The sequence below is a fragment of the Triturus cristatus genome, chromosome 7 (assembly GCF_964204655.1).
Source record: "Triturus cristatus chromosome 7, aTriCri1.1, whole genome shotgun sequence".
In the NCBI taxonomy this organism is placed as follows: Eukaryota; Metazoa; Chordata; class Amphibia; order Caudata; family Salamandridae; genus Triturus; species Triturus cristatus.
Window position 1 is genome coordinate 1,108,113,269 of NC_140590.1, and position 72,089 is coordinate 1,108,185,357.

Consider the following 72,089-nt stretch of genomic DNA (forward strand, 5'->3'; position numbering starts at 1 on the left):
GGAACACTGGGGTGGTGGTAAATTTGTGTGAGCCCGGTGATGCCACTACTTTCCCACCCCAAAATGTGTGAAAAAAGTGATTTTTTGAGCAAAAATTGAGGTTTGCAGGGGATTCTGGGTAAGGAAACGTTGGGGGATCCACGCAAGCCATACCTCCCTGGAAGCCGCCGGGTGTCTAGTTTTCAGAAATGTGTGGGTTTGGTAGGTTTCCCTAGATGGCCGCCGAGCACCGGGCCAAAAACCAAAGTGATCCCCCTTGCAAAACCAGGTGGTTTAGCGATAGGCCATTTTGATGTCGCCTCACTACGTTTTGGGCCCTTGCCTGCCGCGGGTACTTGGGCCTCCCACACAAGTGAGGCACCATTTTTACCGGGAGACCTGGGGGAACGCTGGGTGGTGGTAAATTTGTGTGAGCTTGGTGATGCCACTACTTTCCCACCCCAAAATGTGTGAAAAAAGTGATTTTTTGAGCAAAAATTGAGGTTTGCAGGGGATTCTGGGTAAGGAAACGTTGGGGGATCCACGCAAGCCATACCTCCCTGGAAGCCGCCGGGTGTCTAGTTTTCAGAAATGCATGGGTTTGGTAGGTTTCCCTAGATGGCCGCCGAGCACCGGGCCAAAAACCAAAGTGACCCCCCTTGCAAAACCAGGTGGTTTAGCGATAGGCCATTTTGATGTCGCCTCACTACGTTTTGGGCCCTTGCCTGCCGCGGGTACTTGGGCCTCCCACACAAGTGAGGCACCATTTTTACCGGGAGACCTGGGGGAACGCTGGGTGGTGGTAAATTTGTGTGAGCCCGGTGATGCCACTACTTTCCCACCCCAAAATGTGTGAAAAAAGTGATTTTTTGAGCAAAAATTGAGGTTTGCAGGGGATTCTGGGTAAGGAAACATTGGGGGATCCACGCAAGCCATACCTCCCTGGAAGCCGCCGGGTGTCTAGTTTTCAGAAAGGCATGGGTTTGGTAGGTTTCCCTAGATGGCCGCCGAGCACCGGGCCAAAAACCAAAGTGACCCCCCTTGCAAAACCAGGTGGTTTAGCGATAGGCCATTTTGATTTCGCCTCACTACGTTTTGGGCCCTTGCCTGCCGCGGGTACTTGGGCCTCCCACACAAGTGAGGCACCATTTTAACCGGGAGACCTGGGGGAACACTGGGGTGGTGGTAAATTTGTGTGAGCCCAGTGATGCCACTACTTTCCCACCCCATAATGTGTGAAAAAAGTGATTTTTTGAGCAAAAATTGAGGTTTGCAGGGGATTCTGGGTAAGGAAACGTTGGGGGATCCACGCAAGCCATACCTCCCTGGAAGCCGCCGGGTGTCTAGTTTTCAGAAATGCATGGGTTTGGTAGGTTTCCCTAGATGGCCGCCGAGCACCGGGCCAAAAACCAAGGTGATCCCCCTTGCAAAACCAGGTGGTTTAGCGATAGGCCATTTTGATGTTGCCTCACTACGTTTTGGGCCCTTGCCTGCCGCGGGTACTTGGGCCTCCCACACAAGTGAGGCACCATATTTACCGGGAGACCTGGGGGAACGCTGGGTGGTGGTAAATTTGTGTGAGCTTGGTGATGCCACTACTTTCCCACCCCAAAATGTGTGAAAAAAGTGATTTTTTTGAGCAAAAATTGAGGGTTGTAGGGGATTCTGGGTAAGGAAACGTTGGGGGATCCACGCAAGCCATACCTCCCTGGAAGCCGCCGGGTGTCTAGTTTTCAGAAATGCATGGGTTTGGTAGGTTTCCCTAGATGGCCGCCGAGCACCGGGCCAAAAACCAAAGTGACCCCCCTTGCAAAACCAGGTGGTTTAGCGATAGGCCATTTTGATGTCGCCTCACTACGTTTTGGGCCCTTGCCTGCCGCGGGTACTTGGGCCTCCCACACAAGTGAGGCACCATTTTTACCGGGAGACCTGGGGGAACGCTGGGTGGTGGTAAATTTGTGTGAGCCCGGTGATGCCACTACTTTCCCACCCCAAAATGTGTGAAAAAAGTGATTTTTTGAGCAAAAATTGAGGTTTGCAGGGGATTCTGGGTAAGGAAACATTGGGGGATCCACGCAAGCCATACCTCCCTGGAAGCCGCCGGGTGTCTAGTTTTCAGAAATGCATGGGTTTGGTAGGTTTCCCTAGATGGCCGCCGAGCACCGGGCCAAAAACCAAAGTGACCCCCCTTGCAAAACCAGGTGGTTTAGCGATAGGCCATTTTGATGTCGCCTCACTACGTTTTGGGCCCTTGCCTGCCGCGGGTACTTGAGCCTCCCACACAAGTGAGGCACCATTTTTACCGGGAGACCTGGGGGAACGCTGGGTGGTGGTAAATTTGTGTGAGCCCGGTGATGCCACTACTTTCCCACCCCAAAATGTGTGAAAAAAGTGATTTTTTGAGCAAAAATTGAGGTTTGTAGGGGATTCTGGGTAAGGAAACATTGGGGGATCCACGCAAGCCATACCTCCCTGGAAGCCGCCGGGTGTCTAGTTTTCAGAAATGCATGGGTTTGGTAGGTTTCCCTAGATGGCCGCCGAGCACCGGGCCAAAAACCAAAGTGACCCCCCTTGCAAAACCAGGTGGTTTAGCGATAGGCCATTTTGATGTCGCCTCACTACGTTTTGGGCCCTTGCCTGCCGCGGGTACTTGGGCCTCCCACACAAGTGAGGCACCATTTTTACCGGGAGACCTGGGGGAACGCTGGGTGGTGGTAAATTTGTGTGAGCCTGGTGATACCACTACTTTCCCACCCCAAAATGTGTGAAAAAAGTGATTTTTTGAGCAAAAATTGAGGTTTGCAGTGGATTCTGGGTAAGGAAACATTGGGGGATCCACGCAAGCCATACCTCCCTGGAAGCCGCCGGGTGTCTAGTTTTCAGAAATGCGTGGGTTTGGTAGGTTTCCCTAGATGGCCGCCGAGCAGCGGGCCAAAAACCAAAGTGACCCCCCTTGCAAAACCAGGTGGTTTTGCGATAGGCCATTTTGATGTCGCCTCACTACGTTTTGGGCCCTTGCCTGCCGCGGGTACTTGGGCGTCCCACACAAGTGAGGCACCATTTTTACCGGGAGACCTGGGGGAACGCTGGGTGGTGGTAAATTTGTGTGAGCCCGGTGATGCCACTACTTTCCCACCCCAAAATGTGTGAAAAAAGTGATTTTTTGAGCAAAAATTGAGGTTTGCAGGGGATTCTGGGTAAGGAAACATTGGGGGATCCACGCAAGCCATACCTCCCTGGAAGCCGCCGGGTGTCTAGTTTTCAGAAATGCATGGGTTTGGTAGGTTTCCCTAGATGGCCGCCGAGCACCGGGCCAAAAACCAAAGTGACCCCCCTTGCAAAACCAGGTGGTTTAGCGATAGGCCATTTTGATTTCGCCTCACTACGTTTTGGGCCCTTGCCTGCCGCGGGTACTTGGGCCTCCCACACAAGTGAGGCACCATTTTAACCGGGAGACCTGGGGGAACACTGGGGTGGTGGTAAATTTGTGTGAGCCCGGTGATGCCACTACTTTCCCACCCCAAAATGTGTGAAAAAAGTGATTTTTTGAGCAAAAATTGAGGTTTGCAGGGGATTCTGGGTAAGGAAACGTTGGGGGATCCACGCAAGCCATACCTCCCTGGAAGCCGCCGGGTGTCTAGTTTTCAGAAATGTGTGGGTTTGGTAGGTTTCCCTAGATGGCCGCCGAGCACCGGGCCAAAAACCAAAGTGATCCCCCTTGCAAAACCAGGTGGTTTAGCGATAGGCCATTTTGATGTCGCCTCACTACGTTTTGGGCCCTTGCCTGCCGCGGGTACTTGGGCCTCCCACACAAGTGAGGCACCATTTTTACCGGGAGACCTGGGGGAACGCTGGGTGGTGGTAAATTTGTGTGAGCTTGGTGATGCCACTACTTTCCCACCCCAAAATGTGTGAAAAAAGTGATTTTTTGAGCAAAAATTGAGGTTTGCAGGGGATTCTGGGTAAGGAAACGTTGGGGGATCCACGCAAGCCATACCTCCCTGGAAGCCGCCGGGTGTCTAGTTTTCAGAAATGCATGGGTTTGGTAGGTTTCCCTAGATGGCCGCCGAGCACCGGGCCAAAAACCAAAGTGACCCCCCTTGCAAAACCAGGTGGTTTAGCGATAGGCCATTTTGATGTCGCCTCACTACGTTTTGGGCCCTTGCCTGCCGCGGGTACTTGGGCCTCCCACACAAGTGAGGCACCATTTTTACCGGGAGACCTGGGGGAACGCTGGGTGGTGGAAAATTTGTGTGAGCCCGGTGATGCCACTACTTTCCCACCCCAAAATGTGTGAAAAAAGTGATTTTTTGAGCAAAAATTGAGGTTTGCAGGGGATTCTGGGTAAGGAAACATTGGGGGATCCACGCAAGCCATACCTCCCTGGAAGCCGCCGGGTGTCTAGTTTTCAGAAATGCATGGGTTTGGTAGGTTTCCCTAGATGGCCGCCGAGCACCGGGCCAAAAACCAAAGTGACCCCCCTTGCAAAACCAGGTGGTTTAGCGATAGGCCATTTTGATTTCGCCTCACTACGTTTTGGGCCCTTGCCTGCCGCGGGTACTTGGGCCTCCCACACAAGTGAGGCACCATTTTAACCGGGAGACCTGGGGGAACACTGGGGTGGTGGTAAATTTGTGTGAGCCCGGTGATGCCACTACTTTCCCACCCCAAAATGTGTGAAAAAAGTGATTTTTTGAGCAAAAATTGAGGTTTGCAGGGGATTCTGGGTAAGGAAACGTTGGGGGATCCACGCAAGCCATACCTCCCTGGAAGCCGCCGGGTGTCTAGTTTTCAGAAATGTGTGGGTTTGGTAGGTTTCCCTAGATGGCCGCCGAGCACCGGGCCAAAAACCAAAGTGATCCCCCTTGCAAAACCAGGTGGTTTAGCGATAGGCCATTTTGATGTCGCCTCACTACGTTTTGGGCCCTTGCCTGCCGCGGGTACTTGGGCCTCCCACACAAGTGAGGCACCATTTTTACCGGGAGACCTGGGGGAACGCTGGGTGGTGGTAAATTTGTGTGAGCTTGGTGATGCCACTACTTTCCCACCCCAAAATGTGTGAAAAAAGTGATTTTTTGAGCAAAAATTGAGGTTTGCAGGGGATTCTGGGTAAGGAAACGTTGGGGGATCCACGCAAGCCATACCTCCCTGGAAGCCGCCGGGTGTCTAGTTTTCAGAAATGCATGGGTTTGGTAGGTTTCCCTAGATGGCCGCCGAGCACCGGGCCAAAAACCAAAGTGACCCCCCTTGCAAAACCAGGTGGTTTAGCGATAGGCCATTTTGATGTCGCCTCACTACGTTTTGGGCCCTTGCCTGCCGCGGGTACTTGGGCCTCCCACACAAGTGAGGCACCATTTTTACCGGGAGACCTGGGGGAACGCTGGGTGGTGGTAAATTTGTGTGAGCCCGGTGATGCCACTACTTTCCCACCCCAAAATGTGTGAAAAAAGTGATTTTTTGAGCAAAAATTGAGGTTTGCAGGGGATTCTGGGTAAGGAAACATTGGGGGATCCACGCAAGCCATACCTCCCTGGAAGCCGCCGGGTGTCTAGTTTTCAGAAAGGCATGGGTTTGGTAGGTTTCCCTAGATGGCCGCCGAGCACCGGGCCAAAAACCAAAGTGACCCCCCTTGCAAAACCAGGTGGTTTAGCGATAGGCCATTTTGATTTCGCCTCACTACGTTTTGGGCCCTTGCCTGCCGCGGGTACTTGGGCCTCCCACACAAGTGAGGCACCATTTTAACCGGGAGACCTGGGGGAACACTGGGGTGGTGGTAAATTTGTGTGAGCCCAGTGATGCCACTACTTTCCCACCCCATAATGTGTGAAAAAAGTGATTTTTTGAGCAAAAATTGAGGTTTGCAGGGGATTCTGGGTAAGGAAACGTTGGGGGATCCACGCAAGCCATACCTCCCTGGAAGCCGCCGGGTGTCTAGTTTTCAGAAATGCATGGGTTTGGTAGGTTTCCCTAGATGGCCGCCGAGCACCGGGCCAAAAACCAAGGTGATCCCCCTTGCAAAACCAGGTGGTTTAGCGATAGGCCATTTTGATGTTGCCTCACTACGTTTTGGGCCCTTGCCTGCCGCGGGTACTTGGGCCTCCCACACAAGTGAGGCACCATATTTACCGGGAGACCTGGGGGAACGCTGGGTGGTGGTAAATTTGTGTGAGCTTGGTGATGCCACTACTTTCCCACCCCAAAATGTGTGAAAAAAGTGATTTTTTTGAGCAAAAATTGAGGGTTGTAGGGGATTCTGGGTAAGGAAACGTTGGGGGATCCACGCAAGCCATACCTCCCTGGAAGCCGCCGGGTGTCTAGTTTTCAGAAATGCATGGGTTTGGTAGGTTTCCCTAGATGGCCGCCGAGCACCGGGCCAAAAACCAAAGTGACCCCCCTTGCAAAACCAGGTGGTTTAGCGATAGGCCATTTTGATGTCGCCTCACTACGTTTTGGGCCCTTGCCTGCCGCGGGTACTTGGGCCTCCCACACAAGTGAGGCACCATTTTTACCGGGAGACCTGGGGGAACGCTGGGTGGTGGTAAATTTGTGTGAGCCCGGTGATGCCACTACTTTCCCACCCCAAAATGTGTGAAAAAAGTGATTTTTTGAGCAAAAATTGAGGTTTGCAGGGGATTCTGGGTAAGGAAACATTGGGGGATCCACGCAAGCCATACCTCCCTGGAAGCCGCCGGGTGTCTAGTTTTCAGAAATGCATGGGTTTGGTAGGTTTCCCTAGATGGCCGCCGAGCACCGGGCCAAAAACCAAAGTGACCCCCCTTGCAAAACCAGGTGGTTTAGCGATAGGCCATTTTGATGTCGCCTCACTACGTTTTGGGCCCTTGCCTGCCGCGGGTACTTGAGCCTCCCACACAAGTGAGGCACCATTTTTACCGGGAGACCTGGGGGAACGCTGGGTGGTGGTAAATTTGTGTGAGCCCGGTGATGCCACTACTTTCCCACCCCAAAATGTGTGAAAAAAGTGATTTTTTGAGCAAAAATTGAGGTTTGTAGGGGATTCTGGGTAAGGAAACATTGGGGGATCCACGCAAGCCATACCTCCCTGGAAGCCGCCGGGTGTCTAGTTTTCAGAAATGCATGGGTTTGGTAGGTTTCCCTAGATGGCCGCCGAGCACCGGGCCAAAAACCAAAGTGACCCCCCTTGCAAAACCAGGTGGTTTAGCGATAGGCCATTTTGATGTCGCCTCACTACGTTTTGGGCCCTTGCCTGCCGCGGGTACTTGGGCCTCCCACACAAGTGAGGCACCATTTTTACCGGGAGACCTGGGGGAACGCTGGGTGGTGGTAAATTTGTGTGAGCCTGGTGATACCACTACTTTCCCACCCCAAAATGTGTGAAAAAAGTGATTTTTTGAGCAAAAATTGAGGTTTGCAGTGGATTCTGGGTAAGGAAACATTGGGGGATCCACGCAAGCCATACCTCCCTGGAAGCCGCCGGGTGTCTAGTTTTCAGAAATGCGTGGGTTTGGTAGGTTTCCCTAGATGGCCGCCGAGCAGCGGGCCAAAAACCAAAGTGACCCCCCTTGCAAAACCAGGTGGTTTTGCGATAGGCCATTTTGATGTCGCCTCACTACGTTTTGGGCCCTTGCCTGCCGCGGGTACTTGGGCGTCCCACACAAGTGAGGCACCATTTTTACCGGGAGACCTGGGGGAACGCTGGGTGGTGGTAAATTTGTGTGAGCCCGGTGATGCCACTACTTTCCCACCCCAAAATGTGTGAAAAAAGTGATTTTTTGAGCAAAAACTGAGGTTTGCAGGGGATTCTGGGTAAGGAAACGTTGGGGGATCCACGCAAGCCATACCTCCCTAGAAGCCGCCGGGTATCTAGTTTTCAGAAATGCGTGGGTTTGGTAGGTTTCCCTAGATGGCCGCCGAGCACCGGGCCAAAAACCAAAGTGACCCCCCTTGCAAAACCAGGTGGTTTTGCGATAGGCCATTTTGATGTTGCCTCACTACGTTTTGGGCCCTTGCCTGCCGCGGGTACTTGGGCCTCCCACACAAGTGAGGCACCATTTTTACCGGGAGACCTGGGGGAACACTGGGTGGTGGTAAATTTGTGTGAGCCCGGTGATGCCACTACTTTCCCACCCCAAAATGTGTGAAAAAAGTGATTTTTTGAGCAAAAATTGAGGTTTGCAGGGGATTCTGGGTAAGGAAACGTTGGGGGATCCACGCAAGCCATACCTCCCTGGAAGCCGCCGGGTGTCTAGTTTTCAGAAATGCGTGGGTTTGGTAGGTTTCCCTAGATGGCCGCCGAGCACCGGGCCAAAAACCAAAGTGACCCCCCTTGCAAAACCAGGTGGTTTTGCGATAGGCCATTTTGATGTCGCCTCACTACGTTTTGGGCCCTTGCCTGCCGCGGGTACTTGGGCCTCCCACACAAGTGAGGCACCATTTTTACCGGGAGACCTGGGGGAAGGCTGGGTGGTGGTAAATTTGTGTGAGCCCGGTGATGCCACTACTTTCCCACCCCAAAATGTGTGAAAAAAGTGATTTTTTGAGCAAAAATGGAGGTTTGCAGGGGATTCTGGGTAAGGAAACATTGGGGGATCCACGCAAGCCATACCTCCCTGGAAGCCGCCGGTTGTCTAGTTTTCAGAAATGCGTGGGTTTGGTAGGTTTCCCTAGGTGCCGGCAGGGCTAGGGTTCAAAATCTACAGCTAGTCACTTTGCCAAAAAAAGGGTCATTTTTCACTGCAAAACCACGTTGCGTTTTGCGCCGTTTCCTGTCGCGGGCACTAGGCCGATCCGCACAAGTGAGGTACCATTTTTCTCGTAGGACTTTGGGGAACGCGGGGTGGGTGGAAATTTGTGGATCCACGCAGATTCCAGAACTTTCCATCACAGAAATGTGGGGAAAATGTGTTTTTTTTGTCAATTTTTTACGTTTGCAAGGGATTCTGGGTAACAGACCATGGTGGGAGGCAGTCAAGTCACCCCATCCTGGATTCCCCTGGGTGTCTAGTTTTCAAAAATGTATAGGTTTGCTAGGTTTCCCTAGGTGCCGGCAGGGCTAGGGTTCAAAATCTACAGCTAGTCACTTTGCCAAAAAAAGGGTCATTTTTCACTGCAAAACCACGTTGCGTTTTGCGCCGTTTCCTGTGGCGGGCACTAGGCCGACCCGCACAAGTGAGGTACCATTTTTCTCGTAGGACTTTGGGGAACGCGGGGTCGGTGGAAATTTGTGGATCCATGCAGATTCCAGAACTTTCCATCACAGAAATGTGGGGAAAATGTGTTTTTTTTGTCAATTTTTTACGTTTGCAAGGGATTCTGGGTAACAGACCATGTTGGGAGGCAGTCAAGTCACCCCATCCTGGATTCCCCTGGGTGTCTAGTTTTCAAAAATGTATAGGTTTGCTAGGTTTCCCTAGGTGCCGGCAGGGCTAGGGTTCAAAATCTACAGCTAGTCACTTTGCCAAAAAAAGGGTCATTTTTCACTGCAAAACCACGTTGCGTTTTGCGCCGTTTCCTGTCGCGGGCACTAGGCCGACCCGCACAAGTGAGGTACCATTTTTCTCGAAGGACTTTGGGGAACGCGGGGTGGGTGGAAATTTGTGGATCCACGCAGATTCCAGAACTTTCCATCACAGAAATGTGGGGAAAATGTGTTTTTTTTGTCAATTTTTTACGTTTGCAAGGGATTCTGGGTAACAGACCATGGTGGGAGGCAGTCAAGTCACCCCATCCTGGATTCCCCTGGGTGTCTAGTTTTCAAAAATGTATAGGTTTGCTAGGTTTCCCTAGGTGCCGGCAGGGCTAGGGTTCAAAATCTACAGCTAGTCACTTTGCCAAAAAAAGGGTCATTTTTCGCTGCAAAACCACGTTGCGTTTTGCGCCGTTTCCTGTCGCGGGCACTAGGCCGACCCGCACAAGTGAGGTACCATTTTTCTCGTAGGACATTGGGGAACGCGGGGTGGGTGGAAATTTGTGGATCCACGCAGATTCCAGAACTTTCCATCACAGAAATGTGGGGAAAATGTGTTTTTTTTGTCAATTTTTTACGTTTGCAAGGGATTCTGGGTAACAGACCATGGTGGGAGGCAGTCAAGTCACCCCATCCTGGATTCCCCTGGGTGTTTGGTTTCAAAAATGTATAGGTTTGCTAGGTTTCCCTAGGTGCCGGCAGGGCTAGGGTTCAAAATCTACAGCTAGTCACTTTGCCAAAAAAAGGGTCATTTTTCACTGCAAAACCACGTTGCGTTTTGCGCCGTTTCCTGTCGCGGGCACTAGGCCGATCCGCACAAGTGAGGTACCATTTTTCTCGTAGGACTTTGGGGAACGCGGGGTGGGTGGAAATTTGTGGATCCACGCAGATTCCAGAACTTTCCATCACAGAAATGTGGGGAAAATGTGTTTTTTTTGTCAATTTTTTACGTTTGCAAGGGATTCTGGGTAACAGACCATGGTGGGAGGCAGTCAAGTCACCCCATCCTGGATTCCCCTGGGTGTCTAGTTTTCAAAAATGTATAGGTTTGCTAGGTTTCCCTAGGTGCCGGCAGGGCTAGGGTTCAAAATCTACAGCTAGTCACTTTGCCAAAAAAAGGGTCATTTTTCACTGCAAAACCACGTTGCGTTTTGCGCCGTTTCCTGTGGCGGGCACTAGGCCGACCCGCACAAGTGAGGTACCATTTTTCTCGTAGGACTTTGGGGAACGCGGGGTCGGTGGAAATTTGTGGATCCATGCAGATTCCAGAACTTTCCATCACAGAAATGTGGGGAAAATGTGTTTTTTTTGTCAATTTTTTACGTTTGCAAGGGATTCTGGGTAACAGACCATGTTGGGAGGCAGTCAAGTCACCCCATCCTGGATTCCCCTGGGTGTCTACTTTTCAAAAATGTATAGGTTTGCTAGGTTTCCCTAGGTGCCGGCAGGGCTAGGGTTCAAAATCTACAGCTAGTCACTTTGCCAAAAAAAGGGTCATTTTTCACTGCAAAACCACGTTGCGTTTTGCGCCGTTTCCTGTCGCGGGCACTAGGCCGACCCGCAGAAGTGAGGTACCATTTTTCTCGTAGGACTTTGGGGAACGTGGGGTGGGTGGAAATTTGTGGATCCACGCAGATTCCAGAACTTTCCATCACAGAAATGTGGGGAAAATGTGTTTTTTTTGTCAATTTTTTACGTTTGCAAGGGATTCTGGGTAACAGACCATGGTGGGAGGCAGTCAAGTCACCCCATCCTGGATTCCCCTGGGTGTCTAGTTCTCAAAAATGTATAGGTTTGCTAGGTTTCCCTAGGTGCCGGCAGGGCTAGGGTTCAAAATCTACAGCTAGTCACTTTGCCAAAAAAAGGGTAATTTTCCACTGCAAAACCACGTTGCGTTTTGCACCGTTTCCTGTCGCGGGCACTATGCCGACCCGCACAAGTGAGGTACCATTTTTCTCGTAGGACTTTGGGGAACGCGGGGTGGGTGGAAATTTGTGGATCCACGCAGATTCCAGAACTTTCCATCACAGAAATGTGGGGAAAATGTGTTTTTGTCAATATTTTACGTTTGCAAGGGATTCTGGGTAACAGACCATGGTGGGAGGCAGTCAAGTCACCCCATCCTGGATTCCCCTGGGTGTCTTGTTTTCAAAAATGTATAGGTTTGCTAGGTTTCCCTAGGTGCCGACAGGGCTAGGGTTCAAAATCTACAGCTAGTCACTTTGACAAAAAAAGGGTCATTTCTCACTGCAAAACCACGTTGCGTTTTGCGCCGTTTCCTGTCGCGGGCACTAGGCCGACCCGCACAAGTGAGGTACCATTTTTCTCGTAGGAGTTTGGGGAACGCGGGGTGTGTGGAAATTTGTGGATCCACGCAGATTCCAGAACTTTCCATTACAGAAATGTGGGGAAAATGTGTTTTTTTTGTCAATTTTTTACGTTTGCAAGGGATTCTGGGTAACAGACCATGGTGGGAGGCAGTCAAGTCACCCCATCCTGAATTCCCCTGGGTGTCTAGTTTTCAAAAAATGTATAGGTTTGCTAGGTTTCCCTAGGTGCCGGCAGGGCTAGGGTTCAAAAACTACAGCTAGACTCTTCGCAAATAAAGTGTAAATTTTCAGTGTGAAAATGTGGTGCGTTCACCTTAGGTTTTGAGCCACTTCCTGTCGTGGGCACTATGCCTACCCACACAAGTGAGGTACCATTTTTATCGGGAGACTTAGGGTAGTTCAAATTTGTAAAGCAACTGTTATTACCTATTGATTTTTGATGCATTTCTCCCTTCCAAATGAAAGACATTGTGTAAAAAAAAAGTCATTTTGAAAAATGACCAATAATTGTCATGCAAATATGAGTATTCCCAATTTCGAAAATGTGCAAATATGCACTGTTTCTAAACTCTGTAATTTGTTCCCATTTCAGAAATACATAGGTGACTTTCATACCGATTTTTCCATGTATACATTTTCCCACAATAATTGCTATATACCCGGAACAAAAAAAAAAAACATTACAAAATGCTGCTCAGTTTTCTACTCTGGGTTCGTTGGGCTCTTGGTGAACCTACAAGTCCTATATGTCCCCACAACCAGGAAGGTCTACCGGATGTAACGGTACATTGCTTTCAAAGAGATGTCATAATTCGAAGAAGTTACAGGTGAAAACGTTGACTCAAAAGGCTGCTTTTTTTCAACAAATTTTTAATTTTTCCTATATTTACCTGTAAATTTCTATAAAGAAACCTTGATGGATCTACACAAATGACCCCTTGCTGAATTCAGAATGTTGTCTACTTTTCAAAAATGTATAGCTTTCCAGGGTCCATTATTGTTTTTGTACCCATTTCTACCGTTAACTGGAAGGAGGTTGAAAGCACAAAAAATAGCAAAAATAGGGTATGTCCCAGAAAAATGCCAAAACTGTGTAAAAAATGTTGGTTTTCTAACAAAATTCTGTCAATCCCTAAAAGCTGGAGAAATGGTGATTTCAGCCCCACAAACCCTTTTTTGATACCATTTGCAGAGAAAAATCCAGAAGCTTTCATTTGCAGCCCGTTTTTCCCATTTTTCACAAAAAAAAAAAAAAATTGCTGTATTTTGACTAATTTCTGGGAACCCTCTAGGAGAATCCACAAACCCTGGGTACCTTTAGAATCCCCAAGATGTTGGAAGAAAAGGACGCAAATTTGGCGTGGATACCTAATGTGGTCAAAAAGTTACAGAGGCCTAAGCGCGCACTACCCCAAATAGCCCAAAAAAGGCTTAGCACAGGAGGGGAAAAGGCCTAGCAGCGAAGGGGTTAAAATACAACTTTTAGTGAAGTTTGTTTTCATATTCTGTGTTTGAAAATACCACTTTTAGAAAGTAGGTATTTTCTTGCCTAAGCCTTCCAGTGTGCTCTGCTGTTATGTGTATTGTCTGTCTGGTTTTGGAGGGACAGGGCAGGCTGAGTTAGACCTGGGTTGAATAGAGATATCTGCATTGGAGTATGGGGAGGGGTAGCTCCTGGGCCTGAATAGGGCTGTGCCTGGCAAGGTGAATGCTGGCTCCACCTCCCACTGCGCGTCTGATGGCAAACCCCCTCTTTCTGAAAGGAAGGATGCAGCCTGGTAATAAAGTGCTCCCGGGCTGGGCAGAACTGGTTCTGGCTTGGTTCAGTGACTTTTAGCTAGTGAGAACAAAGACTTTTGGGATATAAATATCTGTGCCCAAACCCCTACAATTTGTATTGCTCCTGGACAACAAGAAGAACCTCTGTCCATGTAACTGAAGGAATCTGCAGGAGAGGACTGTCCTTGTGCTTGTGTGCTGTTTCTTGGACTGGCCTGCAGTGGTTACTACTAGACTTGGAAAAAGAGGAAAAGGACTTTAAAGGAACTTTGATTTTTGCTACAGCAATCACCCAAGGGCTAGAAGAGAGCTAGCCTCCTGCAGGAGTCTCAAGCCCATCAGACTCCACCACCAGCCTCCTGTTTCCTCCCAGCGAGGATTTCTATCTGCAGGTGAGGCTCCTGTGAGTTCCAGGGCCTCTAGTTCTACTGTGGAGAAGAGAGTGCTGAAAATCGTCGCTAACGCCCATTAGCGAGCCGCCGCATCTGAAGAGCGTAAGGAAAATCATCGCGCTGCTGCCGCTGAGTGCTCGCTACCGGAGATCATCGCATCACCTGTCTGCGAGCTGCCAAATGCTCGTTAACCCGAAGATTATCGCATTGCATGTTTGCGGGCCTCAAAGCGCTCGTTAACCAAAGATCATCGCATCACCTGTCTGCGTGCTGCCAAATGCTCGCTAACCCGAAGATTATCGCATTGCATGTTTGCGGGCCTCAATGTGCTCGCTAACCAAAGATCATCGCATCGAGATCATTGCTTCAAGCATCACAGCAATGCACAGGCGCAAAAGCGCCTAAGTAACAATGATCAGGAAAAGTTCCTTCTTTAGGAAATAGTCCTTTAGCAACCAATTTAGATATTCTTCTGAAACACAGTTCTTTGGCAACAATGTGACCCCCACGGGAGTCACACGACGTCGAGTCTACGATATTCCCAAGGTTCGGCGTCGACCGCGAGGAGCGCTACGTCGAGCCCGGAGTTACAACAGACCCCATAAACACAGTACCTTTGGAAATGAAGAAACGATGGTCCACGACGTCGAGAGGTCGGCGTCGAGGTCGGCGTCGATCGTGCCTCGGAGTCGGGTCGATCTGCAGCGGCGTCGATCGTACCTCGGAGTCAGCAAGCTTGAGAGTACACACAAAGTTCCTCTCGTTCCGCGGAGTCAGCAAGCTGGAGAGTACACACAAAGTTCCTCTCGTTCCGCGGAGTCGGGTCGATCAGCAGCGGCGTCGAGACGGGGTCACTTGGAGCCGGGGCCGATACCCACTGCTCACTGGAGTCGATACCGGCGTCAAGACGGGGTCACTGGGAGCCGGGGCCGATACCCACTGCTCCCTGGCGTTGCTGCTGGCGTCGATCGGGCCCGGCGGCCGGCGTCGAAGGCTCAGAACACTGGGGCCGTTACCCACGATGTCGAGCTGGATTCGGCGGCGTCCGGCGACGTCGAGACTGCAGATTTTCCCTTGGGTACTGGAGACAACACTTTCCAGCAACCAGCAATTCAGTAGAGGGTGAAGTCCTTTGGCCCTGTGACTTCAACAGGAGGCTGGCACTCTTCCAGCCCTTGGAGATTTTCTTAGCAAGATTGAGAGTACACACACAGTTCCTCTCTCCTGGTCCCTAGGCAAAAATAAAGAAGCAGCTTTCAGGTTCCTCCACAGCAAAACAGCACTCTGGCAGAAAGGGGAGGCAAGTCCTTAGATCAGCAGGCTTCTTGTCCTTGGTACAGGTTTCTTTGTCAGAAGGGATCTCAAGAAAAGCAAAAGGTCCTATAAGTCCTGGAGGTATCAGAGGGGCAAAACAGCCCCCAGCAAAGGCAGAAGGGTCCCAAGAGGTCCTGGGCATAAAGACATGGAGCAGAACAAAGCTCCCAGCAAAGAAAAGTCCTCCAGGCAACCAGGGGCAGGGCAGGGCCCAGGGAGGCAAGCCTTCCCCTGAGCCCCAGCAGCAGCACGCCCCTGGTAGATTCAAGTCCAGAACAAGAACACGAACAAGAACATTTTCATGGGGTCACAGCCCCTCTTTTATACACCGAATCCCTTTGTCTCAAGGGTGCAGGGAAGGGGCGAACCAGATCCAACTGGTTCCTGAGCACTTTGTTTTGCTCAGCCCCTCTCCCTATTCAGAGGACAGGCCAGGGTCATCAGTCGCACCACAGGGGGCGGAGCCATCATTGTGTGGGGAAAACCCAGCCCTATTCAGGACCCAGGTGTACTCCTCCCACCCATCTAGCTGCTGATCTCCCCATTCACCACTGGGTGACTCATCCTGACTCTGGGAATCCCTAGCCCGTCACATGACCTCAACCAGCCAATCATGCGACAAGGCACACATTTTACACTGCACACCGAAGTGCCCACTTCTAGAAGTGGCACTTCCACACTCGGTACATGCACGCCGCACACATCATTGCGCAGCATTCAATCCCATGAGTCCGCACATACCAAACTCGGGCCTGCACACCCCACGCATCAGGAACTACCAGGACACATACATTCCCCCATGCATTCCTATGGGAGGGCAGGCCAACCTCAACACACGCACGCACTTTACCCTGGGACACAGCGGTAAAGTGCGCAGAAACCCCAAAATCACTACACCATGTCATCAATAAAAGCAAAAAAAGTTCAGGGGTGAACCTGCCAGAAGGGCCAAGTCCAACACAACACCCTTCCAGCCAAAACGCAGGGCAGCCCAATCACCACCGTGATGGACTTCCCTGCTTGGGGCGATAGAACACGGACGCAGGCCCGCACTGCAGGGACACTCTCCGGTTCTACGCCATTCTCAATCAACAGGGTTCCAAAAAAAACAACCGAAAAGAACTCAGGCCCAACTAGGCTACCCCACTGGTACTACCTAGTTGTCCACGGCCAGGACCAGGCCCTAGGCCACCCAGATACCACTGGTCCTTGCCAAACCCAGAGTGGGGGGTAGTAACCCCTGGCCTACAAGCCATTCTCCACTCTCCCTCTCAGTGTAGTTCCCAACTACCACTGATCCTTCAACCTAGGGTCCGCACCCTCAGGCTGGCCAGAGGTCACGGGCAAGAATGCCCCACCCCACCTCTACTTCTGGGGTTCTGCACCCCCCCAACTGGAGTGGTACCTCTAGAAGGCAAACCGGCCAGGACACTGACTACAGTCGTCCTTACGTCCAGATCCGGAAACACCGGCTACTGGCTCCCCAACCGAGGGACGTACCCTTTGGTCAGATGCCTGGCGGACCAGGACTTCCTAAGGGTGACACATACCTAGCGTGTCGTGTGACAGTCTGCCTGGCGCAGAGCTCACGACCTCCTGTCCCTCTGACAGTGCGTGAAGATGCCCCAGGACAGAAGTGGCGTCACCATGGTCACTCATTGGTGGCCCAGCCCTTCTGGCCGGCCCCTGACCCACTGGCTCCCACTGGGGACTCTTCCCCCTCTCACCCCTCAAAACTGAACCTCTGCACCCTCCACCTAGGAGTAGCACTGCTCGACACCAAAACTGATGGAGGCCTGACTACAGACACTCCCAGCTTACCTCAAACAGGAAGAACCACCTTGAAGAACAGTCCAACAGGACAGACTAGGCTCCCTACCTGGTGTTCCCTCATGGAACCAACCAGTCCTGGAGACTGAGGTTGGGGTTGGGAATACAACCCAGGGTCACGCCCTCAACCAGTTCAGGCATGAGACCACTCAACCTCCTCACAAATAAGGGTACCTAGCTGGGCTACTCTAAACCATCTCCGCCGCAAGGGTTTGTGGAGATACCTGCACCATTCTTCTAGAGTTACTCCCAAAAACAAGCTCAAAATAATTTACACACACCAGGCGTTGGTGCAACTTCGGAAAACAATAACTCTGAGATTTTCTCTGACACAACAGACTGGAGAACCTTTTTAACACCATTTAACATTCAATCGTCCAGTGCAACACACCATTCATCCACACTCACACCCCCCAGACTAGTAAGACAGTTTCTACCGCCCCTGATTTCTCAACCTGACCACCACGTGACACAGGTACTATCACTCTGGGAACTGGGAATGGGACATTCACATTCATCCAGCGCATTACACATTCATCCCCAAACCCCTCCCAAGACTGGTAAGACAGTTTCTACCGCCCCTGATTTCTCAACCTGACCACCACGTGACACAGGTACCACTACCCCGAGAACTGGGAATGGGAATACATGCACTGGACACACATCTGCTGCCACCACTGGATCCCACCCTCTGGTGAATCCAGAAAACACAATGCACTAAGGGGGATGATCTACCCTCCCGAGCTAGGGACACCTAACTCACAGTGCACAAGAAACACATTTCCACAGAAATGACATTTAAAAACAAACTTAGAACAATAATCCCTATACCATGAGGCTATCTAAATGCAGAGTTTTGTGGTGCAGCCAGTCGCCGCTGCGGTACAGCGCAAACGCAAGTCCAAATCCCACCGCTGATCACCAATGTTAGAAATGGGATTTCTGGTTGGCTGAGGCTTGCGCCAAAGCCAGGCAGAAACCACCACTCTAGTCAGGGCAAGGAAGTTACACGCCAAAGATAACCCCTGCTCACCCCCTTGGTAGCTTGGCACGAGCAGTCAGGCTTATCTCTGAGGCGATGTGTAAAGCGTTTGCGCGCGCACCCAGCAACAACACCCAAGGCCCACCACAAAGGAAACTCCACACAAGGTATTCTATAAAAATAGCCTTTGTATTATAGCAAAACATATTAGATAATAAATATATACTTTACAAAGTGCCACTGGTACGGGTAGAATTTACAAGGGATATGTACAAGACAGGGCCACCTGGACCACTGTCAGGAATAAGCACTTTTTGGACATAGAACGTTTTGTAGAACTAGTACTTTGTAGGAATTAGCACTTGGTAGAAATAATACTTTGAGAACATAGCACATATAATCACTGTAGCACCAATTAGAAGACGTAGCGCACAATCAGTAACCACTGGTAACAGGTAAGTACCACCTACGCAACCCTAACCACCTTAGGAGAATCTCACGCAGGGAACCAGTACCACTATGCTAGGTAACACAACCTCCTAGGGATAAAAATACATCTAGAGGGGTACACAAAGCATGGTATAAATCATATTAGGAAGGCATCAAGCATCACAGCAATGCACAGGCGCAAAAGCGCCTAAGTAACAATGATCAGGAAAAGTTCCTTCTTTAGGAAATAGTCCTTTAGCAACCAATTTAGATATTCTTCTGAAACACAGTTCTTTGGCAACAATGTGACCCCCACAGATGTCACACGACGTCGAGTCTACGATATTCCCAAGGTTCGGCGTCGAACGCGAGGAGCGCTACGTCGAGCCCGGAGTTACAACAGACCCCATAAACACAGTACCTTTGGAAATGAAGAAACGATGGTCCACGACGTCGAGAGATCGGCGTCGAGGTCGGCGTCAATCGTGCCTCGGAGTCGGGTCGATCTGCAGCGGCGTCGATCGTACCACGGAGTCAGCAAGCTTGAGAGTACACACAAAGTTCCTCTCGTTCCGCGGAGTCAGCAAGCTGGAGAGTACACACAAAGTTCCTCTCGTTCCGCGGAGTCGGGTCGATCAGCAGCGGCGTCGAGACGGGGTCACTTGGAGCCGGGGCCGATACCCACTGCTCACTGGAGTCGATACCGGCGTCAAGACGGGGTCACTGGGAGCCGGGGCCGATACCCACTGCTCCCTGGCGTTGCTGCTGGCGTCGATCGGGCCCGGCGGCCGGCGTCGAAGGCTCAGAACACTGGGGCCGTTACCCACGATGTCGAGCTGGATTCGGCGGCGTCCGGCGACGTCGAGACTGCAGATTTTCCCTTGGGTACTGGAGACAACACTTTCCAGCAACCAGCAATTCAGTAGAGGGTGAAGTCCTTTGGCCCTGTGACTTCAACAGGAGGCTGGCACTCTTCCAGCCCTTGGAGATTTTCTTAGCAAGATTGAGAGTACACACACAGTTCCTCTCTCCTGGTCCCTAGGCAAAAATAAAGAAGCAGCTTTCAGGTTCCTCCACAGCAAAACAGCACTCTGGCAGAAAGGGGAGGCAAGTCCTTAGATCAGCAGGCTTCTTGTCCTTGGTACAGGTTTCTTTGTCAGAAGGGATCTCAAGAAAAGCAAAAGGTCCTAAAAGTCCTGGAGGTATCAGAGGGGCAAAACAGCCCCCAGCAAAGGCAGAAGGGTCCCAAGAGGTCCTGGGCATAAAGACATGGAGCAGAACAAAGCTCCCAGCAAAGAAAAGTCCTCCAGGCAACCAGGGGCAGGGCAGGGCCCAGGGAGGCAAGCCTTCCCCTGAGCCCGAGCAGCAGCACGCCCCTGGTAGATTCAAGTCCAGAACAAGAACACGAACAAGAACATTTTCATGGGGTCACAGCCCCTCTTTTATACACCGAATCCCTTTGTCTCAAGGGTGCAGGGAAGGGGCGAACCAGATCCAACTGGTTCCTGAGCACTTTGTTTTGCTCAGCCCCTCTCCCTATTCAGAGGACAGGCCAGGGTCATCAGTCGCACCACAGGGGGCGGAGCCATCATTGTGTGGGGAAAACCCAGCCCTATTCAGGACCCAGGTGTACTCCTCCCACCCATCTAGCTGCTGATCTCCCCATTCACCACTGGGTGACTCATCCTGACTCTGGGGAATCCCTAGCCCGTCACATGACCTCAACCAGCCAATCATGCGACAAGGCACACATTTTACACTGCACACCGAAGTGCCCACTTCTAGAAGTGGCACTTCCACACTCGGTACATGCACGCCGCACACATCATTGCGCAGCATTCAATCCCACGAGTCCGCACATACCAAACTCGGGCCTGCACACCCCACGCATCAGGAACTACCAGGACACATACATTCCCCCATGCATTCCTATGGGAGGGCAGGCCAACCTCAACACACGCACGCACTTTACCCTGGGACACAGCGGTAAAGTGCGCAGAAACCCCAAAATCACTACACCATGTCATCAATAAAAGCAAAAAAAGTTCAGGGGTGAACCTGCCAGAAGGGCCAAGTCCAACAGTTATGGTAACTATGGTTTGGCTTGATCGAAACATGTTGTGTAAGGTGTCTAACACTGTGGAATAATACCCCCATACCATTTCTGGACATGAGGATATTATTCCCCCCTTCTAGAGGGAAAGACATGTTAAAATCATACTTCACTGTTAGCCTCTGACCAAAGCCTCAGCATCACAAAATGGATGCTGCTGCCACGACACAAGTCTGACCTCCTGCAGCTGGGAGTGATCCCAGCCAGGGAGGCCTGGACAATAGGTTTCCTGCTTGGGGAGGTGCCAGCACCTCCCCAGACAGCCTTTAGTGTATTGGGGCAGGGTGGACTGAAAGGAATGAGACATGCCTGGGGCACACAAGGTGTTCCTTGCATAGTCCAGTTCAAACCGGCGCTGGGGCACTCCAGCCCCAGCTCTGGCGCGAAACTGGACAAAGGGAAGTGGGTGTAACCACCCCCTCCCAGGTCCCACCCATAAGGCGTGACCTAGCAGGTATCCCAGCCCCCCAGATTAGTATAAGAGTGGGAGTTGGGCCTCAAGACTTTAGATTATCCTGAACCTGCAATCTTGAACAGAAACTCTGGACCTTCGACATTCGACGAAAGAAGAAGACTGAAGAATCTCCCTTGTGGCCAAGGAGTGGCTACCCTGTGCAAACAGGCACCATCAAGAGACTACCCTTTGCTTTGCCCAAGTTCTACGAGGAACCGACTGCAGAGCCCGACCAGAGCCTTGACTTCCAGACTTCTCCGACCCTGATCCACATCCACAGCAGAGCTGAGATCCGTGGAGGCGACGAGCGACGTGGGACCGGCTACCTGGGAAAAGTGGCTAGTATCTTCAAGCGCAGCTTCTGAGGCACCCTCGAAGTTGTGCACCGGGGATTGAGAAGCCCCACCCCCAAGCACCATCTGCACCGAAGATCAGCCCCCCACACTCCACGAGTCCTGCGTGGGGCCCTTCAGCATTTTCCTGCTTGCCGCGTCTGTCCGGTTGCTTGCCCGCTGGCTAGTGGCCTTTGTGACGACGCATCCTGTAATCTTCACCACTGGTTTGGCTCCTCCAGACTGGCTCCTGCTTCTTTGAAAAAGAGAAGCACCCCAGACCTTCCTGGTCTGCACCAGAAGCAAGTCCTTCATTCTACGTGGGTTCCGCTTGCCAAGGCTTGGTGAGTCCTAGTCCTACTTCGACGCCGCCGACAGCAAGAGCCTTCGTGGGACAGCTCGCCTCCTGGTCGTCCTCGACGCTTCCTGGTCCTCCTGGCTGCAGCGACAAGCTTCACCTTCACCTGCAATCTTCACGACATCGCCTGGTTCCTTCCTGGTTCCACGTGGTCACTGGCTAGTGACCTTGACTCTGTCCCTTCTGCTTGCAGGTCTCCTCTCTTCTTGATCCCAGCCTTGGGATCCACCGGACACTCTTCACTGACTGCCTGTCAGCATCTTTCTTCAGGCATCCATAGGAGTCGACGACGAAACCCGACGCAACTTCACCCCTATGCACCCGCAGCCTGTGGGCTAGGTAACTTGGGTACTCCGGTGCTCATCAGGATAGTGACTATCCTAGTGTCTAGTTTTCAAGTCTCGACTTCCTAGCTACTCCGGAAGTGTCCTAAATCCATCTATTTCTAAACTGTACTATTGCTAGTGACTTTTACGCATTACGCGTGAGTGTTTCCACTCTGCACACGAATCCCGTGGGCCTCCCACTTCCTAACCTTTGGTAGTATAGTGTAGCCCCTGCGATTCCCTAGGCCTAGGCCTATCCTATTTCCGTGACAGTGGTCCTTATACCACTTACTTAGTATATGGTTTGCGTGGCCCCTAGGGCCTAACTGTATTACTTACCTGTGTGACTTAATGTATGCATAAATAAGACTGTGTTGTACTTACCTCTAATCTCATAAAGAGTGCTGAGGGTTTGCTTAGAATAAATACACTTTATTTTATATATATATCTGTTGTGGTGTCCTTTCATTTGGTATTCAAGGGATTATATATGGTATCACAGCTGGCTTCACATGCCATTCAGAGTTTAGCCTAAGACTGCTCTTGTCCATGCTACCACTAGGATAGCTGGTCTATAAGGTTGACTTTACAACCAATCACCATAAGTGTATTTGGACTGATATAAGGTGTACACTAGAACTAGTGACATCATACATCAGGCCAACTTCTCACATTGGTGAGCAGCGGTTGGGATCTGAGCTTGCTGTTCTAATACCATTGTAATCTTAAGATACTAAATTGAAAGATCACACAGATATTGTCTAGGTACATATAACATAGATTATAATACTTAAGTCCTACTGGACTTAGTAGTTGTAGGTTGAAGGGAGTAACACACCCTGACTACAACTACTAGAGAGGTTTAGTAGAAACAACTAGTGTAGGTAGGTGCACACACCACACCCTCACTAGATCATGTCTCTGGGAGGAGATCAAGTAGATGCTCTCTCAGGAGGATCAGGTCTGCAGAAGACCCCCTCTAGATATGATACCCTAACATTCCAGGAGATGAGACAATTGTGTACCTCCAGAGGAATAAAACAGGGTGCAAACCCTACCCTCCTTCAGTTAAGACAACTCCTAGAGGAGTATGATACTCTTAGGGCCTCTCAGGCAGGTACCCTAGGTACAGAGGAGGGTCTACCCACCACAGAGGAGTCAGATGGGACTTCAGATGAAGAGGTAGACAGCCAGGGCCAAGTAGGAAGACTTAGCCAGGCTAACCTAAGCTTACATGGGAGTTTGCATGGGGTCCCCCCATACAGACCCCCAAGTAGGCTGACACAGAGAAGCAGGAGGGACAGATCCCCTTCAAGGGAATCCATCCACTCCCATGTCTCTAGCATCTCTAATGCTTCCTCTCACAGGGGAATGACTTCACCTGAGAGAAAGGAGCATGAAGCCAGAATGAGGGAAGCTAATCTGAGGATTCAGAGGGAAGAACTTGCCCTTGCCAAGGAGAAGCTTGCTCTGGCTAGAGAGCAAAAGTTAAGTGGGTCAGAACCCACTGGTGGCAGCAATATCCCTAAGGATAGAGACAGGCACTATGATAATAGAAACCTGAGCAAGATTGTCCCTCCCTACAAGTGTGGGGATGACATCCACAAATGGATAACTGCTTTGGAGAGAGCTTGCAAAGTACAGCAGGTACCCCAAAGTCAGTGGGCAGCTATCTTGTGGCTCTCCTTCTCTGAGAAAGGTAGAGACAAGCTCCTCACAGTTAGTGATGAGGATGCAGATAATTACACTGTCCTGAAGAGTGCTCTGATTGATGGGTTTGGCCTAACCACTGAACAATACAGGTTGTTGTTCAGGGATACCCAGAAGACACAGACTCAGGACTGGACTGACTTTGTAGATTGTGCCACTAAGGCTCTGGAAGGCTGGCTAATGGGAAGTAAGGTTAAGGACTATACAGGATTGTATAATTTGATCATGAGAGAACAAATACTTAACAACTGTCAAAACCAGCTATTGCATCAACACCTGATTGATTCTGATCTGACTTCTCCCCAAGAATTGGGAAAGAAGGCAGATAGATGGGTCAGGACTAGAGTTAAGCAGAAAAACCAGAACCAGGGCGGTGATCAGAAAAAGGCAGACCAGAAGGGTAATGATCAGAAACAAAAAGACCAGAAGTCTTCACCAGGCCCCCAAAAGGCTCAGGGGGAGGGTGGTCCCAAAAAGGATAAAAAGAAAGAAGGCCAAAAGAAACCATGGTGCAACTATTGTAAGTCCAACTCACATTGGTTTAGTGAGTGCACCAAAAAGGATAAGCCCCCAGCCACCATTGCCCCTAAGGCAACTGTACCCCCTAGTTCAGCTGTAAGTGGTGGTTCCCAGCAAAAGGGTGTAGTAGGGTTAACCCTGGGAACTGAGGAGGATTCTGGCCTAGTCAGAATACCTACTCAGGCTGTTCTGATCTGTGATAGGGACTTAGCTTTGTCCTCTACTGTAGGCCCCAGTAACCTGGGCAAGTACAGACAGACTCCTTTTATCAACCAAAGAATGGCTCAGGCCTACAGGGACACTGGGGCTAGTGTCACAATGGTGACACCTGCTTTTGTGGACCCTGGACAGATCATACTAGGTGAGAATTACCTAGTGACCAACGCTAGCAATGCCACTACCTCCCATAGTGTGGCTATTGTTAACTTCTCCTGGGGAGGGGTAACTAGCCTCAAGAAAGTTGTTGTTAGTTCAGACCTTCCTGTAGAGTGTTTACTGGGCAATGATCTTGAAACTTCAGTTTGGTCTGAAGTGGAGTATAGGACCCATGCAGAAATGCTGGGGATAGATGCACATGTCCTTGCTGTGACCAGGTCACAGGCCAAAAAGTGCACCACTGAACAAGTGCTGGATCCTGAAACTATGGACCAGTCACAACCCAAGAGAAAGAGCAGTAGGGTTAAGGCTGTGCCTTCCCCCCTGCCTCAGGTGGTGGATCAGCCCTCCCAGGAGGATGATTCTGAGAGCCCTGAAGGAACTGTCCTAGAAGAACTTGAACCTGATCAGGTTGAGTTTCTTGGGACAGGGGGACCTTCAAGGGCAGATCTGAGGCAGGCTCAATTAGACTGCCCCTCTCTTGAACCCCTCAGACAGCTGGCTGCTGCTGAGGCTGCAGGGAATGCTCAAGGTACCCATAGAGTGTATTGGGATGAAGGGCTACTGTACTCAGAGGCTAGAGACCCCAAGCCTGGTGCATCCAGGAGGTTGGTCATACCACTGAAGTTCAGAGGCTTCCTTCTTACCTTGGCCCATGATATTCCCCTTGCAGGACATTTAGGCCAGAACAAGACTTGGGACAGGCTTGTCCCTCACTTTCACTGGCCCCATATGTCAGAAGATACCAAGGAGTTTTGTCGCTCCTGTGTCACCTGCCAAGCCAGTGGCAAATCAGGTGGCACCACAAAGGCCCCCCTCATACCACTACCTGTGGTGGGGGTTCCCTTTGAAAGAGTGGGCATAGATATTGTAGGACCAATGAACCCACAAACAGCATCTGGGCACAGATTCATACTGGTGATAGTGGACCATGCCACCAGGTACCCAGAAGCAATTCCCCTGAGGACCAGAACAGCTCCTGTTGTGGCAAGGGCCCTGCTTGGAGTATTCTCCAGAGTGGGCTTTCCAAAGGAGGTCATTTCTGACAGAGGTGCCAACTTCATGTCAGGATACTTGACTGCAATGTGGAAGGAGTGTGGCGTTAACTACAAGTTCACCACACCCTATCACCCACAGTGCAATGGGCTTGTTGAGAGATTCAACAAGACCCTAAAGGGAATGATAAAAGGGTTACCAGACAAGCTTAGGCGAAGATGGGACATCCTTTTACCCTGCCTTCTGTTTGCTTACAGAGAGGTCCCACAAAAGGGGGTTGGCTACAGCCCTTTTGAGCTTTTGTTTGGGCATCCTGTAAGAGGACCCCTATGTTTGGTGAAGGAAGGATGGGAGAGACCTCTCAGACAACCCAAACTTGACATAGTGGATTATGTACTTGGTCTCCGCTCCAGGATGGCAGAGTATATGAAGAAGGCTTCTAAAAACCTTGAGGCAAGCCAAGAACTCCAAAAAGCTTGGCATGACCAAAAGGCTGTACTGACTGTTTACCAGCCAGGGCAGAAAGTGTGGGTGTTGGAGCCAGTGGCCCCAGCAGCACTCCAAGACAAATGGTCTGGACCCCACACTATTGTTGAGAAAAAGGGAGAAGTCACCTACTTGGTGGACCTTGGGACTCCCAGAAGCCCCCACAGGGTGCTTCATGTCAACAGATTGAAGGCATATGTTGACAGGGCAGACATGGGGCTACTCATTGCTACAGATGAGGGGCAGGAGGAAGAGAGTGACCCTCTCCCAGACCTGTTGACTCAGAACCCTGATGATGGCTCAGTTGATGGTGTGGTCTTTTCTGACAGCCTCACTGTCCATCAGCAACAGGACTGCAGACAAGTTCTGCAATCCTACAGACATATGTTCTCTCTGACCCCAAGTCAGACAAACTGGTGCACCCATGAGGTGGACACTGGTGACAGTCTGCCTGTGAAGAGTAAAATCTACAGGCAACCTGACCATGTCAGGGACTGCATAAAAGTTGAGGTACAAAAGATGTTGGAGCTGGGAGTCATTGAACCTTCAGAGAGCCCTTGGGCTAGTCCTGTAGTTCTTGTGCCAAAACCTCACACCCAAGATGGTAAGAGAGAGATGAGGTTTTGCGTAGACTACAGAGGTCTCAATGCTGTCACTAGGACAGATGCCCACCCAATACCTAGGGCAGATGAGCTCATTGACAGACTGGCAGCTGCTAAGTTTTTGAGCACATTTGACCTGACAGCAGGCTACTGGCAAATCAGACTAGCTGAGAGTGCAAAGGCCAAAACTGCTTTCTCGACCCCAGGAGGACATTATCAATTTGTGGTGATGCCCTTTGGTTTGAAGAATGCACCTGCCACTTTCCAAAGGCTGGTGAATCAAGTCCTTACTGGGTTGGATGATTATTGTGCAGCTTATCTTGATGATATTGCTGTCTTTAGCTCCACCTGGGAGGATCACCTGGTCCACCTGAGGAATGTTTTAGAGGCCCTGCAAAAGGCAGGCCTCACTATCAAGGCCACTAAGTGCCAGATAGGGCAGAGCAAGGTTGTATACCTGGGCCACCTAGTTGGTGGGGGTCAGGTTCAACAAGCAACGCCCACCCGCCAGCTACGTTCCGCTAACCTCGCCCTCGCCGTCGTCCCTCGCATCCAGAGAGCCACCGCTGGAGGAAGGTCATTCTCCTACCTGGCAGCTAAGACTTGGAACTCCCTACCCGTCCACCTGCGGATGACCCAGGACCACCTGGCCTTCAGGAAACAGCTCAAGACCTGGCTGTTCGAGCAGTAGCAGACCCCCTTCCCCAAGCGCCTTGAGACCCTTACGGGTGAGTAGTGCGCGATATAAGTTCCATGATTGATTGATTGATCGACTGGAGAGCAAGATCCAGACCATAAAGGACTGGACTCCTCCAACTACCCAGACTCAGGTCAGAGCTTTCTTGGGCCTGACTGGGTACTACAGAAAGTTTGTTAAGAACTATGGGTCCATAGTGACACCACTTAATGACTTGACCTCCAAGAAGATGCCAAAGAAAGTTCAGTGGACAGTAAGCTGTCAAAAAGCATTTGATGACCTGAAGCAGGCCATGTGCAGTGCACCTATTCTGAAAAGTCCAGACTACTCCAAAGAGTTCATTGTCCAGACAGATGCTTCTGAGTTAGGTGTGGGAGCTGTTCTTTCACAACTGAATGTAGATGGTCAAGACCAGCCCATTGCTTTTATAAGTAGAAGGCTGACCCCTAGAGAGAAACGTTGGTCAGCTATTGAGAGGGAGGTCTTTGCTGTGGTTTGGGCCCTGAAGAAGCTGAGGCCATACTTGTTTGGCACTCACTTCAAGATTCAGACAGACCATAAGCCCCTCTTGTGGCTAAATCAGATGAAGGGTGAAAATCCCAAACTTCTTAGGTGGTCCATTTCCCTACAGGGGATGGACTTCACAGTGGAACATAGACCTGGGACTGACCATGCCAATGCAGATGGACTCTCCAGATATTTCCACTTAGAACATGAAGACTCAACTGGTCAAGGTTAGTTTAATGTCCCTAAGTTTGGGGGGGGGGGGGGTTGTGTAGGAGAGTAGGGTCTGCTTTCTATGTTCACCCCCACTTTTTGCTTTTGCTTTACTGGTTTTCGACTTAGATGTGGCTGTGGGCCTGCTGATCAGACCCACAGCCCTGCTGTTCTCTCTATAAATTAATACTATGTACTTTAGGTGCATAACCCATTTGGATAGGATCACCTTATTGGCCCCTGTACAGTGTACCCTAGGTACCCAGGGCATAGGTGTACCCTAGGCCTACCAGGGGCTGCAGCATGTATTATGCCACCCCTGGCCTGGCCTTCCATTTTGACACAACTGGCTGATCACTCAGCTGGGGCAAGGTTGTGTAATCACCCCTTGCTTAGGTGTAGTATTCCTATACCTAAACTTACATATAGACACATGTGTACCTATCAGTCACTCCTATGGCAGGCCTTAACAATCCTGGAGGCAGAGTGCTTGGTAACATGTGAGATGGTGCTCTAGCATGAGCTGAGCCTGTCTGCAGCTTTCGGAACCAAGTCCTTATAGCTGTTCTATGATATAGCCTACCATATACTCTTAAAGTGCCTTATAATCCTAGACGGTTATGGTAACTATGGTTTGGCTTTATCGAAACATGTCGTGTAAGGTGTCTAACACTGTGGAATAATACCCCCATACCATTTCTGGACATGAGGATATCATTCCCCCCTTCTAGAGGGAAAGACATGTTAAAATCATACTTCACTGTTAGCCTCTGACCAAAGCCTCAGCATCACAAAATGGATGCTGCTGCCACGACACAAGTCTGACCTCCTGCAGCTGGGAGTGATCCCAACCAGGGAGGCCTGGACAATAGGTTTCCTGCTTGGGGAGGTGCCAGCACCTCCCCAGACAGCCTTTAGTGTATTGGGGCAGGGTGGGCTGAAAGGAATGAGACATGCCAGGGGCACACAAGGTGTTCCTTGCATAGTCCAGTTCAAACCGGCGCTGGGGCACTCCAGCCCCAGCTCTGGCGCGAAACTGGACAAAGGGAAGTGGGTGTAACCACCCCCTCCCAGGTCCCACCCATAAGGCGTGACCTAGCAGGTATCCCAGCCCCCCAGATTAGTATAAGAGTGGGAGTTGGGCCTCAAGACTTTAGATTATCCTGAACCTGCAATCTTGAACAGAAACTCTGGACCTTCGACATTCGACGAAAGAAGAAGACTGAAGAATCTCCCTTGTGGCCAAGGAGTGGCTACCCTGTGCAAACAGGCACCATCAAGAGACTACCCTTTGCTTTGCCCAAGTTCTACAAGGAACCGACTGCAGAGCCCGACCAGAGCCTTGACTTCCAGACTTCTCCGACCCTGATCCACATCCACAGCAGAGCTGAGATCCGTGGAGGCGACGAGCGACGTGGGACCGGCTACCTGGGAAAAGTGGCTAGTATCTTCAAGCGCAGCTTCTGAGGCACCCTCGAAGTTGTGCACCGGGGATTGAGAAGCCCCACCCCCAAGCACCATCTGCACCGAAGATCAGCCCCCCACACTCCACGAGTCCTGCGTGGGGCCCTTCAGCATTTTCCTGCTTGCCGCGTCTGTCCGGTTGCTTGCCCACTGGCTAGTGGCCTTTGTGACGACGCATCCTGTAATCTTCACCGCTGGTTTGGCTCCTCCAGACTGGCTCCTGCTTCTTTGAAAAAGAGAAGCACCCCAGACCTTCCTGGTCTGCACCAGAAGCAAGTCCTTCTTTCTGTGTGGGTTCCGCTTGCCAAGGCTTGGTGAGTCCTAGTCCAACTTCGACGCCGCCGACAGCAAGAGCCTTCGTGGGACAGCTCGCCTCCTGGTCCTGGTCGTCCTCGACGCTTCCTGGTCCTCCTGGCTGCAGCGACAAGCTTCACCTTCACCTGCAATCTTCACGACATCGCCTGGTTCCTTCCTGGTTCCACGTGGTCACTGGCTAGTGACCTTGACTCTGTCCCTTCTGCTTGCAGGTCTCCTCTCTTCTTGATCCCAGCCTTGGGATCCACTGGACACTCTTCACTGACTGCCTGTCAGCATCTTTCTTCAGGCATCCATAGGAGTCGACGACGAAACCCGACGCAACTTCACCCCTATGCACCCGCAGCCTGTGGGCTAGGTAACTTGGGTACTCCGGTGCTCATCAGGATAGTGACTATCCTAGTGTCTAGTTTTCAAGTCTCGACTTCCTAGCTACTCCGGAAGTGTCCTAAATCCATCTATTTCTAAACTGTACTATTGCTAGTGACTTTTACGCATTACGCGTGAGTGTTTCCACTCTGCACACGAATCCCGTGGGCCTCCCACTTCCTAACCTTTGGTAGTATAGTGTAGCCCCAGCGATTCCCTAGGCCTAGGCCTATCCTATTTCCGTGACAGTGGTCCTTATACCACTTACTTAGTATATGGTTTGCGTGGCCCCTAGGGCCTAACTGTATTACTTACCTGTGTGACTTAATGTATGCATAAATAAGACTGTGTTGTACTTACCTCTAATCTCATAAAGAGTGCTGAGGGTTTGCTTAGAATAAATACACTTTATTTTATATATATATCTGTTGTGGTGTCCTTTCATTTGGTATTCAAGGGATTATATATGGTATCACAGCTGGCTTCACATGCCATTCAGAGTTTAGCCTAAGACTGCTCTTGTCCATGCTACCACTAGGATAGCTGGTCTATAAGGTTGACTTTACAACCAATCACCATAAGGGTATTTGGACTGATATAAGGTGTACACTAGAACTAGTGACATCATACATCAGGCCAACTTCTCACAACCCCCATTTCTAACAATCAGTATTTTATTGAGAGAAGTGGCCCCCAATGGTATGGGCGGAGCTCTCCCTGCACTGGGACAATTCAGTCTTCCTATCCCCTCTTGAGTGAAAATAGGGGATGTTATCCCTAATCTGCACCCTGAGGGGCAAAAAGCCCACTAGGTACCAGGGATTTACAAACATCAGCATTTTACTGGAGGGAGAGCACCCTCTAGGTAATGGCACCATCGAATCCAAGACGAACATCTTCCTAGCAGGATCCTGATAATGGTGATAACAGACTCTTAAGAGGAACAGTGTTCTAGGATAAGTGCAGAGAGGCGGATAGAATTTGATGCCTGCTATGAAGATGTTCGTCGAGTAAACTTCTGCATGTCTTTTTCTCTCCTGATCACTGAATACAGGATCAGTAGGAGAGAGTAAAAATAAATAGGATATCAATCTTGGATTTGATGGTGCTATAGAGGGATTTACCAACCATTGGATCTGCAGAAGAGCCACTGGAGGTCTTAATTGTGCACTAGAGGTTTTTGGAACTATACAAGTTGATTATAGACAAGACTTCCCACAAGTTGGAGTGTTGCCCTGAAGAAGTCCCATGAGAAAAGGGACGAAACACGTAGGCTGTTCCCAACGTGCATTTGTCTTTTTGCCTTATTATAAGATTTAAGAAATTAAAGAATAAAGATGATGAAAAACAATCTGGCAACTTGTGTGTTATGGAAATAGTACAAGTTTTCCTGTTGTCATTTATCTAAGCTTAAGTGAGGTACTTGTGGTCATTTGCTTCAACAAAAGTGGAATACAAGCATTACGAAATATTTTGGATTAATTCTGGACTCTTCGTGCAAGAATTCTATTGTGCGCCTCGAAATTGTGGACTAGCATTTTTTGAGATGTGGCCCATTTTGGCCTGGGTGGTGAACTCCGCTCCGTTCTCTGGAGTTTGCGGAGTTTTCTGCACTCTGCGCTCTGTGGAGCTTGCGTATTGCAGAAAACTCTGCTTCGTGTAGTACGGTGGAGTTTGTTCCCCGTTCGCACTCACGAACGGAAAGTTCGGGTGCGCGAGCTGCCACTTGGGTAGAATTTCTACCCAAGCAGCAGGAAGTCCAGTTCGAACAGCAGGTTGCATTACACTCCGCCACTTGTGGAACTTTGCAGAGTTTTTTTGTAACTTTGCGGAGTTCCGTGTAGCAAAATTCAGCAAACTACGACCAGGCTTAGCCCCATTGACATAGGCCTGTTCTTACTCCCTGGGACAAATCGTTTTTTCTGTTCCATGTTGGGTGAGAATGGGGTGTTACACCTCAATCTGCCCCTTTGGGGCAGCAAGTCCCCTATACACCAAGGAAAGGCTGATAGACAGTCTTTTGCGGTAGAGGAGCAGCCACACACACATGTGCATGGTGCTGGGTTCCCACCACTCTGGACCCTACAGTCTTTCTGCTCCCCCTTAGGGCAGATTTGGGAAGTGTATCCCCAATCTACCCACTCCCTGGGTGGGAAACCCAATAGAACTCCAGGAAAATATGGAACACCTTTGTTATCAAATCCACGATGCTTCATCACTACCATCATTGTAATGCATGTGAAATAAAGTCAGGGTTGAACTCTTCCAACATAATCATTAATGCATTCAACCTCTTAACCAGAAAGAAAAGCACTAGGCATGTACAAAACTTAAAGATAGAAATATGGAACTGCAGGATTACCACATCACATCTGTGGACATTTCAGGCTTGTTTTGGGATTCACAAAGGCTAAACATAGACAAAAGTGTTCAGAAATGCAGCTACAACAATTTTGTGAAGCAACTTCAGCATATTTGCTGAGGTCATTTAAATTTTGGAAGTCTCCTTTTTTAAACTTATTTCCTTTGCTATACCTCTTTCATCTACATCACGACAGGCCTTCAGGGGATGGGGGAACTGCCCTTGGATCCCAGGGGATTTAGGGAGAAGTGAAGTGCCTGTATCATGTCACCACACATGAGACATGCTGGGAAATACTTTTCCCTGCACACTAAAAAAAAAGGTTTGTTCTAGTTTAGAGAGGACCTGGCTTCTCAGTTCAGGCCGGACCATTCCAATAGGAGCAGGGTCAAGACTGATTTGCACATGGCTGGGTCTAATATGGGTTGGCACAGTGGACAGAAGAACTTTGGATTGATATGCTACCCCAAGTGATTGCCAGTGTTATACTTACTACAATAATCTTCCCTTCACCTTTTGTGTCCTTGAAGGAGCGCACAGGATGCAGAACAATCACTCTTGGTGTGGGGGAGACACTCACCCTTGGTGCGGGAGGAAAATCTGGGCGGAGACAGCAAGGGCAGATGTTATCTAAGGATAGGGTCTGATAATCGGAACGCGTAGGATTGAGGAAACGTTAAGTTGTGGGAAGTCCAGACAGAAAAAAGCCAAGGAGGAAAGACAGGCTAAGACAGAGTCATGATACATTCCACCAAAGGAATCACAGGTGGAGCGGTGAACTGGGGTTTAACGTACAGCAATGATGCAAAGGATTTGGAAAAGATGGTCTGGATTGAGGTATCACAGGGCAAGGGGATGGGCGCAAGAACCTTAGCCCCACATGACAACACTTCACTAGATGACATAGGGTATTTGAAGAGCACCCCGGCACAGCAACCCAGACGCTAACCCATGACATAGCTCTCACTTGCAAGGTAGAGGTTGGAGGGATGCAAGATCTGTCCCCAGTGCCACACACAGTTGCATGGGAAACCCTCATTTCTCCACCACACCACCCACACTTACTCAAGCCAGGGAAATGGGATGCAAACACCTGTAAACGTTGATGGGAGAAATTATTACAAATGGTCTAACCACTAACAATCGCTTGGTTAGCATTCCGACCATCACTTTTTTGTCCACTCTGCCACCTCAGGTTAGATCCAGTCCTGTGCAAATTAGTCTTGGTCCTGCTCCAATAGGATCTGTCTAGTTTGAACTGATAAACCAGGTCCTTTCCGAACAGGAACATCCTTGTTTTAAGTGTGCCAGGAAAAGTGTTTACCAGCATGTCCTTTATACTTATATAATGGGTAGATTCACAGCCTTAAACATGATACTTTGTATAAGAACATAAAATCCCAAGGGACCAAGAAACTGATAAATGCTGTACTTAACAAACCTCTTCTAACACAGAATAACCTAACACAATATTTATACATCAATTCCAACCTGTGTGTGTATGAGGGAAATATGCACTGCTGCTACAGATGTGGAATAATGTATTTGTGTAATTGGGTGGCATGCACTACTGCTACCTGTTCCATTCTTGTTCACAGTGTGCAAAGGAATCATATTGCCAGTTCTGTCCTAATAGTCTTTCAATGCATTGTTTCCCACAATGCACAGTCAACTCCCTTCCTCATTAACTCCCTATAATCCCTCCTTCATAGTACACACTGTTTGGGATTTTTTTTAATAAGGAAAAGGTGTTTACCAAGCATGCCTCCACACAATCACACAACAAGTACTGCATGTGCAGCTGCAGTGACAGGTTCCATCTGTGTGGGCAATATGCATCAGGTATTGCTCTGTATGTGCCATCTTTTCAACCTATTATTCTAATTTGCTAGCACACTTGCAATATCAACATCAACACACTACCATTTTAAATTAACAAAATCAGTTTGCTGGTGGACTTATACACAAATATTTTATTCAAATTAACACATATACAAACTTTAACTATCCTCTTCTTTTCCCGTATCCTATGAATGACCTGTGACCTTGCTGTAGCTTGTAAAAGCAACCACTCCACCATCCTTCCACATTGGCCATCCATGAATTTCCCCATGATTTCCCAACACCCTCTATTAGGCAGAACAGTGAGGGATGCATTATAGTATTGATTGACTCCAGGTTTAGGGATATACTGGACATTGGACATGGAGGGCATCCTAGATGGGATGCCTTTATTTAATAATGTAGTCTTTGGCTTAAGTTTACCTTCAGCCAGGGGTAGGCCCCAAGAAGATCCTGTTGTGAAACAGAGCCTTGTTAAAGGTAGATAAGGGGACCAGACGCTACTTCCCATTGGTCTCTAAGGTTAGGTTTTGAAAATTGCATTGTTATAATGTTTTGTCACTGGACAGCCCTGTAAGCCATTAGGATTCACAGGCATAAATCGTTTAGGGATTGGAACATATTAGTAAAAACACAATAAGTTATTATTTGTTTTGCCTTTTAAATATGATTCCAAAATTGATATATGGAAACACTTCTGGTGCATCTATTGTGAGCTCTGAGCTTTGGACACAGACCACTAGACAACACTTGTCTAAAGTACTATGTAGCCTCTGTGGCAGACCCCAACATTTATATGCAAAACTCATTTATTGCCAGTGAAAAAATTTCATCATTATGAAAATATGTTTGTGGACCTTTACAACCATAATATACGTTTTTGGTTTGGACCACTTAGTCATAATGACATCACTGCAAGAGTACAAGGCGGCAGGGGTGACCTCACTGTGAAAGGAGCTCAATATACTTAGGTCAGTGGGGTATTTTCATCTAATGGACAAGATGAATAGAACTTTTAGTCACCCAGAAAAGCATAGGAGATATTAGGATCCTTCTGACTGAGCTCTTGGATCTTCAAATAGGATCTTGGTTAGGAAAGAACATGCTGCTGAGTGGCTGCCCTGATGTCCCTCAAGGTATGGGGTATTTAAGCATGCAGCTGCTGTGCTGGAGGGTGCCCAATGAAAGATTACATCATCCTCATTTTACAACATGGCAGATTCTACCACAAACCCACAAACCCACTTCAGCTGTAAATGTCGCTGATGGAGCTGACTCTCTAACCCAGACTACGGACCTGAATCACAAAGGTAAACTGAGATGAAAGTGTAACTTTACGACTTTTGGTATTCACAAAAGGGCATTTACGAGTAGTAACGTTAGACTTTTGTCTCAGTTTAACTCACATTTTGGTCTTACGTTTAACTGAGACTAGACTTTTGGTCTCAGTTAAACTTAAGAACAAAGCTTAAGTTAAATTGTGATAAAAGTCAAACATTTCTACTCGTAAATGCCCTTTGTGAGTACCGAAAGTCCTAAAGTTAGACTGGTTCAGTGACTAAATATCGAGGGACATAATACAGAATGCCCAAAATATCGACTCCAAAATATCGAAGTACAGAATATAGAATCCCTATCTACAAACAGGTAAGTACTAAAATATCGATTCCAAAATATAGAATGTTAAAATATAGTTAACTAAAATATCGAATTTTTTAAATGTATTAAAAATATAAAAGTAATTAAATATTAAAAACAATTAAATAAAACATATTTAAAATAATATAAAAAAGCTTAAAATGTCAAAATAATAAATGTAATGTAAAAAAAGTAGAGAGCGTAAAAATTACTATTCCCACTCCAGGGAGTGCAACAGTAGGGAAAACGTTGGGTAGCGTAGGGGTAAAAATTACTATTCCCACTCCAAATAGTGCAACATTAGGGAAAGCGTTGGATAGCGGGAGGGTAAAAAATCACTATTCCCACTCCAGTGAGTGCAACAGTAGGGAAAGCTTTGGATAGCGGGAGGGTAAAAATTACTATTCCCACTCCAGAGAGTGCAACAGTAGGGAAAGCGTTGGATAGCGGGAGGGTAAAAATTACTATTCCCACTCCAGTGAGTGCAACAGTAGGGAAAGCGTTAGATAGCGGGAGGGTAAAAATTACTATTCCCACTCCAGAGAGTGCAACAGTAGGGAAAGCGTTGGATAGCGGGAGGGTAAAAATTACTATTCCCACTCCAGTGAGTGCAACAGTAGGGAAAGCGTTGGATAGCAAGAGCGTAAAAATAACTATTCCCCCTCCAGATAGTGCAACAGTAGGGAAAGCGTTGGATAGCGGGAGAGTAAAAATTACTATTTCCACTCCTGAGAGTGCAACAGTAGGGAAAGTTATGATTTAATATTAAAATAAGATTAAATTATCAATACCAATAAAAAATGAATTACAAATAATTACCAATTAATAAAAATTAATTACAATTAATAATTAATTATCAAATAATTATCAATACACATAAATAAAAATATATATTTACTTTATTACAATCAAATTACTTCCCACCCAATTCCCCTATAAACCCACAACCCTCTCCTAATAATAAAAAATACAATTAACATAATTATCAATTAATCAATCACTAAAAATTAATTACCAATTACTAAAAATAAATTACCAATTAATAAACATTAATTACCAATTAGTGATTAATTATCAATCAATTAATTATCAATACATATAAATAAAAATTAGTTAAGCTCATGTTTGTAAATCGAGCATTAGGAAGCTTCATCCCCCGGCAAACTAACAATCGCTTAATCCAATTCAGCGCGGCAAAGCAGGGTGGAATCCCCTGGTCAGTGCAGCGAAGGGGAGCTTCGGTGAGGCGTCCTACGGCAGCGAACGAACGTCCGCCATCTTCCTTTCCCATCCGCCATCTTCCTTTCCCGTCCGCCATCTTCCTTTCCCGTCCGCCATCTTCCTACGAGGATTATGTGACCGCAGCAGAGAGGCTCTTTACCTGATGTGCCGCCTCGCGCAAGCTAGCGGAGCAGTCCTTGATGTTCGTAGTGCAAGGTGGCGTTTAGGCTCCGGACCCGCTACGTCGCGTTTCAACACAAAGCCCGGTGAGAACTCTTATGATACCGGGATGGCCCCCCCTAGGAGTAACCGACGAGCCCGGGGTGAGCATGTTGGTGAAACCGTAGCTCCGCCAGTAGCTGCAATGGAGGTCATCGATGGTGAGGAGGAGCCAACAACAACAGTAAGCAGTAATCAGCACAGCCCTACCCAGGTACTCAGACAAGACAGGGGGGGGCGGTGGTAGTGATAGCGCTCATGTGAATACTTCATCAAACACTAATGCAAGCAATCTTGGCAAACCAATCATGCATTTTTTTAAATCTGGGCAAGCCTCTGTTTTGCTCCAGGCTTTTGGCACAGAGACTTCCATTCCGGGTTTTCCAATAGCCGAGGTACTCAACGCTGCAGTTGAGTGCAGGATGGCTAAGAATGTTGGAGAGGTTGGGAAAGATGGTTTTTCTCTACACCCACTTAGTACAGATTACCTCTCAGAGACTGATGGCTTATCACCTGGGAATGCCGAGAACGTGAATTCGAATTCTTTTTCTTTATCCTACGATCTTACCTCGGACTGTGTGGCTGAATCTGCCGAAACTGTGCTGTCCGAGCAGACAGAGCCACAAGATGTGCTGGGAGGAATGAGCAACCTTTCGAACCAAGCCCCAACTCTAGCCGGCCCGTCAAAAATTTCTGCAACCAAAAGTGTTAAATTTTGTGGGGCTGGTAGTAGGGGTGGAAGGGGTCGAGGTCACGGGAAACTACAAAGTGTTGGTGCCGCCATCGAGGGCAAGGGCTCTTCAAGATCAGCTGTTAACGACACCAAGAAGAAGGACTTGGGAGCAAGCCCCTTACGTAAATGGGTGTCCACGAAGGGCGAAGTGAAAAACCTTGTTGCTCGATTATCCAACATAGGTCTTACTGCAGGGCAGGATAATTCAACAATCGGTCAGGTAACACGGTCCGAGAGATCAAGATCTGCCCCTACTACCCCCACTGAGCAACCGATAGTGGTGGGAAAAGGCCAAGCCCCGATGGCGCAAGATAGTGACAATACGGCTGATGGTGTAGCACCCTTTATTAGCCTGGAAAGCACAGAGACCTCCTCGACTCCCATTACTCAAACTCCTTTTCTATTAACCTCGGCATCATCCATCGATACACTACAAGAAAGGCATGATTTAACCAGCATTAGTGGGGAACAGCAGCCCTCCCTTAACTCTGGTTCCCTGGGTCTTGTATCCTTGACTCATGTGGACCCGGCAGCTATTCTCGAGTCAGCTAAGAAACACAGCTGCGAAGTCTCAAATCCCAAGGCAGTTTTGTATTCAGAACCTACTCTAACTACAGTGCTCTCTGTGTTGGCAACCCAGCACGAGGAGACACAGCACTATTTCCAGCAGGCCAGAGCGGATAGACAGGAGATCAAATCGGCACTTGAGGAGGTCGCTACAAAGGTCTCAAACTTGACCACTGAAGTACTAGACATTCAACAGCGGGTCGCCGAAGTGGAGGAGGCCAATGCTGCTGCCTGTGCCTCAATTAAGGTCCATGATCAGTGGATGAATACAATGCAATCTAAGGTCGAGGACTTAGAAAATCATCAAAGACGTCAGAACTTGAGGGTTTTTGGGGTACCCGAAGGAAGAGAGGGCGCTGATGCTCGGGGGTTTATCGTTAATCTCTTTTCTAAGATATTCCCAGATCTTGCTGATTGGGACATGGACACACAAATCCAAAGAGCGCATCGGCTCCCCTTAACGGCTAATCCCTCTCGACCCTCAAAATTTCCTCGTCCATTGTTGGTGTGTATTGGGAACTCTTTATTGAGACAGGCTATTTTTTTTAAAGCTCGACCTACGACCCCAGTACAGTTTGATTCACTGTCTATTTTTGTTTGTTCTGATCTTTGCAAACAAACCATGGACAGAAGGTGGCAGCTACGGCAGCTTATGGACTCTTTCAAGGCTGTCGGCGCATCCGTATTTCTACAAGATCCTGCTCGGCTCAAAGTGATCAAGGATGGGCGTTCACACATTTTTTTCAATGAACAAGAGGCAAAGATTAGTCTATCTAGATGGCAACAATTACCCAAGAAATGATAGGGGGAGTCTTTAATGGCGATAGTAGCTGCTACGTGTTTGTATGCTTAAGTGTATACTATGCTATGTTCTTGAGAATCTGATAACTAATGTATTGTGATTTATTTGTGATTCATTTAGTATGGCAAGGTGGGTGTAGTATTGCATTGTTTTTTTTCTGTATTTAGTGACACTGGTGGTTGGAGGAGGGGGGGGGCTTTTCCCTTGTGGGGGGTGTGCCTAGGTGAGTTGCTGTCTTATTGACAGCTGGGTAAAGGGGTGATTCCTTTTCATAGATACAGGGTTTTCGGGGGGTGGGTTCAGTTAGGGGTAGGGGGGTGGGGCAGGGGGGGGTAAAAACGAAAAAAAGCCAAAGGAGTGTTAAAATCTATAGTGGAATTTTGCTTCAAGATTGTGGAATGGAGGGACTGTGGTTAAGATTAATTTCCTTTAGAAAATGTCCAGAGTTCGTGTAATGTGTTGGAATGTGGTTGGGTTGAACTCATCTATTAAACGTCGATTAGTCTCCGAGGAACTAAAAGCCTATCAACCACAGATTGTTGCCCTAACAGAGACCCATTTGGCTTTCAAGGACCGTAAATTTTTTAAGCAAATGGGATTTGAGCTGATAATATGTACCTCCCAGACGGTTTCAATACGAGGGGTCGCGCTTTTGCAAGCACGAAACACAAAATATACTTTATTACGCTCACTCAGCGATAAAAGGGGGAGATGGGTTATTGCGCAACTTTTGGTCCTCAGACACAAAATCACAATCTGTGTGGTTTATGGCCCGAATAGCGATTGCCCTACGGACATCTCTTTTTTAAACACAGAGTTGCTGGGCTGGGATGGTGAACTTTTGCTTATGGGAGACTTTAACTGCGTTTTAGACCAGAAACTAGATTCTTCAAATGTGTTAGGTCGGGTAAGAATGGTATCAACCCGTGCGGCTATTAAAGATCTTTTGCGTATACATCAATTGGCTGATTTATGGCTGGCAATCTACCCATTAGCTAACGGTTTTAAATATTTCTCACAACCACATCGCCAATATTCTAGGATAGATATGGTGTTTGTCAACTTTTTTAGGTTAGTAGGTTCTAGCATTGAGGTTTGTCAAAAAATTACGTCAGATCACAATCCTCTGTTAGTCTCATTATCTCTTGGATCCCAAACACCGTTTGAGGCAAGGGGTTTTACATTTCCCAAAATTTTGCTTAAAAACCATGACTATATTCAACTTATGCAAGGTCAGATTGTGGAATTTATAGACACTAATGCCCATACCGTTCCATGGTCTATGGTCTGGGATAGTCTTAAGGCATACATTCGGGGTATTACTCAACAGTATCTATTTCGTCAAAACAAGGTTAGAGCACGGCTTGCAGTAGCCGGGAGAAGGGAGTGCTCGGAATTAGAACAGTGCCACACTTTAGCAATATTAAAAAGAGATCCTCGAGAAGCTGATAATTATCAGCAACTTGTAATAGCGAGAGCAAAGACCATTCGCGAGATGAGGGAGAAAATTGCTAGTCAATATCATGAATTAAGACTACGACAGTACGAATATGGAGAGAGGATTGGATGGGTGTTAGCCTATCAGCTTGCGGATTCTAGGGCCCACATGTTAATTAAGAGCATTACTGGGGAGGATGGATTGACATATTGCCAACCTGCAGATATTTTGGAGCAATTTAGGCAATTTTATTTAGATTTATATAGTGATGACACACCTTGCGATCATCTTGGGCTGGCAACTTACCTACAGGAGAGTGGGTTGAATGTTTTAGAATCTCTTACGACTTTATCAATGGACAGGGATGTGGACGAAGCTAAAATATCGGAAGCAATTAAGGCTCTACCCCAAGGGAAAGCTGTCGGGGGTGATGCACTACCTCTGGAGTTCTATAGAACTTTTCTAGGAACTCTGGGTCCGGTTTTATTAAAGGTGGTGAATGATATCTTGAATGGCAGAGATGCTCCCCCGTCCTGGAAGCTGACCAATATAATTGTGTTTCTCAAAAAAGGGAAGCCTCAGGCTGAGAGAGGCTCTTATCGTCTAATCTCACTCATCAACCACGACGCCAAAATCTTTTCTAAAATCCTGTCCTCTCGACTTGCCCCATCTATACATTCAATAGTATCGGATCAACAGCATGGGTTCGTCCCTGGGCGGGATACCACAATCCATATTAATACTGCCATAGCAGTGTTTGACACCGCCCAATTTTTGGGTGGCAATGTAGCTATGTTAATGTTGGACGCCGAGAAGGCTTTCGATCGAGTCAAATGGGGGGCACTCTGGGTTATAATGTTGGAAGTGGGGATTGGTCGTAAGTTTGTCTCGGCTATTCAAAAAATTTATGAAAACTCGCAGGCTGTTATTCGGCTCAATGGTCTGACTTCGGATCTATTTTCTATTCAGAGGGGCACCCGACAGGGATGTCCCCTCTCTCCTTTGCTTTTTGCAATTTATATTGAACCATTTATTCGTCATCTGATTCTGAACCAGCAGATCAGCCCGGTTTTTTATAACCAAGTATATATTAAAATAACCGCCTACGCGGATGATATAGCTGTTTTTACAACGGATCCGGTTCAAGCGATGGGGGAGATTGTCTTGGAAGCACAGAGTTTTGGATTAATTTCAGGATATAAGCTTAATACTAATAAAACTCAAACCATCACTAACATTGTACCTATCCCCCGTTCATCTATTTTGGGCGTTATCCAAAAAGCTACCTATTTAGGAGTTAATCTCACTAGCCATACGGAAGAAATTGTGAAGATTAACTATGAACCATTACTCAAGAAAGCTGCCTCGGATCTGCGTAGGTGGCATCAATTACCATTAACTATCTGGGGGCGCTGTAACGTCATCAAGATGAATATCCTTCCAAAGTTTTTATATCTGTTTAGAAGCATTCCCCTTCGGGTTCCACTCTCATTTTTTAAACGACTTGAAGGCATAATAGGCAGCTTTATCTGGGGGTATAAAAGGGCCAGGCGGGCTATTAAGTTTCTTAAACTTCCTTACGAGAGAGGTGGTCTGGGATTACCGGATTTTAAACTATATTTCTGGGCTGCTTTCGCTACGCTTCTGCAGAGCCTGATGGATGGTTGTGGCACTTGTCAAAAGCCGATTGCGTATCAATTGGTACGCGGGCCGGAGTATAGGTTTATACTTTCTCAGATGACTGACCCGAATTATTTTAAACGCTTTAAGATATTGAGGCACGCTGTTTGGATTTGGCGGGACATCTCAAAGCAGTATAACATTCCTGATTTGCATGCAAGTACCTATTTAACTGGGAACCCCAGGTTGGGGGTCATATTTGACGATTCCGCCTGGAAGACCTGGCAAAACTGTGGTGTAACACAGTTAGGACAATTATATGACCAGGATGGATTTAGATCTTTTTCTTCTTTGAGAGAGGAATTTGGGGTTCCCAATTATTCTTTCTTTAAATTTCTGCAAATTAGAGATTTTTTTATTAACGGGGAAGGCTTAGTGAGCATTAATGCGCTAGGGAACTCTGTTAGCTCATTGCTGCAACTTCGGGGCAGGGGTTGTATAGGAAAAATATACAAATACTTGATTATAGGCGCAGTTGATGATGCTGTTCAGGCTGTAGATAAATTAAATCGTTATTTTGGAACTAATATTACTACAACAGATCTGCATAGGTCGTTACTGATCATTAATACCTCAGTTACGTCTATCAACTTAAAACTTCAGCAACATCGTATGTTATTCCTTTTATACTACACGCCGGAAATCATCTCTAAATGGGCTACGCCTACTATTACACCTAAAACCCAGTGCCCTAAATGCTCACTTTTTGCTGCAGATATTAGACACATGTTCATTACTTGTCCTGTACTTTCTACTTTTTGATCACGAATTGCTGAGGAGCTGTGTAATCTTTCAGGAACCAATATTGTCATTTCTGAGAAAGAGATACTTTTGGGGCTTATAGAAGACTCAGGTTTAATTTCAGCAGCCTTATTTTCCATCATTATGGCTTGTTGTCGCCTTTGTATAGCTAGGGTCTGGATTGAAACTAAACCTCCTACGTTGGCAGAGTTTTGGCAGTTGTTAAGGGGGGGATTTGAACTAGAGATTGCCCTAGTTAAGGCCAGGGGCCTCACCTCTCAGATGAGAACTGAACGAATCTGGCACTGTCTCCAATGGGACTAAAAGCTTTTGCTGATTCTGATTTTGTGTTGATGTTTGATGCTGCCTATTCTGCCCTGATCTATGGATTTTCTGCTATGATTTGTATTTGTCCTTTTGGTTCTCTCTTTTGGCTTAATAACAAAAATAAAAAAAATAAAAATAATAATATTTAATTTACTATAATTAAGTTACTTCCCACCCTATTCCCCTAGAAACCCACAACCCGCTACGGAATTAAATTACGCAAAAATTAAATTACATAACATTCATTACTTTAAAAAAATTAAACATACATTTCAAAAATAATACATAATTTTAACACATATACTACCATACATAATACCAAAAAAAATGGATATTATGGAAATCGATATTTTAAATTAGATAGATAGATAGATATTGAACTTTATTCGATATGTATAAAAACAATATCAGAAAAGTACATACATATAAAAATCCAATAAAAACAGTAAAAATTACATTCATTTTTGTAACATGATTTAAAATCACAGAAAACAGAAAGGCAAAATACAATCAAGAGTCAGGGGGTTAGGACATTTAGGTCTGCATAGATGTCCTAAACCTCAACATCAGCTTCAGATAGGTTGAAATTGCTGCCAGGGCTAAGGGAGTTTCCAGGGATTTTAACTTTTGATAAGCCAATTTACAAGAACGTAATCCCCATGATTTAAGCAAAGGTTTCAAAAAGAGGGTCCTTGGCAAGTGATAAAATCTACAAAATAAAATGCAATGGATGTTGGATTGAAGCGACAGCCCATCGCAAGGGCATTTCTGTAGGTCATTGGACCAACAGTTTGGATCGGGAAAAGTTAGGAGTCTAAAAAAAGTGTTAGTACGAAAGCGGGTCAGGAGCATACGAGTAAACGGTGATGGTTCTAAAAGTAAGTATTGCTGTATGCTACCTGCCGTAATCGTATTATGGTAATCTACAATTGTGCTCTTCTGTTTTTCTAAGGACCATCGTTTGGAGCACAGGTGATTTAACACAAGTCGCTTTAACTCGGGTTTAGCTGTGTTAGTTAGGGTTGAAGGGTCAGCAAAAAATTCAGGGTGCCCCATTTCAGTGGACAATTTTTTTATGTAATTCAACCATTTAATGTTCCTGACCTCTTTCAGTTTTAGACAGTCTCTAATAATTTCCCTATTAAATGGAGTTTCTTGGTTGGTCCAGACTTTATGCCATAAAAGAAGAGGGGAGGAATTAATCGTGTCCGCAATGTAAGTGAGAGTCAGTTCAGTGTGCACCATAAAGGTAGAAGTACCTGGAGGGACCGCCAAAAGGTAGCGTAGGAAAGCGTTCTCAATTCGCTGGATTTGTTCTACGGGGTCAATCCCCCATATCCCAGATCCATAGCTACCGGTTGAAATGCACTTCGCCCGATAGATCTGAACTAATGGGCCTATTGGGCGACCCCCTAATTTTTTGGAGAAGTTGGTCAGTGCACCTATAGCTTTGGACAGTGCTAGGCCTCTAGCTTGAGCGGCTGTTCGCCAAGTGCCTCTCTTGTTAAAAGTAATGCCCAAATAGGTAAAACTATCAATATTGGTTAGTTTTTTGCCATTCAGGAAAATGGTACATGGTTTTTTTCCAATCCCGAGGCCACAGGACATAGTGTATGTTTTAGAGGTATTAACATTTAAGCCTCTTTTTGACATGAAGTCAGTAAATTCAGTTACTGCCCTTTGTAGGCCAATGCGAGTCTGGGACATAATTGCCGCATCGTCTGCGTAGAGCAAAATGGGAATAGGCTTACCATTGATCGTAGGGTAGTCGTGGAAAGTTCTAGTCAGATGGTGGCTGACAGAGTTGATATACAGAGTAAAAAGTAAAGGAGCTAAAATGCAACCCTGTCTGACACCTCGTCTGATGAAAAACCTGTCAGAACATTCTCCATTTTTGCCGTATCTCACGCGGGCCGATGCATCCCTGTATAGCTCTTTAATAAATGATAGAATAAAAGGGTCTAAGCCAATCTCTGTGAGGGATTCCCATAACTGCAAGTGATCAACGCAGTCAAATGCGGAGCTAAGGTCTACAAAGGTTATAAAGAGGTTACCTTTTTTTGCCTGGGTGTATTTGGCTATTATTAAAGTCAAATTAAGGCCCTGTTCAATAGTACCCTTGCCTTTTCTGAAGCCGTATTGCATGTCAGAAACAATATCCTGGGTGCTTAGCCAATCATGTATTCTGTTTAAAATGATTCGCCCGGCTACCTTCATAAGGGAATCTAAAAGTGAGATTGGGCGATAATTGGCGGGTTTATCTCTTGCGCCTTTTTTAAAAATCGGGACGACAATTGCCTCTGGCCAGGTGGAGATAAAGCCGGTGGTGTTCAAAGAATTCAACACATTGGTTAGCAGTGGGGCCCATAGGTCAGGCTGGGACTTAAAAACGTCTATTGGGACGCAATCTGGGCCTGGGGCCTTCCCAGAGGGGCTGTCTTTTAAGGCCATCAGTACTTCAGTGTGGTCAAAACAGATGTTTAGGGGAAAAGAAGTAGGAATAGGTTGGTCAGTAGGGGAGTTGGGATCTACTTCCCGCTCTAGTGGACGATTGTCCATATCAGTAAGGTTGTACAAGGTACTGAAATGTTTGACCCATGTTTCAGGGGTGATAGCTGAATCCAAAATCGGGGGCTGGGAAGATCGAAAGAAGGGGGCATTAACTGCCCTCCAAAAGGCAGTATTATCCCGCTTCTCAGAGGCTTCCACCAGGGCTGACCATGCCAGCAACTTCAGCTGGGTTTTCCTTGCTTTACGCTTGACACGGTAATTTTGCCTGGCTTGCTGGACCTCTAAGCGATTTCTAGGGTTAGACTTCAAAGCTAGTTTCAGAAGTCGCAGGGCTTTAGAACAATCCTTGTCGAACCAGCCGTAAGTGAGTGGGGCTGGTTTCTTTGGGGCTCGAGCAAGGAGAGATTTGATTTCCAATAGGATAGCAGAGAAAGAGTTAGTAATTATCTGCGGGTTTTCTGTAGGGGACAGACAGGTTTGGATATGATCATAAGCGTTGGTTACCAGAGTTTTAAGGAAAATAGGGGGGACCACTTTGTCCCATTTAAGAAAAAGGCCCATGGTGGTTCCCGGCTGCAGGGGGGGGGAGTAAGGGGAATTCTGCCTGACCGTGTCATTAGAATACGAGGTTAACTTTAGGGTTACCTCGATAGGATAGTGGTCACTAATAACAGTGTCAAGGGTCTCCCAGTTAAGTATCGCCCCTGAGTACCTAGAAGATATAAGTGAGTAATCAATCGTGGTATGGCAGCCTCTCCCATTGTAAGTGGGTTTGAAGCACTTAGGTGGAAGGCATAGGTCATTGACAAAGGATAAATTAAAATGGGATGTTAATCCATTAAAGAGATCTCCCAATTTTGTGTGGGAAAAGTGGTTGGGAGAATCGTCCATATCAGTTGTCAGGCCACAAATGCCCTTTAGGCTCTGAGGACATAAGGGACAATTAAAGTCGCCTACCAGGATGATTAAGGTGTCAGAATTATTTTGGGATTCTTTTTTAGTTAGATCGGATTTTAATCCATTGAGCACCGAGTCAGCATGTGAATTTGGGATGTTATTATAAAAATTGACCAGGACAACGTTTTTAAAGAAGCCACCAGTCAAACTGATTAACTGATAGTATGAAGACCCTGTGATATAAGTTGGTTTTGGTTGAAATTCTACGGAGATATAGGTCGTAAGACCTCCCTTGTTTCTACCATGAACACTGGGAGAAGCTGGGGTATGAAAAGTCTGGTACCCTAAAAGATGAAGCTCAGTAGTGGTCCAGGTTTCCTGCAGGCATATAATACTGTGTCGTGAAACGATTTGGATCCAAGCGGCATTAGACAATTTGTCGCGGAGACCTGCCACGTTCCAAGACAAAAGGCTATCGCCCTGGGGGGACTCATCCGTGCCAGTAATTCCAATTATGGGATCTAATGCAGGCTCAGCAGTTTCAGAAAGACGCGGGGAGTTTTTAGGAGGGGGAATATCTGTGTGCGCCGAATAGGTGAGAGAAAGATTAGTAATCGGGCCAACGGACAAAGGCACTGACTCAAAAAGTGAAAAATGGGGAGCAATGACAGGGGTTGGCGACCGCCCCATGTTGTTGATGTGCAAGGTATTATTCTTAAAATTGGGGTTGAATGGTACTGAATTTAGTGGCAAGATGCTCATGGTAGGGAGATTATCAGTCGTGAATTCACTGTGGGTAAGTCAATCCTGTTTGTCCAAGCCTGATAGGGTGGCATATCTGTTTGAGGTTGGGATAGTGAAATGAGGAGTCTCGGTGATAACCCTCGATGGTGGGTATGGGAGGGTATAATTTGTCAAAAGAGAGCGGGGGTAGAAATAACTAAGGTCAGCCGTTGTGATTCCAAGACCCCTTCCCGGGGTATACCAATCCGATATGTATGGTAGCACCCTACGGTCTCGAAAGTTAATTATAATGACATCGCCCTGTTTGTCCTTGGGTCTAGGACCCAGCCAATTCAGTCTCCTAACATGTAGAATTTCGCCGTTAATTTCAGGGGGAAGTGGTCTATTTTGAGTCAACCAGTACACTACTTTATTTTTGAGTTCCTGGTAACTCTCCGTCTTACCCTGGGCGAGCACTGGGACCCCGATGAGAGTCACTACATATGGGGCCGCTTCGGGGGGCAAGTCAATATGGGAACTTTTATCCAATTTGTGATCTGTGAAAGGGTGCCTATTGATTTTATTGCCCGGGGGCACTGCGGGGTTGGAAGGATGATCTTCTCTTGAATCCCCCTTGGTGGTGAATTGTTTGTCAGGTATAGGCTGAAAGACTTGTGTGTTCTGTGTATGGGTCGATATATTAGCCTGAGTAATTGTTTGAGTGAGGGGAAGATGCGTGATAGCATCAGTAGAATTTTTACGTAAGTAAGAGTTCAGATCGGTGTTTGATGCAAGAAGGGAGGCGTGGGAAGCTTCCAAGGATGTTAGCTGTATCGCAATGTTCTTAACTCTCTCTACTAGAGGCAAGAGTAAAGATCTTACCAGGCACTCTATGTCTGTCAATAAATTGGAAAAAGAGGTGATGGGGGGCTGTGTTGATGAAGTAGGATGCCTGGTTCGTGGGGAAGGTGATAATGATTGGGACGTGATTTTGGGCACGTCCAAATGGTGGGGTTTTCTCCTTTTTTTTGATGGAACAGTAAGGGTTTTTTTTACTGCAGTCTTTGAACAGGGAGGCCTGTTTTTAACGGGTTTAACGGGTTTCCTTTTTGCAGTCGTAGCGACATAAGTAGGGGATGAGTCCACAAGGGAGGTGTCCGTTAAGAGTTGGAAGTTAGAAGAAGATATGCCAGTTTCATTTAAGATGGGCAAAATATCCATTGGGTCAGACAATTGCGCAGGAAGACCAGGGTCATTGGGTAGTTCAGGGTCCAAAGTCCTATTTGACGGTGAGGGAACCTGTTGGATATGTCCCAGGGAGGAACGTTTCTGAAACACAGGGTCCATTGAGAGACGGCGTTCCGTGATAGCGATCTCTTTTTCTAACACAGAAGCCGCCCTGGTAATAAAATGGTCTAAAGTCCCCCGAACTGAGCCCCCTACCAAGGAAGGCCTTTTTTTTATAGATTGTGTGGCCATGTTGGTTTACTATTTAATCTCTTGTTTTTCTTTTGTTATAAGATTAAAACACGAGCCAGAGCTAACATACAGTGAAAGTAAAGGAACACGTAATTCAAATAACAGTCAGCGGCTGCTAGGAACGGCCCGGTTGTAACCACACATGAAACCAAATATATAACAGTCACCTGGTTCTCGGGCGAGATGTGGCGTTTGAAACACCAACGAAAGGGGGGTGGCCCAGCCCAGCCTCGGTCGGCCTTGGACGGCCGTAGACGGCCCGCCCTTTGCCCGGGCTTAGCCCGGCGTTGCCCGCGCGCGGTCCCGCGACGCGGGGGTCGCGGTGGTGTTTTGTGCGCCTCCTGGCGCGAAAACTGCGTGGGCGGCTCCCCTGCCGCCAAGAGTTCTGGGGGATGTAGTCCCGTCCCCACTCCGCGGCCGCAGATGGTGGAAGCGGCGGCGGGGGACGGAGCTTCCAGTGACAGGGGGTGTCCGGCGTCAGGAAGCAGCGGCGGAAAGCAGCGACAGCGACAGTCCCAGATAAGTCCAGAGGAGAAAGTGGAAATCGATATTTTAAATTAGATATTATGGAAATCGATATTTCATACCCCAATTTCGATATTCTGTCCTATCTATATTTTGGTAATTCGATATTCTGTCCTATCTATATTTTAGAGTCGATTTTCTGTCCTGTTTATATTTTGGATTCTATATTTTGGTCGTTTACCAGTTAGACTTTCGTCTCAGTTTAATTTTGTGAATCGGGCCCTGAGTCTTCCATGCCTATTGATGCTGACATGCATCCAGCTCTCAAATGGTGATGTTGCTACAGGGAAATTGTAAGACAAGTCATCTTTTTTTTCTGTTCTGTTATGGGAGACACTCTTGGTGAGGAAGGGAGAAGGCATTGGGGATTCCTTAAGAGTCACAGGCTATCCACTTAGAGAAGGATCCTGAGAAGAACTACCTACCTAGAAGATACTATTTTGATAGTTGTTCATGGTTGAACTTTGTACTTCCTGATAACCTTTAAGGATTAACCAACTCACAAATGAAATACATATTGAAATGTTGCTTAATGCTGCATGCTGCCACTACTGTATTACTGATTTTAAGCAAATCTCCAGAATATCCAAATAAGTTATTAGGACGGGGCCCAATCATTGAGCAGTGTAGGACCAATCACTTTTGTCGGGCTTGCCATTTCTTACTAGTGACCATCAGCAAAGGGGGGGGGGAGTATGCTAGAGACTTGTTTTGCTGGCTTTTCAGTGCCTATCATCTTTAGCAGCAGATCTTTCTTCCCTGTCAATTAGAAAATGTGAGGTACTCAGTTCTTTTGTGATGCAGGTTTGAATTCTCATTACACCATACCCTACACCCAAACCGCATTATTGTCATTGCTTCTAACTCTGAATGTAAGTACTCACAGCATATTTCCCAAACTAATGTTTAGAACAAGGCCCAGAACTTTTCTATACTAGTGAAAGGCGACTAATGTGGGGCGAAATAATCTTGCGTCTGGGGGATGAAGCCAGAGGCATAATATTTAGAAGCTGGCACAGTATTACTCAGCGCCGAGGAAGGTCAGCAGGTGGCACTACAGCAGTGTGATCGGATCGCTCAGTCCACGCAGCCCGTGCAGCTGAGAGGTGTGTGCTGCGTGGAGCATCGGCTGTGGCTGGCCGTGACAGACCCGGAGTCCACGGAAGCCCACGGGGGCCAAACGGCACCAGACGCGGAGCGGAGCTGGGAACAACGAGCGAGGCGAGAGTAAGGTGAGAGCTTGACGGCGAGACGGAGGCAGGGGGTCGACACTTCCCGCTTGCCTTCCGTGGTCGCTCGCTCACTTCGCTCCCAGGAAGGCTGCCTCCCAGACGGTGCTGTACCCTCTGCGCCCGGTCCTCACTCACGTCACTGCCTTTAAACATAAAGCTCGACTGCGGTCTTGGTCGCCTGGCCTCCCTGCTGCCCCCCGTCCGCTAGTTTACACCCCTCTGTTTTGCGATTCTCTGCAGCTCTCCCCCGAAAAAGTGTCCCCCAGGGGGGCCTTAACGCCTTGCCTGCTTTTCCTACCTTCAGGAGAGGGTACGATCAGCGGCAGCAGGCAGCAGGTAGCGGTCCACCGAGCTGTTGTGTCAGCATGCCAAAAACAGAGGAGAGCCTCTAGCGCCCAACCCCCCCCCCTTGCCCCCCCCGGCACCCAGAGGCAGCGCATGCACACAGGAGCCAGGAACTGGGAATTGGAGGAAATGGAGGACTCCAGGAGGAAAGTCCTTGTCCCGGTCTTGAAAAAGAAGGAAAAGATATAAATATAGAAAAAGACATAGGGAAAAAGGAAAAGGAGAAAGGCGCACTCCAGAAGGACACCAAGTGAGAAGTGACACCAAGGACATCAAGTGAGAAGTGAAAGAAAGAAGGAACGGAAGGAAGGAGGGAGATCAAAGCTGTGCAATGAGATCCGGGAATACACGGAGTTATACGGCGCCCGCCGATCGTCTGAGGAGAACAAGGAAAGAGAAAAAAAATCGAAAGAGCGACTTAATGAAGGTTGGCGGCGAGGGAGACGGGACATCAGAGGGGGGAGGAACGTAGTAGATGGGGAATTCTCATTGATATCTCCCCTGTTTACAAGCCCCATAAACTCCCCAAACTCCAAGAGAAAAGGAGCCACAAGCGCACTCCCTGTGACCAAATCCAGCCTTCAGCCTAAAATCTACACAAAATTCTCTGTTTTAAAAGCTCTAGTATGAGCGACTTACCAACTCCATTGCAACCAAGCAAGGCAAGCACTGATGCTTCCCTGCGACAACCACCATGGGAAGGATCAGGCGATGACGCAACTTTTACAAGTAAAGAGCGGGATAGCGCGGCAGAAAGTAAAGTTGCTAGGAGAGAAGATTCGAATAATGGCACTGGAAGGAGAGGCTCTGGGACTCAAAACACGCAGGCCATGGGTTTGGCCCAGGAACAAGGTTGCAGCCAGAAGAACTCTCCCGCAAGCCAGAACACCAAATCACAAGGGGGAGACCCCAAAAACCCAGAGGAGAAAAGAGCGGTGGACCACGAAATGACAAAAACTCAAAATCTCAGTTTAACCACAAAAAACTCGAAGAAGCCCCTGAGTGGACATCACACAAATAGAGACAAAGATTCCTCTGACGCTGAACTCTCCGATCTCTGTGGAACCGCAGAGTGTGGCCAAAACGTAAATAGAGTACTAAAAAGAGACGAAAGAATGGAGGGCAATATGACAACCCCACCCTGGCACCCCCCTCAAAAGTACGAAGGCAACATTAAAGAGAAGAACAAGGGTAACATGTTCAATGGTGAATACTCGCACTGCGAAGTTCCACCAATGCAAATAGACCCAGCTGCCCGTCAACGCACATTAACGATAGAGGAGTTTTTGCTAGGGCCACCAGAAGTAAAGAGACAGAAGAGTCCAGGAATAACCGGAAAACAATTAGAAAATGTAGACTCAAAGCACCCAAACCTCTCTCCCAACCAAGATGACAATGGATGGGGAGAGAAAACAACTAATACAGACGTCCTCCGGCTTGAGGAAATAGTAGCGCGAAGAAAACAAAAAGACACCAACTCAGTCCCCTCGAGTCCACGTACCTCAATTAGCACACCGGCAAAATCAACATTGATCAGTGGCCCGGAAACCTCATATCTCACCCCGAGGAATGGGAAGAGCTTGTCGTTTCATATTCGGTCCCTAAGCCGGAGGACCCGTCAAGAGTGGTTAGTCTCTCTAATACGGGAACCTCCAGAAGGGAAACAACCGAAACAAAAGAAGACATTTGGTCATCACTATTACACACAATGCAACTATCCGTAAATGCCATTCAATACCAGTCAGACAAAATGGACCTTCAACTCTCTGTCCTTAACTCACTGTCAATATTCGTATCTAACATCGACGGCAAGTTAGCTGAACTAAACAACGTTGTCAAAAGGGCTCAAACCGAGACCCAATTTACACAACTCAACTGTTCCTGCACAACAATAGTAGACAAACTGGCAACACTCCCAACGGCTATGGATCATCTTCTCTCAGACATTAGGCTGGTTGTAAAAAACAACTGTCCAGATACTTTGGCAAATATGGGAGCAGAAGTATGTATCCCTTCGTTATTGGAACCCCAACACCTAATAAATGAAAGCAGAAAACTGCCCCATGACTCCGATCCATGCACGGATGAGAAAAACAAAACGCCGAACAGAAGCCACCAAAACAAGGGAGTTCAACCACCCTCAACCCTAACACCTTTGCCGCCAGAAAAAAAACCACAAGGAGAACCTGCTACGGAGGTTACTCTATCTGGGAAACATGGGAGGAAGCAGAAAAGAAAAGGTAGAAACCAAAAAAAGAATATAATCACACTAGCCTGGGGAAAGAGCAATAACAGCACGAAAACTTCACCACTCGCACTGCAAGCCACCCAGATCAAACTGGAAGAAGAACCGAAAGAGGAACACAACCCCCAAGAAAGGGGTATCATGCATGGAGGAAAAAAACACGAAGGAAAAGAACCTCCAGAAAGAGACCCCTTAAGAAAACCCCTCCCGACAGAGAAAGCAACGAAAACAAACTGCCGATGGGGTACCCAAAGCACCCAAACCACAATAAAAACACTTAGCCCCACAGGATTAGTAACAACGGAAAAAAAGAGAAATACGAAAATGAGTGCTCTCACACAAGCTGGAGGAAAGGAAGAAATCGACGGTTCGGGGGTTGAACCAAACCTCCAGCATTATAATCCACTTGAAGCGGATGAGGTAATAGGCAGCTCCATGCTTGTCTTCTACCCGGAGTACAAATCAAGGGGCACAACCGACACCTTAAACAGGGGAAATATTCTCTGCCTACTTAAAACCATTGATAGCTTAAAAGACATCCGCTCCAGCGATTTGGAGTCAGTTGAGTTCATAGAATCATTAGAAACTCCAGGGGTAGAAGCAACAAAAACAACATGGGCAACGGCCAAATTTCACGAAAGATTGATAAAAGAAGAAGTAAAGTTCAACTCGTGGGGCATAAAACTCCGTCAACTCCCTAAACCAAAATACCCGGACCTTCTGATCCTTGACAGTTTGCAAAACAATACTAACGAATATCCCTTTACGATCTCAGTACTTCGAGGAGCTCGGAGCAAAACCCCCGAGAACTTAACTCACCAAGACCAGCCCAAAAAAAAAAAAACCTTTATTAACAGCCCAACTTTGCAAAATTGGAGCTGGCTTTCTAAATCACTTAATGTTAAAGATCAATGACACAATAATGCAATAGAGGGGAACGAACACGACAAACTTTATTTGTGTTCCTGGAACATTAACGGAATAGGTGACAAATTTCTGGATGAAGAACTAACAACATACTTGAACAAATTTGATATTATTATATTACAAGAGACATGGACAGATTTGCCCCCGACCATTCCGGGATATAATCTAAACTTCCTGCCTGCCACACAGAGCTCACCGTTCGGCCGCAAGAAGGGAGGCCTTGCAATATACTGCTCGCTTAAGACTTTCTTTGCAGCAGTACCCCTGGCATACAATTTACCTCCCCCAAATGCAATACTGACTTTGCTTCTGACAATCCGTGAACAAAAAAATGAAAACATACTCCTAACCAATCTCTATTTACATCCTAAGGAGAAAAACAAGGAAGCGCAGCAACTGAGGGAAGAATTAACAAAACTACTGGAAACCGAAAAATCCAACAACCTTATCGTCAGTGGGGACTTTAATTTAAACATGCTCAATAACCCAGCTGCAGCCCCCACAGTAAGTGAGGACACCTTTGCATGGGAACCATGTGAACAAGACAACACCTCTGGCGGCAGCAGATCAAAAATAGCAGGAAAACTGTTGGAAAAATTAGAAGAGCTCGGGTTATGTGCCCTCAACGGCAGATTTCCAGGAGACCGTCCACAAGTGGCCACATTTCATAATTCAAAGGTCAGTTCTACAATAGACTTCTCATTCCTCTCTCGGAACATGTACCAAATGGTGAGTGATTACTGAATCGGCACGATGGGTTACAGTGACCACCTCCCCCAGGAAATTACCATTAGGATCCCAGTGAAATTAAAACCATTGGCCGTCAACACAATTGGCTCAGAATACACCCTCAATAACAGAAGGATGAAATGTAAAACCACAAATCCGCAAAAACTCCAAATACAAGCAAAACAAGCATTTGAAGAGGCTCAAATAGCATGCATAGACCCAATTGAGAGGTGGGTGCGGTTCACGAAAACATTATGCGGAAGAGCCGGAATAGATAAAAATGCTCGGAAAACATGCGAGATTAATACACCAAGAAACAAGAACAATAACAACCTTAGTAACAACATCCAGGTTAAAACCCTAAAGCGTAAGATTAACCACCTTCTACGTAAAGTGAGGACGGTACCCACCGTACGCCATGAGCTAAAACAGCAAAAAGAACTCCGCAGAAAACTAATCTGGCGACTAAGAAAAGAAGCAGACGAAACCTTTTGGGGAAAGCTTCACTGTGATGCCAAAACAAATAACAATGTACAATTCTGGCAAAAGATCAATTCCAGGATTGGCGAGCGAAACAACGGGATTGAATCTTGCCCTACAGAAGAAGCTTGGGCAAACTTTCTCAGCAAACATCTAAACGAAGACCAGGAAGGGTGGAAAGGACCACACACCCCTAAAAAGGACACAAAAGAATGGGCACAATTACACAATGATGTCTCTGCACAAAACGAAGTAATTGCGATAAACAACTTGCAGATCCATAAAAGAATCTCTAAAGGGAGACGCGAAGGTGCACCAGGTCCTAACGGCATAGCCCCTATGGTTTTCAAAGAAGACCCCGAATACTGGGCTAAGGTCCTTACACCAACATTTGATAAAATCCTGCAGACATCAACAATTCCAGAGTCTTGGAGGGGGGCAATAATCTCCCCAATCTTCAAAAAAGGTGATAGGAGCAACCCAGGAATTATCGCCTCATAGCCCTGCTCGATAACGAGGCAAAATACTATGCAGGTCTTTTACTCGAGGAACTAACAGCATGGGTGGGTGACACAAAAGCAATTCCATTCAACCAAACTGGCTTTTGTAAAAGTATGGGCACGACCACAAACATACTTTCTTTATCACTTCTGATTGACCATGCACTCATTACAAAACAACCACTATTTCTGTGCTTCATCGATTATAGTTCCGCTTTCGATCATGTAAACAGGAACCTCCTCTGGCAAAAACTAAAGAAAATGAGAATCCCCTCACTGCTACTGAACCAACTAATCCTTATGCACAGTAACCCCTAGGTACAGGTCAAATTAGGTGAAGGAGACTTTTTGTCTAAAAAAATTCCCACAAACATTGGAGTGAAACAAGGATGTGTCCTTGCACCGATGTTATTTAATCTCCTTTTGGCCGAATTATCAAACTTGCTGAACAATAGCAACTCCCACGCGCCAAAACTGGGAGGGACACAGATGTCAAACTTACTCTATGCGGACGATCTGGTGCTAATTAGTCAGACCCCCATAGGTCTACAGCGACTATTAAACATAACATCTCAGTATTCTATCACAAACAAACTCAAAATCAACTACGAAAATACCAAAGTTATGTGTATTACTAAACAAACAAGGAAAATAACAAACAACTGGTTTATAGATTCAAAAAAATTGGATATTACTACCAAATACAGATACTTGGGGGTCATCATAGACGCCAAGGGAAGCTTTAAACCTCAACGCGAGGAAATAAAAAAGAGAGGTCTAATGACAGCAGTATCCCTAAGAAACCTCAAAAATAAGATCACCGGACCAACCCTCTCTCCTCTACTAAAGGTGATACAGGCAAAACTGATACCATCTATCACCTACGGCAGTGAAGCTATGAGAGGAAGAGATGCAGAGGTTTTAGATGGAACAGTAACCAAAGCAATGCGTATGATCTTCAGCTTACCAAGGTACACATCACCAGCGCAAATTAGGCTTGAATTTGGTCTTACCAGGGAAGATCTGGCTCGTAAAGGAGCATATCTAAAAATCTGGTACAAAATTTCCAAGGGAGAAGAAAACACACTAAACACCCTTCTATGGAAGGAACTGCAATACAGAGAGAACTGTCCAGCAAGGCTTTTTTTGGAGGACGCATTAGAGTCTCTGGGGCTGCACCAACTATGGAATCTAGGAGGACCAGTGGCGGGCCTCAAAAAAGTGGTAAATAACACAGTTAAAAAGGAATCACTTTTGCAGGACAAGATTCAACTGGCGGAGCGAGCGCACGGCTGGTTAACCATACAAACATACACCAGCCTTAGACCACAAAAATACCTGCAATCCTGCTTCACCAAAAGAATAAAAGAAAAGTTTTTAAAATCTCGTTTAGGGTTACTGCCGTCGGCAAACCACATAGCGCCATGGCTACGCCCTGCCCTGCGAGCAAAGTGTCGCCTTTGCGGCAATGGTGCAGAAAATATCCTACATCTTATCACCAACTGCAAGGTCCTGCTAAAAGAGCGCCACACAATCCTAAAGCCAATCTTTAATGAAAAACGAATAGGATCCTGTAGGCAAGCTGTCTTGGCATGCTTCTCGGGCGACAACGTCCAACTGAGTTGACGTCTTGTAAAATTCCTGGAAATTGCAGAATTCAGATACAAAATGGAAGCACATCAAGAAAAACTTTAATCAGGTCTTACAACATACATAAGCCAGCAAATCCCTTAGAAGGAAGTAGGAATAATCCTGAAGATAAAAGGAAAATACACAAAAGGAAACCAGCTCTACATCCGAGCCCTCAGTGGGAAATTAAAATTTGGTCACTAATGACCACTACGGAGCAGTGAGACTACCAAATTAGTATAGAACACAATAATGTGTGGAGAACACGCTCCCGTAATACTGTCATTACGGACCGATACAACACAATCCGAATCCTGACAGTGTAATATCAACCAGGTAGAGTCTGACAAGAGTACAGGATACGCAAGAATTGCTTTAGCTCGGCACTCCTTGTACTCCCCCAGGCCCAGAACTATGCTCTATTTGTTTCAGGGTCCATTTAATTGCCACTGGATTCAAGCTAGCCTGGCCGATGAGAGTTGTTATTCTGAAACAGGTCCCAGGATGCTTATTTCCAGTCCAGGGAAGATCTGGCTTGGCAGTTCGGGCTGGACTGTTGCAATGAGGAACAGGGTCAAGACTAATTTGCATATGGCTCAGTCTGAACTGTGGTGGCGAAATGAGCTAAAGAACTATGATGGATTCAACCCAGATCTAATAGTGACAGGGGGAGTGTCTGAAAGGTTTCAGCACTCCGCCCATCATTTCCTTGTGTTTGCTCCATTTAATTGACAACCATGTATGTTGTCATAGTTCTTGTTGGTTATATAATTCAGTGAGTGGTCAATAATGTAAGCAATGTGGGATGATCTAAGACTCCTCATTGTAAATCAGGTGTAATCATTTGTATTTGCAGGTCACTGCGCGAGTTGCTTTCAACCAAACTTGTCTTGTCTTCTCACTCTCAGGGCTACTTTTACCTAATTTTGTGTTGGATTCATACTAGTTAGCTGCATTCCCTTGGAAGCACCCTAGGGATAAACGGCCCTTCTTAGGCCAAGAGACCCCAGTGGGAGCCAACCATTCCTGTCAATCAACAGGTCATTTACAGTGCCATCATCATGTACAACATAAGTACCCTTTGATAGATCACTGAGATACACTGTTCACCCTTGGCACTTGCAAGAAGAAATGCAAGATAGGCAGAAATCAGCTCACTGCATGACTAGGACAAAGGGCGGAACCCCAGGAAAGTGTATAAATAAGGGAGGCAATCCTATGGATAGTAACGGATAACCTGATACAGGAGCTGAAAGACCTGGCAGAGGAAATTAGAGACCTGAAGTACTTATCTGTTTGTTTGTTTGTTTTCATATGTATTTGCACTCTCACTGACAGGCATGATTCCACCTATGGCATGGATTTTTTCTACAATTGCCTAATGCATTGTCTTTTTTCCATTGCAGATTTTAGCTATCATAAATTATACCCTACACTTTGAGGTTGACTTTTGAGATTGGGTATTATTGCTAATTACCACTACTTTAACCCCAATCATTGTTAGATTAGGTTATATGGTCTTGACAAAGTGCCCTGATACGCAGGGACTTTACTTGACATGTTGACCGACTCTCTCACTTTTTTATTTGATCTGTACTGGATCATTGTCTCCAACATAGAAGACCTTTGTTTTTATTTATAACAAGAGGTCCCACGTATTAAAACTTTCAGAGACTCTCTTAGTTATTTTTATTTCACACTTACACCAATCTATACACACAGCACCGCCACTCACACTTTATCACAGCACCTGAGTTTAAAAGACCTCCAGCAAAGAACCCTCTGGGGGTACCCATTAGGCATTGCAGTGATGGCCCAACGTGGAGCTGCCCGATGATGAATCATGACGCCCATCTGGGTGTAAGAGGGTTGTTGCTTCTGAACAGTCAGATCCCCCCTATCTGCATGCTGAGACCCCTCCCGACCTACTGCCTTTTCAGTTTCCTTATCTGATTCTTTTAGGAACTGCATACTCCACTTGTATACATGTACATTTAGGGAGATTGTCTGCTGGACCTAGACGAGCTCCCAGTCCCCCTAAGATTGTGCTCTACACACCTCACAAGTCATTAAAAATAAATTACGTTGTACCAGTGGTACATTTAGAGAACGCCTGATAGACTATGTACGCAACAAAAATAGAACTAAAATACTCTAACTAAAATCAATCTTCAAGTGCTCAAAATAGCTACAGGGATTACATTTTTTGCAGAAAAGGATAACAGATACAAAAGCATGAATGGCTGTGCCACTAAATCTTAATGACATAAAACAAAGGATCCTAGTCCTAAATGTTTCTCTATAATATCATCCCCTTTGACAAGGCTCAAACAGATTACCGGCTTCAAATACTAAACCTTTAAGTAAACAAATTAAAAGGAGCTTTGCCGCGTCAAAAAAAGTTCATTGTGTGGACATTAATTTAAACACTGGCGATTTCTTGGGTATGCCTTTCATTTGAGAAGGGGGATTTGCATTGCACCGTGGCACGCCCACTTGGAGTATAAGTTAATGCTAGCTAGAGAGAAAATGTTTCAAACCAGTGAGTGCTCGGCAAGTCAGCAGCATACTGCAGGCCCAGCCTTCCTACAGTCATGAAGGTGTCCATTGCCTTCCTGCTCTTGGCTCTGAGCAACTGCTTTGGTAAGTCATTATTACCACAGATCTCACCAAAAAGGAACTGCTAAATCATTGGCACTGATAAAAAAAAGTGCAACACATTAAGGGCCCAATTTATATCTTGGCAGTATAGATTATCTGTCGCAAAGAAGACGGAATATCCAAGATTGCGGTCCGTCCGCCAGATTTAGATGCAAGCAGACCTTAGCTTTAATCATGGTGGTGACCAATCCATCTCTGCCGTGATTAAACCTCTCCAACAGCCCGAGGGAGTAAGGGCCATCAGAGGTTGACCTCCTATTCCACCCACTTAATTAATAGGAGTGGAATTAGAGGTCAATTTTCAATCCCGTCACTGCCAGAAAAACCCTGGAGGTAAGGGGCAGTGAAAATTGGTAAATGCTCCCCTATCCCTTGGAGAGGACTCCAATAGCTAGGGATGCATTCTGGATTTTCTTTGTAATAATTCAAAAGAAAGAGTTTGGTGCAGGGCTCCGTCATGTTGATGGAGCCCCGCACCAATTTGTAAACAGCATTGACAGGAACTGCCCTGATGCTGGTTCCTGCGAACGCGTTACAAATGACCACAAGCTTAGCAATCATTTCTAAATTTAGTGGACGCAGTAGTCTCGGCCTGGCAGACTTTAAGTCTTCAAACAGGTCAATTGAGATTACTCTGTCCCAACAAATAAGCCAGGCCCTCTGCCTTGTTTTTCCTTAGAGCTAGCCGAGGAAGGGCTACTCTGCTTCACTGCCCTGCAAAATTATCACATTCTCACGCCAATCCCTAGAAATAGTCCTTACGAGCAGAAGCAGCTCTCTGCGGTGTTATTCCTCACATTTACTCTGCTCATACTGTATTTTTACAAATAGCTTTCATACTAATGTCCTTTATAAGTAAGCAAACATGTATCTTTATTACCTATCCACATTTCCTATTTCCATTATTAACTCATTACACCATTTGCACTTTACAAAGCACTCCTTACCCATGAATTACCTCATAAGAGGCAGCCATATCAAATCACATAAAACACACTTCCTTCTCTGACGTTTTTTCTCTCCTTCTCAAAGGCCATGCCCTCGGCACATAATCTTGCACCTAACTTTGCTGAACTAATCACCTACAGCATACAGTATTAACGATGGTAACAGTGAATTACGGGGGGTGTTTCACCTAGGGGTTCTGAGTGATGTCGCATAGATGAGAGCAAAGCTCGAGCTGTCTATGATGTTACTCTGAACCCCAAGGTGAAACGCATCCCCATAATTTACTTTTTTACCCATCTATAATTTTATGTTATGTATGGCCTCCTAAATCATCTGCCCTTGCCTTCAAGTACTGCGCACGGGCAGAGGATAATGGGAGGGCTACACATTACATGCCCTCTCACCCCTGAGGCATATGTGAACAATAATGATCTTACCTGCTATCCTTAATCAGACCCCACTACCTTCCCTGCCCCCCGTCCCCCTCCTGCAGTGCACGTTCTGCTTTAATTCAAAGCAGTCAAGTAGAGCTGCGCTGCCAGGCCCTCGGGAAGCCATAGCCCCTGGCCTGGAAGGCCTTTATGACATCACAACAGTTTTGTTATCAACTGCTGTGATGTGATATCATCATGGCAAGGAGTTACGCCTTTCAGATATTGAAATATCTCCATGAGAACCTCACATAACAACCTAGATCTTCTCTTCTCCAACATCAACTATTCTCTTTGATGAATTAATTCTGAATAATGACACCTACCACCCTCCTCACACCTTTGGGAGTGGTCTTGCAGTCCCCCATAGGCTTTTCATCCAGGTTAAAAGCATTCTGTCAGTCTCCTCTTCTTCTTTTGAACACCAGAGTAACTATTAGATTCATATCCTTAGAAACAGTGCACTGGGACCATCACTCTTCGGGATAGAACAAACACTTCATTATTGATTACTTTGATCTCGTCTCTTCATCCTTAGTATCTCCTTCTAACAATACTACCTTGGTAACCTAAAACTCCTAGCGGAGCAAACTATTAGAGGTCTGAAAAATTGCTTTCTCAACAATATTGCATCAGTCAAATTGACATCTCATGCAACTGCTCCATCACACCCCAATTCCCACGTGTTATCTCTACCCTTGCATTGACTGTCTAGCTGAGACCTCATTCCTCCAGACTTGACTGACCATTTAGCTATTCCTATTCATTTTTCCAGCCCTTGGGGACCACATGAAACCATCTGTGATCAATAACCACAAAACCTTTTAAGAATCTTCCATCAGATCTTGCCATACAGACTCTCAGTGCACTGTCTGCTGGTATGCTTGCTGATCCAGGCATTCTTCTTTTAACAGCAAAGGGGCTCCCTAATGTGTTAGTAGACAGATATGACCTTTTCTATTTAAAAATGACTAGGCTTGGGCACTTAGACTCTTGGAGTACCCAGAAAATAAGGGCTGACAAAAAGACATTTTTGGTTGACCCCTGGTCCTTGAAATAGCATGCTGCACAAAATAAACCTACCACCAAAGTAAACTGCAAGCTAGTAATGCGCTCTGGGACTAGCGTCGCACCTAATAAATACACCTAAAATTCAAGAAATAAAAGAATTAAGTAGCAGCCAATTCTGATTGTCATCGATTTCCAGGAGCACTCCCTGGGAAATCAGGCCTAGATATTTCAACAAATCTTTTATCTTGTCCTTGTTTATTATATTTAATCATGGAGCACCAACGTCCTCCCCAAACCCATTTCTTCTTCTTATATATCCTGATGTCAGCAGAGCCCACATCAATTTATTCAGCCATTCACAAGACACAGAGAAAATACAGCCAAAGCTAAAAGTTGCTGTATCAAGATTTACAGCCCCCATTAGTCCACTTGTTCAATCCAACCCTCTCCCCCCCCACCCCCCCCCCCCGCCCCGGATTTATCAGTAACTCCAGAGGACTGAGTTAAAAGGGGGCTATAACCGAGATGCTCAGAGTCCCCTAAGCAATACGCAAAAGCAACTACCAGGGGAATCATTAACTCTAGTCTCGATTCCCCTTGTAATATTTCATTTATCCTCATTTTCCCTCACAAAGATTGTGCCTGCTTTCAGCAGGTGAACTCTTTGGGAGTAAAATTTGGAACGTCAAAATGCCATGGAATATTAAGTTGAGTCGCAAGGATCACCAGGCAATGCTCATTTACCACAGCAGTCATTATTACCACACGTCATTTCTGCTGTAATTCACACTTTTCATCCTTTGGCTGGAAACACAATTTCAGAATGTTCGCAAAATGCATCACATTTGTAAAAGGGCCGTGGTTGTGTCGAGCCTTCGAAAGCATTCTCACTTTATTTGTGTTTCACACTTTTGTCTCACACTTGTAATCATTTTTGTCCTACATTCTTCTTCCACAGCTCTGTCTGGTTACTTCTTTTACCTCGTTTTCATTCACTATATCCACTTCTAACTTTTTATGTCTCTGTCACTTCTGCTCTCCCTACACCTCTTTTAAAATTATTTTAATTATTTTCTTTTTTATAATTATTACCGTGGCCTACTTATTTTTATATTATTTTGTGTCTACTCTTCCGTTTTCTCAAAGGACACACAAGAGTCTGTGATGAACATTTATTTTATCCAAGTCACAGACCGACAGAGCCATTTTTATATTTTTGTCATAACTTGTTGGAGGCTGACATGGTATGCACCGCTGGAAAAGGGCAGAAATACGCCATATTTAATGCAATACGGCCAGGGCCAGCCAGCAAAAGTGGTGGGGCAGGGCGGGGTGGGGTGGGGTGGGGAGAAGTTGACAGACAACGGGATATGGAAAATGAAATTTAAAAAAAAACCACTTACCTTGCGCTTGCTGCAGCGCCAACTCGGCGATGCAGCGAGCTCAAGGTAGGTGGTATTATTAATGTTCTATTCCCTATACTGTCGTCTGTTGACTTCCCCCCCGCCCCATCCCCACCACCCCGCTGCTGTTACCTGAGCTAGCCGCGCATTTCTATCCTTTCCCCTGTGCTGGCACACGCTGGGCTGCCTAGAGCCAACGCAGGCACCCTTACATTATTGCATGCAGGATTGTTTTTGTGCAGGTAGGGGTACCTTTTGCTAAAAAAAGAAAAAACCTGAGAGGCTTTTTCCTCTATATATGTGTGCAGCACACATAGAGAAAAAAACAAGGAGAAAGGAAAATATTTCTCCTTGTTAAGCCTCTCCTCGGAAAGTGTATCTTTTTGGCGCATTCACAGATTTTCGTGTTCCTGTAAATCTGGGAATTCACCAAAATATATGGAAATTGCATAGTAACATGCATGCAACACCCATAGAAACGCCTCTCTGGCACAGAGTAATGCAGCACAGCGATGTGCAGTGTTCTGCATTACTCAAGATTAATGAAGCCACAGAGGGCCACGCAAGGTGACCTTGCATGACTTCATAAATCTCATGTTTCATTTGTGACGCTCTTGTACCAAGTTGCGTGGTGCAAGAGCTATGCAAAGAGGCTCATAAATATGTGTGTATGTTTCCACCTGCATGACTGGGTGAATAAGCTTTGTGGTTAATGGGTCAAATACCTACCATCATGCGCAAGAGTCTGTCACTATGCACATTTGTTAATGAGAACAGGAGGCATGGAGAGCTCAATTATTTGCATAAGTAAGGACATAAACAACAAGCATTGGCATAGCCAATAGGTCTCGCATTTCTGACCTTATAAGTGTTTAGCGATGCAACAATTGATGTTGTTGCACCAAGGATATTGTACTACATAACTAAATACTTATAACCTCGCAAAGGCGAGACCTATTGGCTATGCCAATGCTTGCAATTCCAGAGGCACTGCTTCTATCCTCCACGCTGATGCATACCTGCACTGCAATATGGCACTTATAGTTCTGATTTTATAATTTGATAAACAGGACTACAACTCCCACTGCGTTAAAATAAAACTAGGACTGGATGACTTTACTAATTGAAAATTACTTTATTGCATGATTTTAAAAAACCTTTGCAAATGCAAGAAATAAAATGTAGCACATTAATAAGTTTTATAAAATTGAGCCCCAGTTCCTATAAAACAGTTTTGTTTTGTAGTTTCCAACATGTTTTCATGCGTCTAAATGCCCGCATGGAAGCTTGTCCAGCTGTTGTAGGGATCCAGAAATCTGAGGCACTGCCTGAGGTGGTGAACGACTTATCTCCTCCACCAATGTTTTTGCAGCACGGTCCATAAACTTAACCAGTGCACAGTTTAAGTTTGTATTCTGTGGGTCAAAATATGCCAATACTGCAGCTCTGCATGATCTAACTTCCTTGTTGTTCCAGCCCCTTCGTAGGAGGGACCTTCTATCCATCATGAGGCTTGGGCACAGGCATAAAACATGAGTTATGTCTTCCCTATGATAGCCACAGAACCGACATGGTTCCTGAGTTTGATCTCTTTTCCATTTGGGAAGGTGGCAAGACAAGGGTATAGCCCCTAATCTTAGTTTTAAAAAACAAAGTTTGGTGCGTGCACTGAATGGTAAAGTTAGATTTCTCTGAGGTCCCAACTGATCATATGATCTAAGAGTCATCCAGCCGTGACTTCTTTTTGCAAGACTTGCCTTGTCTTCCAAAGAGGAGAGTCTTTTTGCGCTTATTTTTGCTAGTCTTTTAAACTCATTTTGACTAACGTGTAGATCCCATGCTTTGCTCAGACCTAAGATGTTTAGCCCGCTTGACAAGTAGCCGTGCCCCGCTAGCCATCGTTTTGATTCCAGGTTTGCCCAAAGATGTTGCGCTAGGCTGCCCTCCTTGGATATCCTCAGTTTATGGCAGCTCACTAGGAAAGTCATCATTCTTCCCAGTGATTGTTTGCAAATTCCCAGTTCCAACCTGATTTGTGCCGGGGACGTAATTCCTGGCAGCTGGAAGACCGTCCTAAACATTTTTGCAATAATTTTATCAAGTTGCCCACTGTCCAATCCTTTTAACACCTCACTTCCGTATGTTAAGGTTGGAATAATTTTTGCCTGTGCCACCTGGAGTGTTGGAGCGAATATTGGGCCGAGTAATTTCCTGTGGATAGAGCTGAGTGCAAATGCTAGCGCTGTTCCTTTCTTTTTTTGCTCTCCCAATTGGCTTTTGTATCTTCCATTGTTGTTGAAGAGGACTCCTAAGTACCTTTGGCAATCGGTTTCTGTGATGCTTTCCGAGTTTAAGACCCATGCCAACTTCTTGGGCCTTCCCGGGAGAACCGCCAAGATTTTAGTCTTCTTGTTGTTTATCTGAAGCTCGTTCTTGATTGAGTATGCGGCAGTTGCATCCATGAGCCTTTGTAGCCCTATCTTTGTGTTGCTTAGGAGGACCACGTTGTTGGCATATAGTAGGTTTGACAGCTGTAGGCTGCCTAATTTAGGAGCATGCGACTGGAGGACTTACTCCTGCATAAACCTAAACACCACAACGCACCTGCATATAACTTCCAACATAACACACATCCCTCCCCAACAAGGACACATGGACCCACAACGTGGGTGGGCATCCCCTTATATCACGTAACCCTCTTACCCTCACACCCACTCCCCACACACATATAAATGTTTTGCTGGTACTTACAAGTCCAATAGGACGGCAGGCTCCTTTTGTAGTGAGGGCTACATCGGGCGTTGGGATCTTGACATCCCTCGTACAGAAACAGCCCCTCAGAGCTGAAGATCCATGAGAGAAGGCACGGCCCCTGTGCCACCTCGAGCACAGCAAATAATGCTTGTCAACCAATGGCCGCTAATAATGAAACTGTACATGAAACGAGCCGTCAGCGCGGTTAAACCCTGTATTTATCTAAATCCAATCTAAGTTATGGTGAGAGTGTGATGTGGGGGGGACTCCATTCCACTTGGGAGTATATCCCATGTAACCATGCCACCTGCGCTGAATGATAGATCACAAATAATAAAAGAAGTGGCGCAATGTGAAGCAAGAAGAGAAGCGCCATGGAGGTGCATGCTGGGACGAATAATTTATGTAAATTGTGTTGACACCACTAGAACATGCAATCAAAGTGCCTTTCAGTCAGTCTAGTATTTCAGACAACTACATTACGCATTCTGAGACTCGAAATACTTTTTTCCATTCTGAGTATGGGCCTACAAGTCCCAGGATACTTAGCGTAGCTCCGATAGCAATTCCTCTTACTTATAGTGTTGGAGCTCCGTAGTAGGAATGAATAGAACTTTTTAAACAAAGACTGTTGTAGAAGCAGCTGAGGGCAAGAGACTGCAAGCTGGTCAAAGAAAATGGCTGTTAGTGAGGGGAAAGACGAAGCTGCTCAAATTAATTAGGAGATGCTGCAAGAGGGGGAGAGACTGCGTAAGCACTAGCTGTTGAAATCTATGTGCTACAGGTTCAACACAGCATTTCATCCCTATTGAATATGGTAAACATAAATGCTATTGTGGCCTAGATAGCAATTCCCCTTACTTATTGTGTTGGAGCTCCGTAGTAGAAAAAAATAGAACGTTTTAAACGGAGACTGTTGTAGAAGCAGCCAAGGTCAAGAGACTGCACGCTGTTCAAAGAAAAAGGCTGTTAATGAGGGGAAAGATGAACCAGCTCGAATCAATGAGGAGATGCTGCTAGAGGGGGACAGACTGCGTGGGAGACAAGCTGAAAGTAAAAAAAAAATACGTTTAACGAGGAGAGGAGGAGGCAGCAGGGGGAGGGAAGAGAGGACGGGGCCTGTGCCTGTTTCCCTTGTGTTTCCCTTGCGGGAGCGAGCAGGGGCACCATATTTTTTCAAGATAATTACAAACATATGGTGTCAAAGCTCACTCCCGCAAGGGAATCGCCAAACGTGCACGCGTTGCCATTGAAAGCACGTTTTTAGGGCAAAAACTGAATCGATTCCAAAAGGACTCTCCCATACAGAGCATGCGCGCTGCTTAGGCGAGACCTAAAAATTAAGGAGCACTTTACCTCAGATTTCAAGATGTTTGGCCAGTCCCTAACTTTTGGTAGCACAAAGCTGTGAGTCGCGCTCCCAAAAGAGACTAATTTCTATTTTCTATGTTTCCACCCACACGACTGTGATTCAGTTTCCACGAAAGAATGGATGGAATGCGCCATAGTGCACATTACATTTCAATTCCTTTTGGCCATGACCTCATTGCCTGTCTCTGTACTATGAAGCCCTGGATTGGCTTGGTTAATGGGTCAATTGCCGACCATCATCCTCAGGAGTCTGTCACTATGCATCTTTATTATGAGAACAGAAGGCATGGAGAATTTCATTATTTGCATAAGGAATTACATAAGCAAACTTGAAGGAGCCCCCTTCCCCCCAGATTTCAAGATGTTTGGCCAGTACCCAACATTTGGTAACACAAAACCGTGAGTCTTGCACTCAAAAGAGACCACGTTTTACTTTCTCAGGACCCACACTTAATACAATACACCTTATGTAGCCTGAATATATATTGTATTTTAGTAATTCAATTTTTGTCAGTCATTGTACTCGTATGTAGTATGCTTTAATGGTCATTATTATTAGGCGTGATTCGAGATGTGCTACATTTCAACGGTTTTATTCATATGTCTGTTCATATGTAATTCCCTTTGGTTAGCCAACCCTCATTGACATTTTTTTTTAAAGGCAGAGAAAACTGAGATCACATATTTGGTATTGAGTGCCTGTTAAAGACTGCATTCCTCATCATAGTTTCTCTTCTCTGTTTTACAGGATCCTCTGCTGCTTCCAAATTTCAGAACGGTTCCAAGGGTGCAAAACATCCCACTCTGAAGGTGAGTTGATTTAATTTGCTAGATTTTCATTCTCTCCTTTTGTCACCTTTATCTCTCTCTCTCTCTCTCTCTCTCTTATTTCTCTCTCGCTCTTTTTTTTAGGTATAGGCTAAGACCTGCATATAGTGTCTCTTGGAGACATATTGTTGTCTAGCAGCCAAATTAGATGCCGCTGGTTGCTTACATTTAGTTGGCTTCATTGTCACTCTCATTTGCTTGAGTCTTGCTTGATCAACTGTTGTAGGCTTCGGCTCTCTTCATGTAGCTGTCTCTCCTGGACAGATTTCTTGTGCCCTTCCACTTTTATTCCCTGTTTATGCACTCCACCACAATGTGTCTTTTTCAGCAGTCTTTCTCATGCACATCACCGTTCCGCCCGCTGTCCTTGGTGTCTGTCCTGTTGCCTCCCACCGTTCTTGCATTGTACATGCTGCCCCCACCCACAATCCCTCCATTGCCCCCACACACCATCCCTCCATTGCCGAGTGGGTCGCACTCACCCGCCATTTCTCTTTGTATCTGTTGCCACATCACCCGCCCTACTTTAACTATCCATGTTGCCCCCACCCCCTGCCTCCTGTCTGTTGTCGGTGTTGTTGCCCCTCACACCAGCTTTGCTTCCCACACCCTCCTCAATTGTCTGTGCTGCTACCTATCTTTCCTCCGCCGCCCATCACATGCCACCCGCTATGTCCCTAAGTCATAGTGCTTTTTACTCACACCCAGTAGCGTAGCAAAGGAGGTGGGGGGTGTTTGGGGGTGGGGAGGTGGACACCCTCCCTTACCTGAGGCCGTCACAGGGCAGCAGACGCAGGGACCGTCGCACCCCCCCCCCCCCCTCACCTGCGGCCGTCGCGGGGGTACACAGCCCAATCGCCACGGGTGGCACAAGGTCCAGCTACGCCGCACATCCTTGTCTGTGTTGCCCCCCCCCCACAGGCCCTCCCACCCTCGAGCAATAGAAAGAAAGCCTTATGATACCACGGACGCTAGCCGCGTGCTAGCTAGCACTTTTATTCTTTTAACTTTCTGCCATGCTTCTGTACACCATGGTTAAAAACATTTATAAACCCAATACCTTGTATTGCCAATGCTTGTCCTAAACGGCATTCTGACGACTATAGATGGATACCTACCCCATTACATAAACTTTAATCAACATGACATTTTCTGCTCTAAAGAGAATCACCTAATCCACGCCTATTAAAATTAAAAAAAAATTGTTTCAGTCTACCCTTTCCGATGGCGGAGAGTAAACCCCTATACCCTTCTCCTTTCTCTCCTTCTCTATCGCGCTACTCCACTCAGGAATATGTTTCTTTTTGTTTTTGCTTCCAAACACCACCAACGCCGACACTGAAGTATGTTTTTCACTTCCGACCCAGTTTTCTATATACACTCAGTATCTTCTTTCCAATGCTTCCTCTATTTACCCATCTGTCGCTTCTCCCCTATGTCTTCTTCTTAGTTATCTCTCGTCTCATCTCTTCTCATGCTCAGTGTTGCCAGATTTTAAGACCTGTTGAAGGCAGAATGAGGAAAGAGGATAAGCCCGAGATATGCCCAATGCTGCATTGCTCAATTAGTGCCAACTCAGTCTGCATTAATACATGTTTACACTTTTCATTTGCATCTTATCAGCAATGCAGAAAACATGAAAAGTATTTATGATAAGAAGTATAACATTTAACAAAATAAAAAATACAGCTTGCGATCAAGAAACGTAAAGACTACTCATATCTTGATGCATTGCTGTATGAAACTGATGGATGATTGCTACTAAATATTGTTTTGCCTTGATTAAGGACAGAATATTTTAATGTCATGTAACTTTTTGCACTAGCACTTTATTATTAACTATCTGCATGTATCAATTTCCGACTAGCTTGTAAACTCAAAGTATTTTAGTACCTTTATGGAATTTTAAAGATCAAGGTTGAGTTATATGGCCAAAAATGTATTCCAAACGGTTTTTATTCTTCTTATTGTGACTGCCCCAAAATATTTGGTATAACAATGTAAATCTATGAACGTTTTCTTTCTTTGTATAGTGTGCTTTTATGGTGAGATTTGCTGCACCGAATAAAGCTGATTTTGATTTGATTTGATAAGAAGTATAACATTTAACAAAATAAAAAATCACCATGAAATCTTGTGCCAAACACTGCTAGAAGCAGAAAGATGTTAAGTGGTATATGGATCCTACACAGTGGAAACATAGGCCCTACTTCCGAGTATGGGAAAAGACTGGAAGAACCTGCAAATAGCGGGTCATTTTCCTAGCAGTTATCCTTGATTCTAGGGAGAAAACTGATTAACTTGTCTGATTAATCAGAATAGGCAGAAAATGTCAGCCTGAGAGCTAGTAGACTCAGCCACCAAAGTAATGTGACGATACATGGATGAACGCACGCGAAGAAGAATACGGAACCAAAACCATTTGGATAAACCACGGCTACAAATAGAAATGGTCCGTCTCAAATTTTGGATAAAAAGTCGGGTGAAAATCACCGTATGGAACCTATGGACGTATAATATAAAAGTTGGACGCAGAACAGATTGCGCACCGGAGAAGCATTGGGCATAATTTGCTTC